At 44.6% G+C, this 72089-nt stretch overlaps 1 protein-coding gene across 2 annotated transcripts; it reads right to left on the bottom strand.

Moving 5' to 3' along the window:
- Nucleotides 1–17132: 17132 nt before the first annotated feature.
- Nucleotides 17133–68434, bottom strand: LOC117357413 (retinol dehydrogenase 7-like). 2 transcript variants are annotated; one of them, XM_033937952.1, is made up of 5 exons: nt 68367–68434; nt 40818–41152; nt 31706–31964; nt 17723–17886; nt 17133–17422 (listed from the first exon to the last, which is right to left on the bottom strand). In XM_033937952.1, the coding sequence occupies exons 2-5, from the start codon at nt 41128–41130 to the stop codon at nt 17229–17231; spliced, it is 930 nt and encodes a 309-aa protein (XP_033793843.1). In that variant the 5' UTR covers nt 41131–41152; nt 68367–68434; the 3' UTR covers nt 17133–17228. The 2 variants fall into 2 exon arrangements, with proteins under 2 accessions (XP_033793843.1, XP_033793844.1); XM_033937953.1 differs by having other exon boundaries at nt 68302–68398.
- Between the last annotated feature and the right edge of the window lie 3655 nt (nt 68435–72089).

Genomic DNA, 72089 nt, shown 5'->3' with positions numbered 1-72089 from the left:
AAAGAAACCTTTTGTACAATGGACATTAAATGTAAGAACTTCTGATTTACTCCAATTTATCTTATACCCTGAAAATTTTCCAAATTTTTCTATGAATTCTAGTAAGCTTGGAATGGTTGTTTCCAGATTTCTCAAATTAAGCAATATATCATCTGCATAAGCAGAAACTTTATATTCCCGATCTGAATAAGGAATACCCTGAATCTCCTTTGCTTGCTGAATAGCTAATAACAAGGGTTCTAATACAATATCAAAAAGCAAAGGAGACAAAGGACAGCCTTGTCTAACCCCCCTCTGCAGACTAAAACGCTTTGAGAAATTATTATTAATATATAATCTAGCAGCAGGGGAGCTATACAATGTTTGGATCATTTGTATAAATCCTGAACCTATACCAAACCATTCCATTGCTTGATACATGAAGGCCCATTCTACCCGATCAAACGCCTTCTCTGCGTCCAAGGATACAGAAAAGGCTGGATCATTCATGGATTTTGTTAAATTTAACATATGAAAAGCCAATCTGGTGTTATTAGAGGAATGTCTCTGAACAACAAATCCTGTTTGGTGCATACCAATAATAAAAGGGAGAGCCTTGGCCAAGTGTAAAGCCAATGTTTTAGCTACAAGTTTGCCATCTATATTAATTAAGGAAATAGGCCTGTAATTTGAAATGCAGGATCTTTATTTGGCTTTGGCAAAACTATAGTAACAGATTCTGCCATAGTACCTATGATGCAACCATTAGTTATTTGGACCTGATAAAAATAAGGAAATAGGGTATTTTGAAATGATTTGTAAAAGTCTACTGTGAAACCATCATCACCTGGAGCGGATCCAACTCTAAGGGATTTCAATGCTGTTTGTAACTCTTTTAGTGATATTGACTTTTCTAAACTTTCTTTTATATGCTCAGGAATTTTTGGTCACTTAATTAATTTTAAAAATTCTAAACCATTCTTTTCTTTATCTAAATAAAGCTCAGAAGAATATAGGTCTTTATAAAAATTTAAAAATTGTTTTAAAATTGGTCCAATTTGAGAATAGGTATTACCTTTCTCATCATTTACTGCTATTATTTTTGTTCTTGGGTTTTTTGCTTTTAGATAATTTGCCAATAATCTTCCTGCCTTATTTGAATTTCCATATGTTATGCCTAAGGCCAGAGGGTAACTGAAATTCAGCATACTACGTGACATGTCTCCTCAAGCCTGCTTATCTGCTATCCTGACCTCTTGACCACAGTGACCTGGGTGTTGCCAAAACAAAGAACAAAAGAACAGGACCGTGTGTGCCTGAGTCATAGTGAAGGAAGCTGGTTACTGCAGGATCGGCTTGTATAACTATGAACTCAGCAGTTTTCACCCTATATAAGAACCGGGACTTTTTCCCCCAAATTAGAATCCATCTTGTTGTAACCATGGGGCAGTCCCGTGCCCTACCCACCTATCAATTGCAGGGATTCCCGATTGTGAAGGATGGTGATGCCTGGGATCACGGTGAAGTTATTCTATTTTTATATTCATCTCTATATATAAGTATAATAAAGGGTTATTGTCTATGCTTTTATATTGTCTGTGTGCTTTTCTGAATGTCACTGATGATCATCCCATCTGACAGAAATAAGTGGCGGAACACCATAATACAAAGTTTGTTGAGAAAATAAGTCTTTCCTTATCAATTTAGAAGAAATCTCATTATATTTACCTTTAGTCTTCAAGAGAGCCTGTAATGTTGGAAAATCCCATTTATCAATCAGTTTTGATTCTAATACCTTATTATCTTGTTCCAAACTGGAAAATTGTTTTTTAACTTGCTTCTTAATATATGCCGAAAATGAAATAATTTGGCCTCTCATGGTTGCCTTAAAAGCATCCCATATAATCTCAATGGAGATTTCTTCTGTATTATTAGCTTGAAAATAATAATTTTTTAACTGAATTTCCTCAATGAAATTTGGTTCCGTAAGCAATGTATTATCAAATCTCCATAAAGATCTACTATTATCTTGATCAATTATTTTAAATTTAATCCACACACTCCCATGATCAGACAAAATAATTGGATCTTTGGAGGCTTGTGTTACTTGTTGAACTAATTAATTTAAAACAAATATATAATCTATTCTTGAAAAAGATTTATGAACATGGGAGCAAAAAGAAAATTCCCGATCATTAAAATGAAATATTCACCATATATCTTTCTAATCACAATTCTGTGACAAATTATCTAATCCTAATGACTTCATAATTCTACTGGGTTTTTTATCCATTAAAGGATCTATAACAGCATTAAAATCCCCTGCCACAACTAAATTTGACTGTAAGCCCTAAACAGTCTATGGCAATATGCTTGTCCCAACGTGCTTATACCAAACTAGTCATATGGACTTGAATTGCAAAACGTCTTATTATTTATAAGGAAGCCTCAGCTATGTTATTTCATGTGTGCGGGAAGAATTACGTGGCACTTCAACATTGGCTGCCCACATATATTGTTCTGTATATCAATAAATTAATAATCTTATGTATGTTTCTTATATGATGTCTTTTCTCAACTGTGCTTAAAATTATATGTGAACTTAGCTCTTATATCAGCTAACACCTGGGAGTCTGACCCTAAGGAAAAGGAAGCTATTAAATGCCATTCACATCAAGCTACCTCACCCAATTCATAGTTATTCATTGCCTCATTTCTTAGAAGTCTATTAACTCACCGAGGTCGCGCGTGTTATCCGACTCTAGATTGTATATACGAGAAAGATGGCGGCGGCATCTAACCCTGAAATTTAAATACCATTTCACTTCATGCCTGGCTATTACCTCCCCCCTGAATCTCATTAGCCCGACCTCTAACCTATGACTGAAATCCATTCAATCTCCCCATTCAACCCACGTGGTTCCACAGTATCCAACATAAAAATATATCTCTGCTCGTTCTCATTGAGCTTCCTCTGATCTTTCCCGCCATCCCTCCCAATAACCTTACTTATGACCCTCCATCTAATTTCTTCGACTGTATGGTTGTGCGTTGTCCAATGGTCTACTAGAGGGGCTTGGGCAATGCTGTTGGATATGCATGATTTATGTTCAGTTAATCTGACTCAAATTGCCCTATTCGTCCGTCCGATATACAATAAACCACAGGGACAGACGATCGCATAAATAACATCTTGTGAGGTGCAATCGGTGTCAGTCCTAGAATTCAAGTAATATCCCTCCCAGGGACCCTCCAGGATTTTCCTTCAATGGTAGATGAGCACCACTGACACCTGCCGCACTTTCTATGTTGGCCCCCACATTCTCTAGTCATTACCCCGTATTTTTGAAAGTTACATTTCTGTCCCAATGTAGTGCCCCTAGAATAGGCTATCCTAGGAAAATTGTGCAAGGCTTGATGAGTCTGAACAATATACCAATGCTGTCTCATCATCGTTACTATCAAATTTGCTGCCCTGGAGAAAGGTAGAACACAAGTTAAAATATCATCCTCTATCGCTTGAGATGTCAATGGCTCCTGCAACAGGAGCTCGCGTTGAGCAAAATTTGCCCTCAGGTATGCCTGTTTTATTGCTCTTTCCGGGTAGCCTCTCTCTCTAAATCTGTCTGCGAGAAGTATTGCTTGGCTCTTAAACTCTTCCATAGTAGAGCATACCAGACGAACACGCAAAAATTGGCCTATGGGCAAATTAAACCGTAACTTAAAGGGGTGAAAGCTGTCAAAATGGAGGATCGTGTTGTATGTGATCGGCTTTCTATATAGAGAAGTGCAGATTTTACCCTCATGTACCGTAATAGCAATGTCAAGAAATTCAATCTGTGTCTGATGGCATGTCATTGTAAATTTTATACTAGTGTCAACGGAATTTAAATAATGTAAAAATTGGTCAAGATATTCCCTGGTGTCTTGCCATATCAAAAAGATATCATCAAGAAACTGGCCCCAGTATAAAATCTGAGAATACCATATGGTCCCATATACATGTCTATTCTCAAACTTAGATTGTAATTAAAGAGTCTGACTCAAGTTAATTAAACCTCCAAAGAGAAGGACTCGTAAGTACTCAAACTTAGCTCAGAGGCATGTAACTCTGAAGAGAGGGAGGTAACCCTCTCTTGGAAAAAGAGTTGTATATCCAATCATAGCATAGTGATTTGTAAAAACGAGTCCAACTACTGAGAGTAGTTGGACTCGTTTTTACAAATCACTATGCTATGATTGGATATACAACTCTTTTTCCAAGAGAGGGTTACCTCCCTCTCTTCAGAGTTACATGCCTCTGAGCTAAGTTTGAGTACTTACGAGTCCTTCTCTTTGGAGGTTTAATTAACTTGAGTCAGACTCTTTAATTACAATCTAGCTATTTTTCTGACTCTTATTGTTACATAGTCCCTGGTTATTGGAAACATATTCTCAAACTTAGCCATATATAATGAGGCAACTGAAGGGGCCTGAGTGGCCTCCATCATGACTCTTTGAATCTGTTGGAAAAACTGTCCCTGATAATAAAAATAGTTATTCTGTAAAACCCATTGGGCCAGCTTACTCAAAAATTCAGTGGAAATTCATTGGGGGGGGGGGATGTCTCTGTTGCAATATTTCTCCTATCATTTGTAGTGCCTCAGCCTGCGGAATCTGGGTATATAAGGATGTGACATCTAATGTCACCATCCATTTATTTCGCATAGCCACGTCCAGTTGTATTATTTGTCTCAAAAACTGAGATGAATCCCTAATGTATGATGTAATCTTAGGGACCGCGTCCCGAAGAAAAAATTTTACAAACTTTGAGAGGGGTTCAAGAATGGAGTGGTGGGGCTGAGGCTTCCTTATAAATAATAAGACGTTTTGCAATTCAAGTCCATACAACTAAATTTGAAGCAGCCAGTGGTAATAACAATTGTTGTAGAGATTTAAAAAATTCAAATTGGTTCGAATTTGGTGCATATACATTGAAAAGCACCAGCGTAGTATTTCCCAGGCTCAGTCAACAAGTAACCATCTCCCTGAAGGATCAGCAGCAATCAACTTAAAAATAGCATTGCATTTTTTATTAACCAAAATAGCTACACCTGCCTTTTTTCCCACAGCTGGGGCAAAAAAAATGTTTTACCCAATCTCCTGCTAGTTTTTTGGACTCTAAGGCCGATAGATGAGTCTCCTGGATATAACATATATCTACATTCTGCTGTTTTAAAAACAAAAGCGTTTTCTTCCTTTTTATTGGATGGTTGAGGCCATTAACATTTAACGAAAATAATTTAAGCTCCATTAAGATATTTATTTACTGAACACATGAAACCCATCAAATATTACATCTTAATATAATTTTTCTGTACATAACTCATTTCCCTTAATTTACCGGTACTATGTGGAAAATCCCTGTCTTCTCTTGATTTCTTAAATATTATGGGGCTTATAATTGAAAGAGAAAAACATCCAAAAACCGGCCTAAGTCAGCACTTGGATGAACATTTTTCAAAAACGTCCAAGTGCCGATAACAAAAACGTCCTAGGCCTTCATAGTGCCGCTGAACGACCAAAGCTAAACGGGGCATTTCAGGAGGCATGTCGAGGGTGGGAGTTGGGCGGGACGTGGGCCGGCATAGACTTAGTCATACAGCATGTAAAAACATGGTCTAAGTCACAAAAACCCACCTAAAATCACCAGGTAAGCACTGCAAACACAAAAAACAGACCCCCACATACTACTCCAGTGATCACCAACCCTCCCACCCTCATAAAAATTTTAATCATAACTTTAAAATTCTGCCTCCAAATCATCATCACCTGGCTGCCTGGCATAGGAAAGATTAGTCGTCCAGCACAGAGGCAGCTGAAGTCATCTTGGGGAAGGTTCAGGGACCTATAGAGAGGAGGACCCATGCCCATAAGCCCCTGTAATCACTGCATTGATACTGAAACATGTGCACTTCCCTATATACCCCCAAACCCTTTTTTACTGGCATATAAGTGGCTCCTCCAGCCATAAGGGCTATTGGGGTGGTAGATAAGTGGGTCTATGGGATTCTGGAGGTGGTTTGGGGGGCTCACCATAACCTATAAGGGAGCTGTAGGGAGGAGAAGACCTGGCACCCTTTTTATGAAGTTCACAGCAGTGCCCTATAAGGTATTTAGGTGGCATGTCTGGGTGTGCAGTCCATCACTTTACAGACCCCTCCCAGGGCTTGTTCTAGGCATTTTGGACTTGGACAGAAAGTTGGATGGCAACACCCAAAGCATCTAAACCTGCAAACTTGAGACCAACCGTCGGAATACAGGAAGTGGCTGGGGATGCTGATTCCTGGCAGCTGGTTACTTCCTCCACTGGAAAACACAGAAAACCTCATTCTGTTTCTCTCTCTCACATACAGGGCAGCTCTACATCGACACCACATATCCCCCTTAAGAACAGATACCAGCTGCTACAGGAGGATCCTGACATCGAGGTACAAGAAGTGGTTGAGCAGACGGTTCCAATTCCAGAGTCAACAGGTCAGCCCACCCCTAGGAAGCGAAGAGTTGTGGTCATCGGGGATTCACTGCTAAGGGGCACCGAGGGACCAATTTGTAGACCAGATCTGCAATCAAGAGAGGTCTGCTGTTTGCCGGGGGCCAGGATCCGGGATGTAACTGTTAGCCTGGGCAGACTCATCAAGCCCCAGGATCACTTCCCTATGATTCTCATCCACGTCGGAACCAACGACACTGCCAGGTGCACCACGGAGAGCATACCCGAAGACTTCAGAGCCCTGGGAGAGAAGCTGAGGAAGATGGATGCGCAGGTGGTATTCTCCTCGATCCTCCCAGTGAGGGGCAAGGGCAGTGCCAGGGAGGATCGAGGCCGGAGAGCGAACGACTGGCTGCAGGGATGGTGCAAGGAGATGAACGTTGGGTTCCTGCACCACTGAGAGGCACTGCAAGGACTGCTGGGACCAGACGGGTTACATCTGACCAGGAGGGGGAAGAACGTCCTTGGACGCCATCTAGCCCGCCTATTACACAGGGCTTTAAACTAGGTAAGCTGGGGGAGGGTACGGGCACAAACAACCCACCTGTCGAGCTAAGCTACCAATACTCTTTCGAGACTGAGCTAAGTAAACACTTTATTTCTGGGACACACTACAATTCTGGGTCTAGGGGGAGTAAACATAGCAATTCTGGGTCTAGAGGGAGTACACACTGTAATTCTGGGTCCAGTGAGAGTGCACACGTTGCAAATTGCACTAAAGGAGCTCAAGCAGCCCAAACGGGAATACCCCCACAGGGTACACACATTACTGAGTCTGGGATAGGAGCACACTGTAGTCATGGGGAGTCAGAAACAGGTACACGCTGTAGTGCTCGGTCTAGGGAGTGTAAGAGACACACGAATAATGCTAATGGTGTCCTAGCTGATAAAGAAGGATTGTCCCCACTGAGATACAACAAACACACAACATGGAGGGCTATGTACATCAACGCCCATAGTCTGGGAAACAAGATCCTAGACTTGGAAACAGAAATGAGGAATGCCGACCTGGATGTGGTGGCGATATCTGAGACCTGGCTCACAGACTCCCATGGGTGGGATATGGTCATACCAGGTTACAACTTGCTTCGCCGGGACAGGGAGGGCAAAATGGGGGGGTGGTGTAGCATTATAAGTAAGTAAGTAGCTGTCTGTTCAGTTTCTCTTTATTGTAAACCGCCTAGAAGTCGCAAGATTGTTGGCGGTATATAAAAATTAAGTTATTATTATTATTATTATTATATACTAAAGATAACATTAAGGTCACCAGAATCACAGATGTACAGTACACTGGGGAATCCCTTTGGGTAAATTTGGCCAAAGGGAAGGACAAATGCCTGTATCTTGGCGTAGTATACAGACCCCCAAAACATCAAGATGACCTAGATATGGAACTAATTGGAGATATAGAGAATATCACCTTGCGGGGGGACACAGTATTGGTAGGTGACTTCAACATGCCTGATGTGGATTGGGTCACACTTTCCTCTGCTTCCGGCAGCAGCAGGAAGCTATTAAACTCTTTGAATGGAGCAAGACTCAGGCAACTGGTATTTGAACTAACAAGGGATCAGGCAATTCTGAACCTGGTACTTACCAATTGAGAAAGTATCACAGAGGTCTTGGTCGGTGAAACTTTGGCCTCCAGTGACCACAATATGATATGGTTCAATCTCAGGAAAGGTTTCACGAAATCTACCACCCTGACCAAGGCCCTCAAATTCAAGGACACAAACTTCCAAGACATGGGAGACTTCGTTCACCGGGCACTACAAAGCCAAGCAGACACCGACAGCGTGGAAGATATGTGGTCAACTTTGAAAGCCATCATAAAGGAAGCAACAAACTGCTATGTTAAATCAGTAAGTAAAGGAAGTAGGAACAAGCCACAGTGGTTCTCTACGGAGATCTCGGACCTCATCAAAGAGAAGAAAAAAGCATTCATCTCTTACAAACAATCAGGGACACAGGACTCTAGAGTAGAATATCTGGCCAAGTCAAGAGCCGTCAAAGCAGCAGTTAGGGAGGCCAAGTTCCGCATGGAGGAGTCTCTAGCAAAGAATATCCAGAAAGGAGATAAATCTTTCTTCAGGTATATCAGTGACAGAAATAAGAACTCGGGTGGGATAGTACTTCTCAAAAAACCAGACGGAGACTATGTGGAGACGGACTCGGAAAAAGCCCAACTGTTAAATAAATACTTCTGCTCAGTCTTCACCCGCGAGGCGCCGGGAATTGGCCCTCAGCCACAGACAAGGGCTAAATCAGTTGACCCGTTTAGTAATTTCAAGTTTACACCCAGCAGCGTCTACTGCGAGCTGTCAAAAATCAAGGTCAACAAGGCAATGGGGCTTGACAACCTACATCCTAGGGTGCTCAGGGAGTTGGGTGATGTCTTGGCGGAACTGCTATCCGCGCTCTTCAATCTCTCCCTTAGTACAGGTAACGTCCCGATGGACTGGAAGACGGCTAACATCATTCCACTCCACAAGAAAGGCTCCAGGATGGAGATGGCAAATTACAGACCAGTGAGTCTCACATCAATAGTGAGCAAACTAATGGAAACCCTAATCAAACGCCAATTGGATAAGATCATGGACGAGGAGAATCTACAGGATCCCCGCCAACATGGATTTACTAAAGGGAGATCCTGCCAATCCAACCTGATCAGCTTCTTTAACTGGGTGACGAGGAAGCTGGATGCTGGTGAGTCCCTGGACATCGTCTACCTGGATTTCAGCAAAGCATTTGATAGCATACCACACCGCAGGTTGCTGAGCAAGATGAGTTCTTTAGGCTTGGGCGACACTTTGACCAAATGGGTTGGGAACTGGCTTAGAGGTAGGCTTCAGAGGGTAGTGGTGAATGGCACCCCCTCCGAAATGTCAGAGGTGATAAGTGGAGTGCCACAGGGCTCCATCCTGGGCCCGATCTTGTTCAACATCTATATAAGAGACTTGACAGAAGGGCTCCGAGGTAGAATAACATTATTCGCCGATGATGCCAAACTAAGCAATGTAGTGAGCAAAAGCACAACAGACAAAAATTCAATGGCAGACGATATGATGCATGACCTACTTCTACTGGAACGCTGGTCTAGGTCCTGGCAACTCAGTTTCAATGCCAAAAAATGCAAAGTCATGCACCTGGGAAGCCAAAATCCATGCAAGGCGAGATCCTGACAAGAACTGAAGCAGAAAGAGACTTAGGGGTGATTGTCAGGGAAGACATGAAGTCTGCAAACCAAGTGGAGCAAGCTTCATCCAAAGCAAGGCAAATCATAGGTTGCATACGCAGGAGTTTCGTCAGCCGTAAACCTGAAGTCATTATGCCACTGTATAGATCCATGGTGAGACCGCACCTGGAGTACTGTGTGCAATTCTGGAGGCCGCATTACCGCAAGGATGTGCTAAGACTGGAATCGGTCCAGAGAATGGCCACCAGGATGGTCTCGGAACTCAAGGAGCTCCCATACAAGGAGCGGTTAGGGAAGTTGCAGCTCTACTCACTTGAGAAACGTAGAGAGAGGGGAGTTATGATCGAGACATTCAAGTATCTCATGGGCCTCATCGAGGTGGAGGAAGATATCTTCTTTTTCAAGGGTCCCGCGGCAACAAGGGGGCATCCGTGGAAAATCAGGGGCGGGAAACTGCACGGTGACACTAGGAAGTTCTTCTTCACTGAAAGGATGGTTGATCGCTGGAATAGTCTTCCACTTCAGGTTATTGAGGCCAGCAGTGTGCCAGATTTTAAGGCCAGATGGGATAGACATGTGGGATCTATCCGCCAAGATAGATAGGGAGGGTCATTAAAGTGGGCAGACTTGATGGGCCATAACCCTTATCTGCCGTCTACTTCTATGTTTCTATGTTTCTAATGTGGTATAAAGATGGACGATTTAGTGACTTGGACTATCAGATCGGCAGGACGTATAATTATTATTATTATTATTTTTTTTTAATTCTTTATTCATTTTCAAATTGAACAGCAAGTGCACAAACTAATATATTGTACAAGTTATTCCACAATAGCACATTCATCTCTACCACATAAAACACTAGTGATACATTAACCCTCCCAATCACCCATCCTTTATCACATTTCCAATAGGAATAAACACACATATTATATAGCATATTATAACATATTATGTAAAATTATTCCCAACAACCTCCCCCCTTAGTGTGCTAAAAGGAAAAGAGAAGAATCGATGACTACCGTATTCATCACAATATTTTGCAGGACGTAAAATTAGATGATTTTCAAAACGAAAAAAAAGTTGGAAGTATCTTTCGAAAATGTGTCTTAAGCTGTTTTTTTTTACATTGGACGACTTATGAGATGGACGTAAATGGACTATTCGTCCCTTTCGATTATGCCCCTCCACACTTCTAAGATCCCAAAACCCCTTCCCTATTCCCTCCCTTCTTATATTATGATAATTTGAAGACATAAATCAGACTGGCATCCCCTCCTCTCCACCAGGCATCTTACTATCCTATTTCTTCTATATTATAAAAATTGAACAATCAATATAATTTAAAATTTTTGGTTTTGTGTTTTTTTTTAAAAATCCCTCAATTTCCCCTTTAATTCAATAATTAATGTACATTTCGAGTTTATGACATAAATATCTGTATGAATTCATTACAAAAAACAAATGTATAATTAAATGTTACATTATGTTCATTAAATCAATTTATTGTCTAAAATACCGAATTCCCTTTATAATTTCCCCTTGACAGTATTAAGTTAACTTTAAGATATAAGTGCATTACAATACTTCAATCCATCAAATCTAATTGAAATAAGAATTCAATTTAATTTATTCATAAAATAGTCAATTTTTGAACTTGCTAAATTAGAAATATCATATAATTAAAAACTTGTTACCCCTTATTCATGAATTAGAATTAATCATCTCAAAATATTATGTATTTCATAAATATTTTAGTTTTATCCATTTATCTAAGAAGAATAAATATATGATGAAGTATAGTATCCACCTAAAATAATTAATTAAATTCTGTAGATAAATTCATTCAGTTAATAAAAACTTTTCACACTACTGGATTAATGTATTATAAGGCATCCATTGCTGCACAACAAGATCAAGACCTTCCTTCTTTTCTTGTAATCTTATTCTACCTCCATCTAGAGTAATACTGTGTCCGAAGATCTTCAGTTAGCTGTCTCATCCATCCAGTTAATGCACTTCAGAAGAATGACAGGGAGGAAGCATGCTGATCTGAGCTCTGATATGATCTAATCTCTCATCAATCCATTTTGCTGCTTCAACACATTTTTATCCGATTCAAAAGTACCTTCTTCAATTCAGCAACTGCAGACAAATGAGGAGCTCCATATTTGTCAGTAAGTTAAATTTTGCTGATATTTGTAAAGCCAGTGTGCCAGATATTCCATCGGATCAACGCTCCGCCACCTCTACAAGGCCTTCGCTTAGACCTGCCCCAAGACAGAACTTCCAGTACAACAAATCTATCCCCAACTGCACCATTATGTTCAAAAGCAGTAAACACCAAGACAGTATGCTGCTTTCCTGTTCCATAGGACTGACTCGAGAGGCGCTTTCTAAGATATCGAAGCCTGCAGTTTCTGTGTCTACAGCAGCAGCTAAGCGTCAATTGAGGGCTCGGCCATGTACACCTCGCTCAAGCCTCGTTTACATTTCCTGACTGCAGCTCTCACTCTCTCCGGCCCAAGGGCAGATGCAGAGTTTAATAAGGACTCCATTTTAATCGGCTGCCATCCAGGGCTGAGTGGGGATCACTTCAACACCTCCTCCATCCAACCTGGAACCGGAAGACTGAAGGCAGTGGGCAAGGGCAATGTAGGCAGAACGGACCAAAGCCGTTCTCACACCTCCTTTTCACACCATCGCCGCCTCCCATGGAGAATCGCCATTGCTTTTCCTCTCAAATCTCATCAAAGCGTCAGCCATCACTGCTCTAAATTATAACGATTCTACTTCTCCTCTCCCTCTCATCTTTGGCTTCCTCTGAGGTCAGGTAACTTTTGAATATATTAACTACATCAGCTGATTTTCCTATTCGGGTGCAGAATCTTTTCTGATTTAAATTATAACAATTCCATTAGTTCCATTTCAGTTAAAAAAAATCAGTTGCAGTAGCCATCTTTAATGTCAAATAAAATTATTAACATAAATAATCAGTTATGTCTGTATTTCTTATACTTCCATCAAATCAAAGACTTAATTCCCACCAATATATTGATCTTTAGTTCATAAGTGTTTCTATAGATGACAGAAACTAAGTTTTTCTGGATCTTCAAATTGATGGAACTTTTCTTTATATGTGATTCTCATTTGTGCTGGATAATATAATCCATATTTAGCTCCCAGTTCCTTCAAAGGTTGTCAGAGTTGTAGAAATTGTTTTCTTAGTTGGACAGTCTCCTTGGCAAAATCTGGGACAAAGAGCAATTTGGAGTCTTTATACGCCAAATTTTTAATTTCTCTTGCAGCTTTTAAAATTTCAAGTACATGCTGGAATCTCAATAATCTTAATATGACAGGTCTTGGTTTTCCTTGATTATGAGATTTTTTCACTCCAATCCTGTGTGCGCTCTCAATTTCCATTGGCATTTTTAATTTAAGAGGCAGAATCTTTGGTATTGCTTCTTCCAAAAAGGATACCATATTTTCCCCCTCAGCTCCTTCCTTTAATCCTAATATTCTTATATTCTGTCTTCTAGATCTATTTTCAAGATCCATCATTTTTTTAAATTCATTTCTTTTAATATGTTATGATCTTCTTTGTTGTCCTGTTATATCTGTTCTATCTTTTCTATTCTGCTTTCCATCTTGTCCATTCTGTTATTTACTATATCCAGCTTGTTGTTCATGAGATTAATTTCCTTTCTCATCTCTATTAATGATAAATTGATGTTCCTCAGTTCCTCCATTACCTCTATTACATCTAATGCATCCATTGGCAGAGGACTCCCTCTGGGAATTTGTGGATCTTCCTTTAATCTTTTAATCTTTCCTGTAGATTTTGCAGGAGTCTCTTGCATCTTCTGCTTGTTTGATGTCATTTTAGAGGATTTTATATTCAAATAGAAGAAAAATTGTTACTTTAAAGCCTAATAAATGATGCTCAGAGGAGGGAGCTCAACTGCTAGCCAGCCATCCACCAAGCCTCCAAGTTCCGGAATCCTTTGATTTGATTTTTAATGACCACATTTAACCTGTTTATGCTGATTTTAGAATAGAGGAGTTTGGTGGGACAATTCCCCATACCTAACGTGACCATTAATTTTTTTCATCAAAAGGGGACATCTATTAATTGTCAGTCCCGCCCCCTATCCCGCCCCCCCAATTTCTTCCATTCATTTTTAATGTACACATAATATCTTATTAATTCATAATGGTAACCATAAAATTTTTAAAAACTACAAAGCACACTTTACGCAGAGAAAATGTTAATTATCATTTATATTTGGGGGGGTTTCAAAGATGTCAAGGCAGATGACTTTAAAATATGCAATGTCACCTCAGTAACTATAGAAAAATAGACAAATATAGTGCATAATATAGACAGCAGATATAAATTCTCAAAACTAACACATTTTGATCACTAAATTGAAAATAAAATAATTTTTCCTACCTTTGCTGTCTGGTGATTTCATGAGTCTCTGGTTGCGTTTCCTTCTGACTGTGTATCCTTTCTTTCATTCTTTCTTTCTGCACTCAGGCCCAACAATTGCCCCTTTCTATTCCCTCCCTCCTTCCTTTCTATGTCCTTAGTGCCCTCAGTGCCTCCTTCATATGTCCTTAGTGTCCCTTCCTATGTCCTTAGTGCCCCCAGTGCCTCCTTCCTGTGTCCTTAATGCCTCCAGTGCCTCCTTCCTATGTCCTTAGTGCTCCCAGTGCCTCCTTCCTATGTCCTTAGTGCCCTCAGTGCCTTCTTCCTATGTCCTCAGTGCCTTCTTCCTATGTCCTTAGTGCCACTAGTGCCTCCTTTCCATGTCCCCCTCACTGCCTTCCAGACTTTGTCCCACCCCCACTCCCGAAGCCAGCCTGCCTGACTGCCTACCTCCTTCTCTCCGTGCCGCGCAAAAAAAAAAAAAAAGTCTCTCTCCAGCGCCAAATTTTTAAAAACCCTGATACTGCAGAAGCATATCACACATCCAGATTTTGGTATACTTATTTTCTTGTGCAGTATTCAAGTTTCCATTACTTTAAAGCTGTGTGAAGATGATTTCAAGGAATATGCCTTTTAAAGGAATTTGGTCCATTTGATTGCAATATGAATGCATAAATCTGCTCCTGGCCAGAGACTGTATCCACCTTTGCTGCTGTTGTTTCTCTAGTGATTGCCAGAAACTTTATCTTTGCACTTTGAAAGTATTTCTGTTCTGCAGAATGGACAATTGCATGGTAGAAAGAAGTGGCACAACTGGAAAAATGCCTATTTTTGCTTGCTTCTCTTTTCCAAGGCTTTACTTTTTTTTAAAAAAGCTTTTTTTCTAATTAAATTAAATAGTTCTATAAAAATTCTGTACAGTATGCCAACTCTGCCTGATATGAGGTTATGGCATTATAGCTAAGTATCAAAGCACTGATAAATGCAATTAATTATTTTTCTGTATACAATTTACTAAATAAAAAGCTTGTCATTTAAAAAAAAAAAACCCAGTCCGCCGCCGCTGCTTTCCTCCCTACTGCTGCTAATCGCGGCCCAGACTTCTTCCCGATGTCAATTCTGACGTCAGAGAGGATGTTCCGGACCAGCCAATTGCTGCCTGGCTGGCCAGGAACATCCTCTCCGACATCAGAATTGACGTCGGAAAGAAGGCTTCTGGGCGGTAATTACCAGTAGCGGCAGCAGGGAGGTATGAAGGAGAGCAGGGGAGGGGGTTTTAAATTAGGCACTGGAGGCTTTTTTTTGCACGGTAGGGAGGGACAGGAAGCAATCTCCTGTCCCATTGTCCCCTGTGACAAACCCGTAGTCAGCTTTGTCCCTGTAATGGATAAAAGCAGAGCACAGTCCTGGTCAGGAGAGCTGACCAGGTTAAAAGTAAGGATATGGAAATGGCTGACTACCCTCAGACAGTGAGGTAGAGCAGGAAAGGTATGAGCCTAGGAATATCCAGCAGAGAATGCCATATCAGAATAAGTTCATCTGAAAGCATGATAGGACTTTTACTGAGAAATGGAGACCTAGTCCTGCAAGGTATGCACATTATCATCCTAGGAGAAACCAGAGTTATTTCCCTAGGGATTTCCTGCCCAACCCCCTTGCTCCTAGGAGAGAGGGGTGGGGCTATGACACACGTAAAAGCAGAGCCCTGAATCATAGAGGGGAGAGCAGGAACGGAGGGGAAGCTGAGAAACCAAGGCAAAGGCATGACCAGCAGCAGTGCAAAGAGGCAGATGAGGAGAGAAGTCTCCCTCCTCCATCCCATAGTAGTGAGGACGTGGAGATGGCAGAGGACTTCCCAAGCTTGAGCCCAGCTGCTGGAAAAGAGGAGGCAATGGACACTGCTGAAGTGTGTCCAGAAGCTGACTATAACTCAGAGGGAATGGAGGTTAGTCTATAAGCTGAAGGGAAGCCAAGTATCTGTTTCACTAAGCTGCGTTTGAGTGCTGGCTCTCTGCAACCAGATCCCAAGTGTCACTGATTAGGGAGAGAAGGAAAACCTCTATTTCACTTTGGGACTACCGGGGAGGGGGGGGGGGTTGTTTGCTAAAGGAACTGTTTCTTTGATAGTGTGAAGCCTCTGTGTTAAAGCCTTTGTAAATCTAACAGCTTATCTAATGCCCTGCTGTGCTTTATCGGCTGGGAAGCTCAGCTGATGCTAATTAGCCTAGGAGTCTGCTCTGAAAACTATGCAAGTTACCCAGCTAGGTTAGCTGAAAAGCCTGAAACTTTATTTCTAAAGTTTGCCACTTCATTTATCTGCTTTGTGATTCAGTTTGCTTTCATTGTTTGGAAGTTTATTTTTATGGCATTTCTGTTTCTTTGAACCCTGGTGAAGAGGACTATCTTTAAAGCAAAAAAAAGTCCAGGGAACTGCAATTGTATGCCATACTTGAACTTTAAGCCATTCTGACAATTTCTGACAGCTGTATGATATTTTTGTTTTATGCTGAATTTTTGCATTCCATGAGGGTGGTTGAAAGTATTCAGACCCCCTGTTCAATAAAGCCTAAGTATATGAATTTGAACAAACCTGAATCGTGTCTCATTTTTGGCAAAGTATCTCAGTGTGGCCTGGCAGACTAGGCAGGTGCCTAGGTCTGTTGTATCTGAAAAGCCTTCCTCTTTCCTGGGGAAGCCACGCTGACATGTCAGGATTCGGCACAGCTAAGCCGCCTGCCGGTCAGAGCAGGCAGTTTTCTTTTGGATTTCAGAACTTTAAATCCAGTTTCGATATTATTTTAACAATTAGCTTTATACATAGGGGTTCATTTATTAACAGTGTATGCTATCTGCTGCGGAGCTCATTTTATATAATGCATACTGTTATTAAATGATTCCCCACAATATTCAATGAAACAAGCAAAATTTCTTCATTTGGGGTGGAGAAAAACCTAATTTATTGAATAGGTCATGATTATTTCTACTTGGGTGAGTTCCTTTCTGTTAACAAGTATAATATTTGGCATTATATACCCAACAGGGTCCCAGTTGTCACTAGAGACATTTTCTTCTTGGCTCACTTTGCTTCTTCATTGCATCAAACTCAGGAAATCTGCAACGGACGTTGGTAAGTAAGAGAATGGAAGGTAGAACAGTTTAGCATCCCAGCCAGCAGAGTAACGTGTATGGGGATGCACTGCTGTCAGAGCGTGCTCCATGCAGTCTGTCACTAGAGTCAGTTTGGAACTACGGGCATTCAACGTACGATGCTGATTCTTGAGATCTGTGTAAGAATGCACAAGCAAAATAACATCACCAGCTGTGAGCAAACTTTTCAATTGGATAACAGTTTCACATCCTTCCCCAATACCTTGAAGGCTCTGCCATTTCCTCTTGGCCCATCAGACCCATAAATGACATTAATACCATCCCCAGATCTGTCAGGCACGTGGGATCTCTTAGAGAGAGGAAGATGTAATGGTTACTGTAGTTGGGCAGACTAGATGGGCCATTTGGCCTTTATCTGCTATCATGTTTCAATGTAACATTTCCTCTTCCTTTAGAAAGAGAGCTGAAGACTCACAGTTGTCATAGGAAGCTTGTCCATAGCTTTCCTTGATTTCCTCTGGCAAGCAGCTCCAGATCTGCTGGATAGTCTCTTCAATGTATTTGAGATCTGTTATGGGAGTTTTGAAAGCACCAGGCTCGATGATACAGACTTTCACTCCAAAGGAACACAGCTCACGTCTGTAATGCAAAAATTACCATATTCTTTTTGCCTATAGTTTTAGGGCTTAGCTTTATCTATCCTGCCTCACCTCCTCTCCCACCATAGCTCCCTTTACTCAGCTGCTCCTATACAAAGTAAAAGAGAGAAGACAATCTGAAAAGTGCTGATACTGGGGAAAATCACCACATGTTTACAAATGTTCAATATTTGGACAGGTTGCAACTTATTTAGAAAATACATTTTAAAAGAAACCTAAAAATGTATATGTATTGATGTTTTATATTTTTATGAATTGCATTAGTTTGTATATTAGAATTGTTCTTTGATATTGAATTTTGATGTTTTCAGTATTGGAAGATTATTTTTCTATCTTCGATAATCTTCTTTCTGATAGTCCCTCTAGGATTCTATACACTAGGGGGCTCATAATAATAATAAAAAAATGTCTACAAAGTGGCCTAAATGGGTACTTCAACAATCAAAAAGCCTGATCGTCCAAGTACCCATAACCACAGCTGGTTTTAGATGTATCTAAAGCCAGCTTAGGCCTTTCCCCTGCCTCTAAATGCATAGAGCGAAAAGAGGCGTTTTTAGAGTAGGGGAAAGGGCAGGAGATGGGCCGACCTAGACCTAGGCGTACAGCAGGTATAAACAAAACTTTAGGCAGGTTGCCTAGTCGGCACTTATACGTTTTGACTTAGACCAAGTCAACACAGGTATAAGTGCTGAAAAAGGGCCTGCTGAGCTGATCATGGCTGGCGCGATCGGTTCAGCGGCCCGGCAACCTACCCACTCCCCAACGCAACCATCGCGGCAGGAGAGATGGCTCATCTCCTCTGCCATGACGCGATCACCCCTCTAACCGAACTGCTGCAACCCGCGGCTAGAGAGATGCCCAATCTCTCCTGCTGCGGTTTGTGGCAGTTCGGGTAGAGGGGTGATCGGATCACGGCAGGGGAGATATCCAATCTTTCCTGCCATGATGCATCACCCCCCACACACAATGATCTGGGCAGGAGGGAGCCTGGGATCCCTCCTACCCCCCACCGCCACTAAGATCCGGGCAGGAAGGATCCCAGGCCCTCCTGCTCTCGGCGCACTCCTCTCCCATGATCGCCCCATTGAATCCTCGATCGGCCCCCCACCCACTGACCCCGCAACCCCCTGCCGATCCCTCGACCCCCCCCCCCATTACCAACCCCCCTCCCTGTACCTGTAAATAAGTTGGATGGACGGACGGGTCCCAAACCCGTCCATCCGGCAGGCCTGCCATCTATTGAATGGCGGGCCTTAGGGCCTGATTGGCCCAGGTGCCTCAAACCCTGCCCACAGGTGGGGCCTGAGGCGCCTGGGCCAACCAGAATCGACCCAGTAGTCTTAGGCCCCTCCTGTGGGTGGGGCCTTAGACACATGAGCTGAGTTGGGCAAATGACCCGACCGACTAGAGGCCATGGACAGAACATGTACAGGAGCTCATGAGCCATCCAAGGCTGAACCAAAGCATTTAGGCCTAGGCTTCTGGCTGTGTTCATCAACTGAAAAAGCACCTGGCCTTCGAGTTCTCAGCCGAAGCTATCAAGTTCATCTGGGGTTAAACACAGCGCTGTATGATCAGACAAAATGCCTTTCGCGGAAGGAATCATTATCCCAGGTTCAGGACTTGTCGGCTGAGAAAGTCTGCCTGAATATTGCTGACTTTGACCTCATGGACCATCCCACGGAACAGCATGCAAGTCACCTGGCCAAAGGAGGTGCTTCTTATGTCCCCTAGAAGATTTTCATACACCACCACTGTGGCGGTGAAAGAGAATACTCGCACCGCTTTCCCTTCCAGAGGCTGGAGAGTGAGTAGCACCAGCCGAATCGCCCACAGTCCCAGAAGATTGATCAAGTGTTTCTGATGAGGAGTCTACCAGCGTTTCTGAGGAGGAGTTCACTGCCCCTGAATGGAGTGGTCCCTGCAGTGAGCACTCCAACCCAACAGGCTGACATCCTTCATAAGAGTCATCTACTCAGAAATCTAAAGAAGCCAACCCTGGCAGAGTGTCCCCACTGAAGCCACCAACTCAAGCTGCTACGAGCTGGCACACTCCAGGGAAGTGGCATTTGAAGGGGATGATGCTGCAGAGAACACAGAGAGAGAAGGGACTACTGTAAAGGGTGCATGTGCACTCTAGTCCAGGGGATCGCCTCCAAGGCTGCCATTGACCCCGGAACCTGTATATTAACCCCAGAAGCAGGAGATCTCTGATCTGTTGTTGAGGTTTCTGTCTAGGTACCTCAGAAAGAAACACACGATCCTGTCTGGTGTCGAAGAGAAGGCCCAAATATTCTAAAGACTGGGAGGGCATCAAGCGGCACTTCCTGAACTCTCCAATGCCTGCAGCAGAAACACCACCATCTCCACCATACTTCTGCACTCCTGGCGAGATGGATCCGGATTAAGCAGTGGTCCAAGAAAGGATGGACCTGGCTCCCCACCAGAGGAGAAAGGCAACCACAACTACCATCACCTTGGATAAAGTATGGGGCACCAATGTGAGGCCAAAGGGCAGAACTGGAAATGCTGTTGCAGAACATGGAAAAAAAAAGCAGAAACCTGTGAAGCTCCGGATAGATTGAATATAGATGCAAGCCTCTGTGAGATCCAAGGACACCAGAAACTATCCTGGAGAGACTGCAGCTATCACTGTGCGCTCTGTAACCATGCAGAAAAGAGAAATCTGCAAGAAGCAATTGACTGACTGTAGATCAGTCTCCAATCCTCCGAGACTTTCTGCGGCCCAATGCCAATCTGTGTTCTGGAACAGGTTCCATCGCTCCGATGTCTACGAGACATTGCAGAGTATCACTCACCCTGGACTCATTTTCGGCCGACCTGCTGGAGTCCAGAAACAAAGCAGGAGGCAGACAAAAGAGGTCTAACTGGTGCCCCTCCCGAATGATGGCCAGCACTCATGGCTCTGATGAAAATCAAGATCACTACTGAGAAAACTGAGAAGTCGGCCTCCGATATGCAGAAGCCCCACCATATCCCTGGCGGCATTGGGGTGTTTTAGGCGCAGGCGCTGCACATAAACCTGATGAATTGGAGCTGTTGAAATAGGGGCATAGCCCTGGGAATATCTCTGGGAAGAAGAACCTGCAGACCCCTGATGACACCTGCAGGAGGAACGAATGCACTATAATCCCCTCTACCAATTTTCTGGTCCCACAGTGGTTCCCCAGCCTTGGAGGACATAAATTGGGTTAAGTCTGAGGCTCCTGCCCTCTCCCTCGCATGTGCTGTAGCACGTGGTACATAGATGTTCCTCTGCCAACCATCTGATGCAAACTTCACATGAAATGGTGTTAACACGCTAAAGAGTCCATCCTTGTTGATTTTTGTAAGATCAAGGGGTTTTGAGGCAAATACAGGCTTCAGAAAAAAGATTGGTTAAAATCCAAGATGGGCGCCACCAGAAAAATTGCACCAAAAATGGCCCATGGAGACTTTTTTGAAGAATAAAAAATGCTGAAATAGGGGTTTTAGAGGTGAGTGACCCCAGAAGCTTTCAAAAATGAGTCATCTGCCCCCCCCCCCCCCGATTTTCCCACAGGAAAAAAATGTGACTGTACTTACAGTTCTGTGAAAGGGCCTGTTTGTCAGCTTTCCTTGCAGCTGGAAGAGATGGAAAGGACTTTCTGCCTCAGAAACGTCCAATTACGACTCCAAACCAGGAAATCATCAGGCTGACAGTCATACTGACCCTGTCCAAGACCTCCACTCCTATGGAACCTTGAAGCGCAATGGGGGGGTGGGGGGTGGGGGAGACGGACAAAATATGCATTTGACTCCCTAATAAACCGAGGGTCCTTACTCAGGGCACTCACAGCCTGTGATCAAGCCACAGAAAAATTATGAAGACGAGTTGGCTCCCAGGGGAATGAACCCTGAGCCCTGAAATATTACCCAACAGGTTGGCTCCATAGGTCCAGCAAAATATTTGCCCTGCAACCTGCAGTCTGGTTCTGCAGAGCTTGCATCATTTTCGAGGCAGAGAATCCCCAAATATGGGGTTTCAGAGCACCAAAGCCTCAGAAAAAAAAATGAACTTATAACCAAAAATAAGAAAAATTAAGCAGAGCACATCAGAAACACCTCTGCACAGTTTGCTTGCAGGAGGAAAAACTAAAGGGGGCACCTACACTCCACTGGCAATGTGGGAGGTGCTGAAATTTGTGAGTGACACTTCTGCAAAACCTGGTTTGTGGAAATGGATTAAGTACCTAACGCACAGACTCCTGAATAGGTGTAACAGAATCACCTATGTGTGCACCAGCACTGAATACGAGTATTGCTGGTGCCAGCATAACTCCAGACTCTGCTCCTGAACTGTCCCGGCATCATCTGAACAGTGCCACAGTTTATACCAAGCAGCACTAGCTTCCAACCTGCTCAGAATGGTTCAACTGGGCAGCAGCCTCTCCTGCCCATCTAAACCACACTGAATAATCATCCTCTTTATCTCCCTTCCGAGGCCATAGAAATACAGTGGTACTTTGGTATGCGAGCATAATTCATTCCAGAAGCATGCTCGTAATCCAAAGTGCTCGTATATCAAAGTGAATTTCCCCATAGGTAATAATGGAAACTCGGACGATTCGTTCCACATCCCAAAATCTTTAATAGAAAATACTGTATTGTACGTACTTGTATTGCAAGATTTCACTCGTTTCGAACAGTCACTACGATGCGGGTGAATTAGGCGTGATGCTTTTATTATGTTCAGCCGCGCTCAGTGTGAGATGTGTGTATGTTGTGTGTGCTTGAATTGCGGGTGCATGTATTATGTTCAGAGGCAATCAGTGATGCGATGCACATATATGTGCTCGTACTGCCAGACAACGCTCGTTTATCGAGTTAAATTTAAGAAAATGTTTTGCTTGGCTAGCAAAACACTTGTAAACCACGTTACTCGCTATCCAAGGTTTGACTGTACTGGCCAAATGCCTAACACATATCTACTTTCACTATATGAAGACACAAGTACTTTGCAGGCTACAAAGGGGGATGGGACTTGTATACAATTTTTTTTGCAGTTACACATTCAAAGTGGTTTACATATATTCAGATGCTTATTTTGTTCCTTGGAGCAATGGTAGATTAAGTGACTTCTCCAGGGTCACAAGCAGCAGCGCTGGTATTCAATTCCACAACCTCAGGGTGCAGACGCAGCAGCTCTACCACTAGGCCATTCCTCACCTCACAAAATTTCCAAACATAATCTTCCAGGTTCACATCAAGTTCTTGGGTCAATGAGTGCTGTATGAACTGTATAGAAATCTCTCCCAAGCATATTCATTATAGATATTTGAAATCCAGATAAGCTAAGGGGTAACTCCAGCTTGAGAAACATTGACATACATGACAAAAAACCAAAAATTGATCAATACTTACCAGCCTGAGTGTGGCAGAGTAAATAAGAGCTTATACTCAGCAGCTCTTTGTGGTTATATACTGCTGAATTTTTAGCTCCCAACCTGTTTAGCATCGTCTAAGCAGGCAGCACTACTGATTGGGTCAGAGGGAAGGAGAAAGCAGCAAGTTTCAAAAGCAAATATTTGTATGGGCAGCTCCTGAAGTCATCTGAACAAATCTTTTGAATACCAGTCTTTATAAATGATGTGGGGTGTCATTAACACACAAATTAAAAACTCTTGCTGTATATACTCAAATATAAACCTAAATTTTGGAGCCCCAAATTGGGGGTCTCCGTTTATATTTGAGTCTTGCTACTTAACATTTCTATCATGATGCCAGATGTATGCAGTGCTGTATATTAAACATGTAAAAGACAATCCCTGCGCAGTAGTTTGGAAAGAAAGAGGTGCTGATGGGTGACTTCAATATGCCAGATGCAGACTGGAAAGTTTCATCTGCGGAATCGGAAAGAAGTACGGAGATTGTGAACGCCTTTCAAGAGGCTCTGCTCAGACAAATGGTGATGGAACCCATGAGGGAAAAAGCGATACTAGATCTGGTCCTCACAAATGGGGAGAGTATCTCTAATGTTCAAATGGGTGCCCACCTGGGAAATAGCGATCACCAAATGGTTTGGTTTGATATAACAGCTAAATTGGAGGGCGGCCACACAAAACTCAAAGTCCTAGATTTCAAATGTACGGACTTTAGTAAAATGGGAGTGTACCTGAAGAAAGAGCTATTAGGATGGGAGGACATAAGGGAAGTGGAAAAACAGTGAGGAAAATAAATAAAAACAAGAGAAAAAGGAAACCAAATTGGTTCTCTAAACTTGTGGCAGCGAAAATAAAGGCATAAGAGCTGGCATTTGTGAAATATAAAAATACCCAAGAAGAAGAGTACAGGAAGGACTACCAGGTGAAACGGAAAGAAGCTAAGAGAGAGATACATCTGGTGAAAGCGGAAGAGCAACTGGCTAGAAATGTAAAAAGGAAGACAAAATTTTTGCCGACATATTATTGAAAGGAAGAAGATGAAAAATGGAATTGCGAGACTAAAAGATGATATGTATCGATATGTGAAGAGTGATGAGGAAAAGGCAAACATGTTACACAAATACTTCTATTCTGGGTTCACGGAAGAAGATCCTGGAGAAGAACCAAGATTGTCTGGCAAAGTTACACACAAGAATACCGTGCCATTTACGGAAGAAAGTGTTTATGAACAACTTGAAAAAATGAAGGTGGACAAAGCAATGGGACTGGATGGGATCCATCCCAGGATATTGAGGAAGCTCAGAGAGGTTCTGGTGGGTCTTATTAAAGATTTGTTCAACAAATTTTTAGAGACGAGAGTGGGTTCTGGGGATTGAAGAAGCACGGATATGGTCCCTATTCACAAAAGTGTTCATACAGATGAAGCAGGAAACTACAGGCCCGTAAGCCTCACTTCAGTTATTGGAAAAATAATGGAAGCATTGCTGAAAGAAAGGATACTGAAATTCCTAAAACCAAATGGGTTACAGGATCCGAGGCAACATGGTTTTACTAAAGGTAAAACATGTCAAACAAATCTGATTGAATTTTCTGATTTGGTGACCAGAGAATTGGATCAAGGGCATATGCTAGATATAATTTAACAGTGGCGTACCAAGGGGGGGGGGGGAAGTCCGCCCCGGGTGCAGCCTTAGGCGGGGTGCACAGCCGGCCAAGTCCTGAAAAAAAAAAGCAACGGCTTGTTCAGTTTTCTTGATAGTAGAGGGGATATATGTGAAGGGGAGGGGAGACAGGGGTTTTGTTGGTCCTTGTTCTGTATATTTATATTTATAAAATGACAATTCTACAGAATATTATTTCTTTTTAAACTTTAATAAAATATGTTCAATATAAAATCATAACTGAGACTTGCGCAGATGGGATCAGAAGGTTTGCGGGGACTGAGCTTGCGGAGATGGGGCGGAAATGTGTTTTTTAAATTTCAGTCTTAGTAGTTTGTCGGTCCACAAAATAATTCTTGTATTTCTGCCGGTCCACGAGTATAAAAAGGTTGAAAAACACTGCTCTAGAGCAGAGTCGGCAGCTGCGCTGAGGTACAGGAAGGTCCCCCGATGACTCGTCTGCCGGCTTTGCTCCGGAAGAAGTTATGTCGGAGGGGGGTGGACCCGGGAGACACAGTCATCGCGGGTCCTTGTCGCAACTCCCAGCGTGCTCGACTTTAAGAATAAATGGGACATCCACGTGGGATCCCTACGAGGGTCGAGCTAAGGAACTAAGTCATCAGCACTCAGACTTAATGGGGTGGGTTAGTAGAGTGGGCAGACTTGATGGGCTGTAGCCCTTTTCTGCCGTCATCTTTCTATGTTTCTATGTTTCTATCTGCTGGGTCAACCCCCTCCGACGTAACTTGCTTCTTCCAGAGCAAAGCCTAGAGTCATCACGAGACTTTCCAGCACGCAGCTGCTGACTCTGCTCCAGAGCTAGTATGTCGGAGAGGGGTGGACCGGCAGCCGGCAGCTACAGTCATTGCGAGAAAGGAGCAGGACTGCTGGAATGAAAGAGTGGTGCAGGGAAAGAAAGGGGGCAGGGTGATATGGAAGGGTGGTGCTAATGGAATTGATGTACAGGGAAAGGGGAGAGAGACATAAGGGGAAGGATACTGGATGGAATTGGATTGGAGGGAAAGAAAGGGTGCAGATGCTGATTGAAGAGGGGTGGATGGAGAGAGAAAGGGCAGAAATTGGATGGTAGTCTGGCGGGTAGAGGGGGGAGCCTATGCTGGATGGAAGTGCAGATTGGAGAGATAAGGGAGCAATTGCAAGAAGGTAATGGGAGGAGAGAAAGAGGGGAGCAGACGATGGAAGTGGACAGAGAGAGGAGAAGGTACTAGATGGAAGGGGTAGAGAAAGAGGGCACATGATGGAAGGAAGGGATAAATAAAAGGAGGGCACGTGATGAGGGAAAAGGATTGAGTTAGGGAAATACTGGAGGGGGTGAGGGAAAGAGGTGGCGAGCTGTAGGTAGACAGTAAAAAAGGAAATTGATGAGAGGGTAGTAAGAACATAATCTAGATGGATGCAGAAAATAAATTGAAAAGGAAAATGAGGGAAGAAAGGGATTGCAGAAGAGAGGTGTGGGAGAGGGAAGGAGAGGAGAGAGATGCCAGACCAATGGGGGTGAAAGGAGAGATGGAAGGGGAGGCATACAGTTTCTGGAAGGGGCATAGAAGGAGAGAAGATACCATATAGGGGCAGAGAGATGGCAGACAGTGGATGGAAGGAAGAGAGTAACAAGAAGATGAGGAAAGCAGAAACCAGAGAAGACAAAGGTAGAACAAAAATTTTCTATTTATTTATTGCTTTAGGAGACATGTGTCACTGTTTCTGTGGTGTTGCATTGTATGCAGAGTCCAGCTTTTTGCTGTTCAATTTAACCTTTGTCTATGTATTTCTATTTTTTCCCCCTTTTACAAAACTGTGGAGCGTTTTTTAGCGCCAGCCTTGGTGGTAAAAGCTCTGATGCTCAGAATTCTATGAGCATCAGAGCTGTTACCACCGTGGCTAAAATCCACACTACAGTTTTGTAAAAGGGGGAGGGGTTAGTTTTTGATGACATATTCCATACTAGGCGAAGGTGTTTTCTGTGTTCTGTGTGTTCGAAAGACATAGTTTTCTGTTAGGATTGACGGTGTAGAATTGATCTGTACTAGTCTGGCTTGTTTAGTTTTACAATGGGTGTATTGATGTTGTACTGCCCACTGCAGTATGTAAGATGCAGCCTTTTCTTAGGTACTCATGTGCGACGTGTGGCTTGTTACTAAAAATCATGTTTTTCGTACAGATGGGGGGAGGGGCAAAAAATGATGGGCCCCGGATGTCACATATGCTAGATATGCCATTGTAATTTACTTAGATTTTAGCAAAGCCTTTGACATGGTTCCTCATAGAAGGCTCTTGAACAAACTTGACGGGCTGAAGTTAGGACCCAGAGTGGTGAACTGGATTAGAAAATGGTTGATGGGCAGACGCCAGAGGGTGGTGGAATTCACTAGGAGTGAAAGGTGAGTAGTGGAGTCTCTCAGGGATCAGTGCTGGGGCCGATCCAATTCAATATGTTTGTGAGCGACATTGTCGAAAGGTTAGAAGGAAAAGTTTGCCTTTTTGAGGATGATACCAAGATTTGTAACAGAGTAGAAACAGAATGGAATGGAAAACATGATAAAGGATCTGCAAAAGATAGAGGATCAGTCTAATATCTGGCAACTAAAATTCAATGCAAAGAAGTGCAGAGTAATGCATTTGGGGATTATAAATCAGAAGGAGCCATATGTGCTGGGAGGTGAGAAGCTGATATGCACGGATGGGGGTGATAGTGTCTGAAGATCTAAAGGCGAATAAACAGTGCGACAAGGCAGTGGCTGCTGCTAGAAGGATTCTAGGCTGTATAGAGAGAGGCATGACCATTAGAAGAAACATAGAAACATAGAACATGATGGCAGAAAAGGGCCACGGCCCATCTAGTCTGCCCACACTAATGGCCCACCCCCTAACTACCTCCATGAAGAGATCCCACATACCAATCCCATCTTTTCTTAAAATCTGGCACGCTGCTGGCCTCAATTACCTGTTGTGGAAGATTATTCCAGCGATCAACCACCCTTTCGGTGAAGAAATATTTTCTGGTGTCGCCATGAAATTTCCCACCTCTGATTTTCAACGGATGCCCTCTTGTTGCCATGGGTCCTTTAAGGAAAAAGAGATCCTCTTCCACCTCGATATGGCCTGTGACATATTTGAACGTCTCGATCATGTCTCCCCTCTCTCTGCGTTCCTCGAGTGAGTACAGCTGCAACTTACCAAGTCGTTCCTCATACGGGAGATCCTTGAGACCTGAGACCATCCTGTGGCCATTCGCTGAACTGACTCAACTCTCCGCACATCTTTTTGATAATGCAGCCTCCAGAATTGTACACAGTATTCCAGATGGGGTCTCACCATGGATCTGTACAACAGCATTATGACCTCGGGCTTACAGCTAACGATACTTCTACGGATACAGCCCATGATTTGTCTAGCCCTGGATGAAGCTTTCTCCACTTGATTGGCAGTCTTCAAGTCTTCACTAATGATCACCCCCAAGTCACGTTCTGCTACAGTTCTTGCTAGGATCTCAACATTTAGGGTGTAAGTCCTGCATGGATTTTTGCCGCCAAGGTGCATGACCTTGCATTTTTTGGCATTGAAACTTAGTTGTCAAGTCTTTGACCAATGCTCCAGCAGGAGTAGGTCCTACGTCATACTGTCGGGCATTGAGCTTTTGTCGGGCACTGTGCTTTCATCTGTTGTGCGGTTGCCTACTATGTTGCATAGTTTGGCGTCATCGGCGAATAATGTAATTTTACCTCGAAGCCCCTCAGCCAAGTCTCTTATGAAGATGTTAAATAGGATCGGGCCCAAGACCGAGCCCTGCGGCACTCCGCTGATCACCTCCGTTGTATCGGAGAGGGTACCGTTTACCACTACCCTCTGAAGTTTACCTTTAAGCCAGTCCCTAACCCATGAGGTTAATGTTTCACCCAGTCCCATCGAACCCATCTTGCTCAATAACCTGCGGTGTGGGATGCTTTGCTGAAGTCCAAGTACACGACGTCCAGGGACTCCCCTATATCCAGCTTTCTTGTTACCCAGTCAAAGAAGCTGATCAGATTTGATTGGCAGCACCTTCCTTTCGTAAAACCATGTTGATGGGGATCTCGTAGATTCTCCTTGTTCAGGATCATATCCAATTGGCGTTTGATTAGTGTTTCCATAAGTTTACTCACTATCAATGTGAGACTCACCGGTCTATAATTCTCAGCCTCCGTCCTGCATCCCGTTTTTTGTGGAGTGGAATGACATTAGCCATTTTCCAATCCAACGGGACTCTTCCGTGTTGATGTCCCATTGGACTGGAAAACAGCTAACGTCATTCCGCTGCACAAAAAGGGATGCAAGACAGAGGCTGAAAATTACAGACCGGTAAGTCTCACATTGATAGTGTGTAAACTTATGGAAACATTGATTAAACACAAATTAGATACGATCCTAAACTATGAGAGACTAAGGGATCCCCACCAACATGGATTTACAAAGGGAAGGTCCTGCCAATCCAATCTGATCAGTTTCTTTGACTAGGTAACGAAAAAGCTAGATATGGGAGAGTCCCTGGATATCGTGTACTTGGACTTTAGTAAGGCTTTTGACAGTGTTCCACACCGTAGGTTATTGAACAAGATGAGTTCGTTGGGATTAGGGGAAACATTGATGGCATGGGTTAAAGACTGGCTCAGCGGCAGACTTCAGAGGGGGGTGGTAAATAGTACTTCCTCCGAAACACTGGAAGTGATTAGTGGAGTGCCGCAAGGCTCGATCTTGGGTCCCATCCTATTTAATATCTTTGTACAGGACCTGCCTCACGGACTTCGAGGCAAAATTGACGACGCTAAACTGTGCAACATAGTGGGCAAAAGCACAATGCCCGACAGTATGACGCAGGACCTACTCTTACTGGAACAATGGTCTGCAACTTGGCAACTGAGTTTTAATGTCAAAAAATGTAAATGTGGGACCAAATTAATTCTCTATTAGATAATCCAGTGGCATTATCTTATGATACTGTGCTGTTTGGTATGGCAATGAGAGCAAAAAGTCAGATTACTACAAATAATAACAAATTATTACTTATAATGACTGGGGTTGCCGTTCAACAAATTACATATAATTGGAAAAATTGGATTAAATTACAATTTCTGGTGGAATTCATTATGTCAGGTATATAAAATGGAGAGATTTATTGCAGTACAGCGTGGTTCTTTCAGGAAATTTCAGGATGGATGGGAACCATTTACAAAGTATTGTACTGATTAGATGGCATATTATTTTAATATTTTTTTCCCTTAAATTTACAAGTTGGATTGGGAGAGAGGGAGGGAAGGGTAAATTTATTTTATATATGGTATAAGGTATTGTTTCTAAGATAAGAAAGGGTGGGAGGGGTGGGAGATAAGAGCATATCATTTGTACCATTGAAGATTATTAAGTGACATAATTATTGTTAATTTGTTTGAATATATTGTTGCACTTATTGTAATTTGAAAATGAATAAAGAATTGGAAAAAAAAAATGTAAAGTTAAGCACCTTGGCAGCAGAAATCCATGCAGTACTTACACTCTGAATGGTGAGACCTTAACAAGAACTGCTGCAGAACGTGACCAAGGAGTAAGCATTAGTGAAGATATGAAGACTGCCAATCAAGTAGAGAAAGCTTCATCCAAGGCTAGGCAAATGCTGGGTTGCATCCGAAGAAGTTTTGTCAGCCGGAAGCCCGGAGTTGTAATGCCGTTGTATAGGTCCATGGTGAGACCTCATCTGGAATATTGTGTTCAAATTTTGGAGGCCACATTATCAAAAGGATGTGCTGAGAGTGGAGTCAGTTCAGCGAATGGCCATCAGGATGGTCTCAGGACTCAAGGATCTCCCATATGAGGAACGTCTAGGTAAGTTGCAGCTATACTCTCTCAAGGAACGCAGAGAGAGGGGAGATATGATAGAGACGTTCAAATATGTAACTGGCCATATTGAGGTAGAAGAAGATATCTTTTTCCTTACAGGACCTAAGGCAACAAGAGGGCATCCGTTGAAACTCAGGGGTGGGAGATTTCATAGCAACACTAGGAAGTATTTCTTCACTGAAAGGGTGGTTGATCTTTGGAATGATCTTCCACTTCAGGTAATTAAGGCAAGCAACGTGCTCGATTTAAAAAAAAAAAAAATGGGATAAGCATGTGGGTTCACTTCGTGGAAGTGCTTAGGGGGGATGGTCCTCAGAGTGGGCAGACTTGTTGGGCCAGTGGCCCTTTTCTGCCATCATATTCTATGTTTCTATGGTTGAGGTAGTTTGGTTGAGACGTTTGTTCAGGTAGATTAGGCCGTCTCCGTTTAAGGATTTAAATAGCATGCAGTAGAATTTAAATAGGATTCTTTCATGAATTGGTAGCCAGTGTGAGTTGATGTAATGGCTCTATTTGTTTGTTTGGCTGATATAAGTCTAGATTTACCAAAAGACACTACTTTATTAGCATATGCTAACATCATTAAAGTATGTTATTAATTTATAAGTCCCACTGTACATTAATATTTGTTATTCATTTATATGTTAGCGTCTTTTAGTAAATCTAGTCCTTAGGAAGCTCCTTTGCCCAACTTCTCTTTTTATTGATTTACATCCATCAAATAGAATCACTAGCGGTGTTGCTGAAACAAGAAATTATCACCTTAAAATTCAATCTGCTCCTCTAAATATCTATGAAAAATAAAAGATGCTTCTATTCTATTCACCTGAGACTGTCTGAGAAAGCCTCCACCCCGTATTTAGAAATGTTGTATCCACCTCCAACAAAACTTATCCTCCCAAACACACTGGAAACATTGACAATCCTGCCCTTGGCTTTTCTGATCAGGGGAAGCAGACTGAGGGTCACATCGATCATCCCCACCAGGTTCACGTTTAGTATCTTGCAGAAGTCATTCTTCGTCAGCCATCCATTGGGGGCCATAGGGGAAGCGATCCCAGCATTATTCACTAGACCCCAGAGCCCTGAAAAACAGAAAATAATGCACAGAAGCCAAAATTATAGGGGGTTAGGGGGAATGGGGTACAATAAACAACACTCTGAAGACTTTTTTGTTTGCTAAGCATTTTGGAAACTAACCATTTTTAATTTAGAGTTCCATTTTTCTGTATTATGTTTTTCTTGCTGTTAACAGAGTCGAGCTCCATTTGGTTGATGACCCGGTCTATAAAATTAAGGCCTCCTTTTATGAAACTGTGATAGTAGTTTCTAGTGCAGGGAGCCGCGCTGAATGGCCCGCGCTGCCCCCGACGCTCTAGGGGAGGGGTAGGCAATTCCAGTCCTCGAGAGCCGGAGCCAGGTCAGGTTTTCAGGATATCCACAATAAATATGCATGAGATAGATTTGCATCTCAAGGAGGCAGTGCATGCAAATCCATCTCATACATATTCAATATGGATATCCTGGAAACCTGACCTGGCTCCGGCTCTCGAGGACTGGAATTGCCAGCTCTAGGGGGTAAGTTTTAGATTAGATTAGTTTTAGACTAACCAGTTCAGGATTTAGGTATAGGTAAACGAAGCAAGAGCCTAGAACATAAGGGTTAGATATTCAAAGCATTTTAAATGACCAAGAGAGGCTCCTGGCCTTTTAAAAAGAGATTATATTTTTACCTTGATAACATCTTTTCCAGTAAATAGGTGTGACATTCTGGACAAGCGGTTAATTTCCCCATTGCCCCAAGCTCTGCAGAAGAACCCACTCTGGATTTTTCTGTAAACTTCTTACTTCATTAGTTTATTGAAAGATTCTATACCGCTACTAATGACTGGGAAGTCAATTCAGAGTGGTTTACATGAGCTTCTGTAATAGTGTTACAATATATGAGCTTCTGTTAAGGTGTTACAAAAGAGAGTTCAATTATTATAGCTTAATCATCCTACATATATATACACATATAATACTATTAGTATCATGTATTGTGTTCGTACTACATCCTACTTATTTGCTCACCTGTATCATATTCTATGTTCATCTTGGATTTACAAACTTTCTGATAATTCTAGTTATCTGTGCTTTGTTTATCATATCCTCTGCTCTTCTGGGTATCCCTGCTGTATTCTTATTGTGTTCCTAGTGGGGACTAGCCAGCTATCTCCTCTATGTTGCATTATTAGTGAAAGTAGTCAGTGAAGAGGATGGTCTTTATTCCTTTCTTGAACTTTCTGGTGTCCTTTTCTAGTTTTAATTCTTTCAGAAGGGTGTTCCAACACCTGGGAACTCTCACTGAGAATATTCTTGTCCTGACGCTTTTGTATTTGATGTCTCTGAAGGAATGTATTTCCAGCAGGTGTTCTTAGCTCGAGCGCAATGCACATGCTGGAGCATGGTGATGTAGCCTGGCCGCTAGATATTGTGGTTCTGAGAGCTGAATGATTTTGTGCATCAGCAACAAGATCTTAAATTTCACCTTGCTTTCAACTGGGAGTCAGTGTAGTTCTTTTAGTAGTGGGATGACTCTTGTCTGTCTCAATTTACCCAGCAGAAATCTTGCTGCTGCATTTTGTACCATTTGAATCTGCTTGATCATGTATTTCAGAATGCCCAGCAGGATTCCATTGCAGTAGTCAAAGATTGAGAGTACAAGGGTTATTATTACGTTGGACATTGCTTGGTGGGTAAGATATGGTTAAAGTCATCTAACTCAGAAGAGTTTGCCATATGTGTTTTTCACAATGAATTTGATCTGCAGCGTCATGTCTAGGTTTGGGTTCAGCCATACTCCTAGGTTCCTCACTCCTTCCTTGGAAGATTTTATGGTATTACCGTTCAGAGTTAGTTGGTATTTCAGGCTATTTCCTCCCCATTTGTTAATCAGTAGTGCTGTTTTATCCTTGTTAGCTACTAGTCCATTTGATTGGAACCATCTGAAGATTTTCTCTAGGCCTGTCTTGATCCACTGTTTAGTCTTCGTGTCTTGTTTCTTCAATGGGATGATTAGTTGGATTTCATCCACGTAGATGTAGCATTCCCATCCCAGTTTTCTGATGTATTTCCCCAGTGGCTGGAGGAAAACATTGAACATCATGGGTGGCATAGCAGATTTCTGTGGTACCTCTATGTCTGTTACTTTTCAGTTGCTTGTGTTCTCCTGCCATTCTACCCTCTTTAGTCTTTTGGATAGAAAGGACTCTATCTATGTCATGACCTTTCCCTTTGAGGCCCATTTCCATGCATCTTAGCAGTGTGTGCTGGACTAGGTGAAAGGCTGTGGAAAGATCCAGGAACCCCAGCAGTAAGCAGCAGTACGCCTTCTCCTTGGTGTTTGAGGACAGAGTCCTGCACCACTACTAGCATAGTTTCTATGCTTAGTTGTCTTCTGGACCCTATTTGGCCTGGCCTAGCTTTAATGAGTTTTCTAGGAAGTCTGATATTTGTTGGTAGGCTAGTTTGTCTATTAGTTTAGATATCCACGGTTGGTTTGTACCAGTCTGTAGTTGGAGAGATCTTCTAGGTCTTTTTCTTTACTCTTCAGGATGGGCTTGATGACTGAGAACTTCCATTTATGTGGAACCTGTCCAGACTGTAATAAGTCACTGATAAGGTCCATAAGGTAGGAGAGTCCCGGGCCTTCAAGCTCTCTCATCAGGTATATCGGGCATGTGTTGAGGGATGGTGGGTCTGGTTTCACTCTTCTCAGAAGTTTCTTCACCCGGATCCCTGTGACAGGTTCAAACTCTTCCATTGTGTCTCCCATTTCCATGTGTTTGTCTATTAATATGTTATTTAGGCCATTGTCTTTCTGTAGCTTCAGTATTTGCTCCATGAAGAAGTTACTGAATTCTTTACTGGTTAGAGAACTGTTTAGGACTTTCTTAGAGATCAGACTCCACAGGTGATCCTTGAGAGGAGGAATGCTGGCCTAGTGCCTAACCCTCAGTAAGCCTGGTTCTAAGAGAGAGGTAGTAGAGGCTCAGCATTAAAAATAGTTTTCACAGCAGAGTCACGTGATGTCATGCACAGGGGAGGACGCTGATTAGCTGAGCTCCACACTTTCCACCCCAATAATCGGTTAATTAATGCTTAGTTTTTTTAGAATTATGCTTCACTGGAAGAGTACTTTATTTAGGTACAAGTGCCCGGTTTTGGACTTCAAATTGCTCTTTTATGGTCACAAAGTCTCAGAGGAAGGACCGTGAGAGAACGAAGAGACCAGAGAGCAAGATGGCAGATCACCTAGTCGCGTCATCTTCCTCAGTATGTGCCACCTGGACTGCAGAAATAACGGTAGAGGTGAATGTGACTGTGGAAGTGACTTTGGATAAAAAGCTACAAAATATATGACCATGCAGAAACTGCCCACGAACGTTTGAATAGTGTCGGACTGGAGATTGATGACATTCAATGCAGAGTGAGTACGCTGGAAGATTGTTCTTCGGCTTCAGAGGGGCCTAATGCTGCTTTACAAAAATGGATTACAGATTTCAAAAACAAAGTTGACAATTTAGAGATTTGCTCAAGAAGAAACAACCTTGTCTTCTGGAAACCTGGCTTGCTGAATGGGTGCAGTTTGATTCACAATTGGAGCCTCTCTGGATCGAACGGGCTCATCATGTGATCCCTGCACACCAAACTGGGACTAAACCACGTGCAGTTATTCTACGTCTTCTCTATTTTGCCCACAAACAAGCCCTTTTGTGGACTATTCGTTCGGGCACAGAGTTAACTTATGAGAGACATAAGATCCTCTGTTTTCAAGACAACTCAGCCAAACTGGTTCTGTAGAGAGGCTAAAGTGTGCATGGAGAGTGACTGTTGATATGGAGGATTTGGCTGTGGTAGACGAGTTGGTTCAGGGACTGAAACAGAGGAATCTCTATAGGGGGAGGGGATAGGCTTGGATGCCCCACCCCTTCTTGATGGGATATTGACAAGTTCTATTTTCTTTGAAGATTGTGATGTCACTTAAGATAATATCTTTGGAATGTGTGTGTGTGGGGGGGGGTATACATTCCCCAATAAAATGTAGTAAGATTCTACAGACCCTGCATAGACATAAAGCTAGTATAGCCCTTCTTCAAGAAACTCATTTGAATACTATAGAACATGGTAAACTAAGTAAATGGTGGGTGGGGTGGACTATTGAGAATCCTTCTCAACATATGAAAACCAGGGTGATCATTCTGTTTAAGGATGGGTTTGGCAGTGGAAAAATATTCTGAGTACAAAGATCCACAGGGTAAATATATTGTTGCCCATATCTCAGTGAATAAACAGGAGATGGTGCTGGTAAATGTGTATGCTCCGAATAAATATGATAAAGGTTTTTTCAGGGATCTAGTACAGTGTACACATTTGCCTGCAACTGCACCCATTATCATGAGACAGGATTTTAACACTATCTTTGATCCATTGTTGGATAAATCCTCTACCACTGGAGTTATGCCTATTGATTTCTCAAAGGGTGTTTCTCTACTTTGTGATTCCTTAGACCTACTGGATTCCTGGAGGTTTCTTTACCCTGATGAGAGAAATTACACATGTTTCATTGGCTTATGGATCCCAATCCCGCTTAGAATATTTTTTGATATATTCCTCACTTTCCTCTCAATTACAGGCTGCAGGTATTGGTCTCTCTTGTATTTCTAACCATGCTTTTGTATGGCTGGAACTCCAGGCTGTTGGCAGTGTCTATATTTCTAAGTATTGGAAGTTCCCCAGAGCTCTTTATTATGACACCAAGTTTCATGACTTTATTCTGGGAAAATGGAAAGATTATATGGGCAATAATGGCTCTCATATTTTGCAGCCTCTCCGTTTTTGGGAGGCTGTGAAAGCAGTTCTCAGAGGAGAGATCATCTCTTATACCTCTCATAAGAGGCAGGCTTGTGAGGTGGAGATAAAGAGATGGGAAAAGCAAGTACGCCTGGATAGGCAATGATATGGTGCAGTGCCCCCGGGTGTTCATAAAGTGGCTTAGTGGGCTTCTCAGGCCACTCTCAATCAACTCCTGCATGATAGGGCCAAGAAGTCTGGCATTTATTATAGGTTTCAACTATACAAACATGCTAACAAATCAGGCTTGTTCTTCATCAGACTCATTGCAAAGGAACAGGAATCTCAAAGGGTACTACACCTCAGGAATCACAGTGGGGACCTGCTTAGAACAGACTTGGATATCACTCAAGCCTTTAAAACTTTTTTTTTTTAACTCTATTTATCCTTATTTACCATCAAAGAAAAACACCTTTGATAAGGAAAAATAACAATATTCCATAAGGAAATAATGCATATAATATTATCATAAATATACTATGAAGATAGTCCACAACTTAAGGAGATAGAATCAAGCACTGTCAAGGGTAGTTGAATTTCAAGGGAAAAAGAAGAAAGCATACTAATATACTCGTAAATGCAGAGCAAAATCAGTTGTATATCATACTAAATAATCTGGACAGTGATATCAGTAGGCATCAATGGGGCGACTGAAGCTGGTTTGCCCTCCAAGAAAAATTGTAATTGATCAGGTTCATAAAAGACACTTTTATTAGCTTCATAGGTAATACAAAATTTGCAAGGATAGCACAGCTGAATGGTAGCTCCTAAACTCAATACAGATTGACATAATATTAGAATTTTTTTCTGCCAGGATTGTGTCCACTTAGAAACGTCAGGAAAAAACAGCTATTTTACTACCAAAAAATTCAACATTCTCGCATCTGAAGAATAGGCAAAGAATTGCTTCTTTGTCTTGTAAGAAGACAAAGGTCACAAGAAATGTAGCCCTTACAGAAATTTCAGACTGTGAAGATTCTAGGATATCTGTGATATTTAATTATGCTGATTGATTTTCCAAATCCTGTTTTATTTCTTTAGGACTATTTAGATAGTACAATTTCTGTAATGGGGGTATAGTTGTCTCCGGATACTTTAAGACAGAAATAGTTCCTTAGGTGACTCTATTCAAGTTTCAAGTTTTTTATTTATTCTTGATTAATCGCTTTCTCTAATTCAAAGCGATGTACAAATCCAAATTTAGTTAAAAGAGAGCAAACAAACAGACAAACCAAACATTGGGATTTACAATGCTTACAAAGGTTAAAACTTATTAAACTACATTGGGTAAAAATAGGGTTATGAAATACATTCGTTATATAAAAGATTAAACATAGGAAAACACATTAGGAAAAATAATAAATAAAAAATCAGGAATTAAAAGCATCATTAAAAAGAAATGGAAACCGGAAAGTTAATCAATCTAAGGTTACTTTAAATTCCTTTTTGCATTCTCCAGGTTCTCAATCTTCCTAGCCAACAATACTTTATCCTTGAAATGCAGATTAGAGGAATTTTGTAACTCAAAGAGCTGCTTCTCAACTTTGTCCATTCTTTTATCCTGATGTTGAATTTTTTCCTCTAAATTCTTTATCTGAACTGAGGCAGTTTGTGAAGCTGAAATAAAGTGGGAACATAGCTTATGAAGGCTTTCAATAGCCTCCCAGATTGCTTCCATGTCTATCACTGGTGGTTTTTTCAATGGGCTCAGGAGGGAAGAAGGAAACATTTCTGAAGAAACTCTGACCATTGGATCTATGTTAGTACTTCCAACTCCTGAGACACGCTGAATATCAGGTCCCCCAGTCACTGACGCTTGAAGCTGAAACTCCAGCGAGACTGGAACTGCCTCCAGGGTCATGGGTGAGCTGAACAACACTGGCGGAGTAATCATCCCTGCCGCTTCCTGCAGCGCCGTCAGCATCCCAGACAGCATCCCGGGGCATGGGGGAACTCCTGGACCAGCTGGGCTCAGTGATACTTTGCTGTCCAACATCGAGGTCAGCCCCCCTCGATCTGCAGAAGCACCCTGCATAACTGACACAGCATAAGTTGTAATTGCTGTCTGGCACATTAGCGATGTGGCAGAGGAGACAGGTAAACTACCCCTCTGTTTTCCTCTACGCTTCGGCATAATATGAAACAACGCAGAAAAAGACAAGAATTTAATTGTTATTCTGCCAGCGTAGCAGGAGCCTCTTGCTATGCGGCTTGCTCCATCACCATCGTGAATCCTTTAAAACATTTTTTTTGCTTATCTCTATGCTACTCCAAATCCCCAGGCCTGGATAGTACTTTATACCTTTCCAATGTCAATCTTCTTGTTCTTTTGGAGGCACAGTGACGGGGTCTTAACTCCCTGATAACAGAAGATGAGGTATACTTCAATATTGGGATGATTGCCTTGGGATCGCCTGGGATTGACGGCCTCTCAGTCAAAATTTTATAAGATTCTATAGTCGGCAATATCAGGTTGTCTTACCACAGTGTTTAATTATTTTCTTGCTGAGGGAAAAATACCGGATTCTCTGTGTGAAGTTCTTGTTGTGGTGCTTTTGAAGCAGAAGATGAGTTGCTTTCCAGGTGAAAATAGTTGGATTTATTTCAGAGTAGGAAAGATGTAGAATGGGGTAAGCTTACAAGCTTTAGGCTGTTTGGGCTAGATTCACTCACTAACCCCCGATCCGTGCCTGATTGCATGCAGGCTGATGAATTCACAAAAGGCCTGCATGCAAATGGGGACAATCGTTGACACGCCCCCAACCAACTGCACGGATCGCTAGAGCCCTGACAGTAGTGACAGGAGAAGCAGCCTCTTTTCACTGCTGTCAGGGCTTCTGCCGGCTTTTAAATTTTTTTTTTAAAATCGGGCAGATACACTCAAAATATCAGCCCGATTTTAAACTCCCCCCTCCCTCTCCCGACATGTGCCACTTCCCCCTCCCTACCCAAACCAAAATAAATAATGTGTGTCCCACTTTTAAAATTATGGCAGGAGGGTTTCCACTCCCTCCTGCCATCTCTACTATTTTTCCCACCCCCAACACAAATGGTAGGAGGGATACTGGTGCCCTCCTGCCACCCAAGGGACGCCCCCACCTGGTTCCCGGCTGGACCCAGCCCCCTCCCCTTACCTCTAAAAATGTTGGGAGCAGGAGGGGTGCCCAGTCCCTCCTGCTCCTTAGGCCTCCCATGATCTTCGGGAGCAGAAGGAAGCACAAAGTCCTCCTGCTCCTGCTGCTCTGCTGGCCGTGACGCAATACCGGCCTTAGGCCACGCCCCAGTGCATCATGTGTCTGCCCGATGAAAAAAAAATTTTAAAAGCCGGTAGAAGCTCTGACAGCAGAGACAGGGGGCTGCTTCTCCTGTCACTACCGTCAGGGCTCTAGCAATCTGTGCAGTCGGTTGGGGGCATGCCTCCGATCGCCTCCATCTGCATGAAGATGGTTGGTGAATTGGTCGGCCTGCCTCCAATGGCTCACGGATCGGACACAGATCGGCCCAAACTATTGAGTTTTTGTACAACTTTGATTGTTTATTGCAATTTATTTTCAATAAAAAGATTTAACATAAAAATAGTTTTCACAGCAACCTGTGAATTGCATATATAATTTGTATATATTTGCTTGATAGAGCTGTTGACTAAAAGGCTGCTTTGGATCTGTTTAGGACCTTTTTGAGATTTTGGGGAGTAGTAAGTGGGAGAGAGGCCTGGAAAACTCTTAAGTCAGGCCAAGCGTGCTATTCTTCATAGGGATGTGCATCCTCTCACCCTAACTGAAAAACGCTCCTTGAGGCCTTAAGGCCGTTATTATAGCGCCGGTAGGAACCTAAAATTTTTTTAAAGCTGTTTTCAGTGGGTTTTAAATGGCATTTTCAACTTAAGCTAGGTGCCTAACTTAAGGCGCTGTTTATAGAATCTGGGCCAAAATGCCCAGTGGCCAGTGGTCAGTGTGCAGGCTGAATATCACACAGATTATCTTTAGGATCCTTTGCATAGCTTTCACAGCATGGGCAATAAACACCAATAAAGTTTAACATACCTCTGTCTCCCACTTGCTGTTTCACCCAACTGGCTGCAGCAGCAACATTCTCACTGTCAGTGACATCCAGAATTATTGTTTGCAGTCTCTGGGATGTGGCTTCCTTCAGCTGCTCAATCCCTCGCTGTGTCAGACAAGCCGCCAGCACCCGCAGACCCTGTTCATCCAGCTGACGAGCCAACAGGTTTCCAAAGCCCGAGTCACAGCCCGTGATGAACACATATTTATCTGTGAGGTTCTGGAGTATCTGTCTGTACCAGTACCAGCGGAACAGGAAGTAGAAACCCAAGAAGGCCAGCAACCAGAACCACATTGTGGTGTTTTGCCTCTCCCTGCTAGAGAAAGCATAAAACCCACTCATACATAATTCAACTGCTTTAGGCTGGACATATGCTGAATTTTTAGATAATGTTTATTGTCCATGTCTGTAAGGTTTATTTTAGCTTTACTGTTAAATTCTCATATATCATTGGTTGGTGTTCTGTTTATAGTGTATCTTTTTGGTTTTTATACCCCCCTCCTTTTTTTTTCTTTTCATGACTTTGTTTTCAAGACATTTACCGGTAACTCTGGTTGCCTTGTCTCCAAAAGGAGAAAGCTAGAAAAGATTCTGAGAATGGTGAAAAATAATAACAGAGGCTTAAATAGGTTAAAGCTGTTCAGGTTGAGAAAAAAATGGGATATGACTAACGTGACCATTTATTTTTTTCATCAAAATGGGACATCTATTAATTGTCAGTCCCGCCCCCAATCTCGCTCTAGCCCCTCCCCGTTCTCACCCTAGCCCCGCCCCCAATCCCGCCCCCAATTTCTTTCATTCATTTTTCATGTACACATAATATCTTATTAATGCTTAATGGTAAGCATTAAATTTTAAAAAACTACAAAGCACAGTATACGCAGAGAAAATGTTAATTATCATTTATATCTGGGGTGTTTCAAAGATGTCAAGGCAGATGACTTTAAAATATGCAATGTCACCTCAGTAACTATAGAAAAATAGACAAATATAGTGCAAAATATAAATTCTCAAAACTGATACATTTTGATCATTAAATTGAAAATAAAATCATTTTTCCTACCATTGCTGTCTGGTGATTTCATGAGTCTCTAGTTGTGTTTCCTTCTGACTGTGCATCCTTTCTTTCATTTCTTTCTTTCTTTCTGTACTCAGGCACAATAATTGTCCCTTTCTATTCCCTCCCTCCTTCCTTCCTATGTCCTTAGTGCCCCCGGTGTCTACTTCCTATGTCCTTAGTGCCCCTTCCTATGTCCTTAGTGCCCCCAGTACCTCCTTCCCATGTCCTTAGTTCCCCCAGGGCCTCCTTCCTAGTCCTTAGTGCCCCCAGTGCCTCCTTCCCATGTCCTTAGTGCCCCCAGTGCTCCTTCCTATGTCCCCCTCACTGCCTTCCAGCCTTTGTTCCACCCCCTCCCCCAAAGCTAGCCATCCTACCTCCCTCACTCCCTGTCGCACTAAAGCCAGCCAGCCTGCCTGCCTCCCTCCCTCCAGCGCCGATGCCTTCCCCCCCGACCGGCCCCCGCTGCTGCTACCTACTGCTGCTTCAAACAACCCCACCGGTCCGCTGCCGCTGCTGACCGCCAACTGCCACAAGTAAAGCAAAGTAAAGTCCAGGCACACCGGCACCTGGACTTTACTTTGTTTTAGTTGTTGTGATGGGCAGTGGCGATGGACCGGGGGCGGTGGTAGGCAGCAGCAGCGGGGGCCGGTCCGGGGGGGGCAGGCTTCAGGCTGGAGCGCTGGAGAGAGAGGAAGTGATCGCCTGTCCCGTTGTCCCCACGGACAGCTTTGGGACGCTGTCCCTAAAAACGGGACATTTTGGCATCCCGAAGCTGTGTGTGGGGACAACGGGACAGGGGATCTAAAAAGGGGACAGTCCCGTTCAAAATGGGACGTATGGTCACCTTAGATATGACAATGATGGAGCTGCATGGCATACTTCCTAGGGTACTGAAGGAACTTAGAAAAGTTCTGGCAGCTCCTATTGGTTTATCTTTTCAATGCTTCTCTCAGCCAAGAGTGGTCCCAGAGAACTGGAGAAGGGCAACTGTACTCCCTCTCCACAAAAGCAGAAGTAATGAGGAGGTTGGGAACTACAGGCTGCTATGTTTGACTTCTATGATACTGTAAGTAAATGAATGGAAATGCTTTTAAAACAGAGAATAGTAAGGTTTCTGGAATTCAACAGATTGCAGGACCCCCAAGCAGTATGGTTTCAGGACTTTTCAGAAAAACCTAATTAATTTATTTAACTGTATGACCACAGAGTTGAATCAAGGGAGATTGCTAGTTATGACATGGTTCCACATAGATGACTAATAGATAAACTGAGTGTCCTTGATATGCTGATATAATAATAATAATAATAATAATAACTTTATTTTTCTATACCGCCATAGTCGTGAGACTTCTAGGTGGTTCACACCGAAGAGAGCTGGACAATCAGCGAGTTACAATGTGTTGAAGTCCGGGATACAGTATATAGAAACTTACAAAAAGCATATAGAATCTTACAAAAGGTCCGGGATACAGCGTATAGAATCTTACAAAGAGCATATAGAGTCTCATCCCTACTTTCTAACAATCATAGAAAGTAGGGATGAGATAATGGATCTCCAAGAAGATAAAACTGACTCGGTTTCATCTTCTTGGAGGTCCATTTAATCATCCACACCACAACCTATTGCAGATTTTAATTGTCATCTGCAAAGAGACAAACTGTACCAGAAAGCCCTTCTGCAATATCTCTGTCACGCCCCTGGCCCTGCCTACCCAAAGGTGTAGGCCGAGTGTCCTTCCACCACCCACCGAGGCTGAGGGCCGAGTGTCCATTCACCGCCTATTGAGGATGTAGGCAAAGTATCCTAGTTAACTGGAGCTCAGAGAAGGTTTAGTGCTTACCGAGGGTTAGGCACTAGGCCCGCATTCTTCCTCTCGAGAGTTGCCCTGGAGCTCTTGTTTTCAAGAATTCAAAACTATGCTCCTTTCTGCTGGGAGTCCATTAATCAACCCTGTCTTTCAGTTCAAGGTGAGGTCCCTCTTGACCCCCCTAAAAGTGTCCCTAAGGATTGAAGGGGTACGAGCTAAAGCTCCCCTCTATCACGAGTCCTATGGGAGGCTTTAGGAGTCTCTTTTCTTTATAAATCACCCCTTTTCTCGACTCAGGACCATCTCCTGCTTCTGCCATTTTCGGGCTTGAGAGAGGGAGGGAGGAGGGCTTTGTGGCTGAGGACTGCTGCCATGCTGGTGCTTCGGGCAGGAGGGAGGGGTTTTTATAGCTGCTTCGAGGCTTGAGGGAGAGAGGATTTGAAGCTCATGATGCTGGTGCTTCGGGAGACATTTTTTTTACACCAGCGATATTTTTTGCCAGTTTTGTGAGAGTCCCAGTTAACTGAGACCTGGTTAATCAAGACTACTATATTCATCTCAAATTTGCAGTATCTTATTCTTTACTAGGTGATGATCTGTATTTTCTGTGTATAACTGAAGTGAGGAATTCCTTTAAGATGTAGTTTTGTATAGGAATCTGTAGCAATCTAGCTTGTTCTCTTTCCCTAATTAGAGTTCAGCATTTTTTCACAGTTCACATTTATAAAATATAGTGCAAAAAGATATTATATAAGTGGTTTACAAATATGTAGAAAATACAGTAGAATCCCAGTTTGCCAGTATTCAACTAACTGGCACTCCTAACCAACCAGCAAAAAAAATTGTCTTGTGCTTCTTGGACAACCTCCAAAGTCGTGCATTCCTTACCCAACAACCCCCCCTCCCTCCAGCTCCCAAAGCATCAGCGGCAGCCCCAAATCTCCCTCCCACCCTCCCTCCAACTCCTGAAGCAGCAGCGGCAGCCATAAATCTCCCTCCCGCCAGCTCCCAAAGCATCAGTGGCAGTCATGAATCAATCTCTCTCCCTTCAGCAGCTGGTCCTGTTAACCCCCCTCCCTCCTTCCCTCTGGACCCTGAAACAGCAGAGCCGGTCCTGACAAACTCCCTCCCCTGAAGCGGCAGAGTCAGTCCTGACAACCACTTCTTCCTCCACTAAAGCAGCGGAGCCAGTCCTGACACCCCCTCCCCATCCTGAAGCAGTAGCAGCAGCCAGTGAGCAGAGGAAGCACTGTAAACTAGTGCTGGCCGATTCAGGGGAAAAAATTTCGATTCGATTCGATTTTCCTGTCCAATTGGGTGTTTTTTTCAAACATCCTGGTGGGTTTATTTTATAGCCTCTTCACCCCCTTTGCCTTCTCCTAACCACATTGGCGCTGTGATGTAAACAAAATAAACAAACAAAAAAGACTTTTCCTCTCTCTGTTAAATCCTAGCTCACGTTTGTGGTCTAACAAAAGCTCTTTCCATTGCAAATGCAAGCAGTGTCTCACTTCCGGCTCACCACACAATTGTTTCCCACATACTCACCTTTATAGGACCCCCCAGGGACTCCTGAAGAAGACTTTTTGTCAAAATGCGGACCGTGTTGGGTCCTGTATCCCTAGCGGACTAGGCCCTTTAAGGCTCTTATGTGGATGGAATTATTTTATGTGGATGATTTTAGTGTACCTTTGGAACTTTGACACTTTCAAATAAAGTCCATTTAGGAACATCGTCACTCCACAGAGTTTTTTTGGTTTTCTCTGGATTTTCTTCTTTGTGGATATTTCGGGGTCAATTCCTTTTGTTTATTGTTTCTAACAAAAGCTCTGGCAGGATACACGTTTCAAATCTCACATATTGTAATCACAAAACAGAAAATACAATTTTTTTTTCTACCTTTTGTTGTCTGGTCATTATTCAAATCTTGTTGGTCCCAGGCTCTGGTTGTCTTCTGATATCTTGCTTGCCAGGGTCTCCTTCTTTCTTCTTTCTCCATGCTAACCATCCATCTGCCATCTCTGTCCTCCCTTTCCGTTTCCCTTCCCTCCCCTGGAGGTCTGGCATCTTTCCTTTTTTTCATCTCCATCTACAGATCCACCTTTTCTCAACTACCCTTTCATCCAGCATCTCTCCCTTTCTGTAACTTTCATCCCTAAATCCCATTGTCCACCATCTCTCTCCCTCTCCTCTGTTTTAGACCCCTTATTTCTTCCCCCCAAAGTCCGGCATATGCACGTCTCTTTGAACCCCCCCTTCCCTCCCTCCGTGTACTTCTCTCTGCCGTGGTCCCGCCCCTCCTCTGACATCAGAGAAGGGGCGGGACCGTTGCAGAGAGAAGACAACTCGGACGACATATGGCAGCTTGCAAAGATCGCTAGAGCCAGCGATCTTCTGCAGGGCAGGCTGCTGAAATTAGGTAAGTTGATGCAGGGAAGCCGGACACCAGCGGGGAAGCCACTTCTCGATTGACCCTCCCCACTCGCCCTCTAAAGCAGGAGCGGCAGGCCAGCAAGAGGCAGCGCTGCTGCTCCTGCTTTAGGGGTGAGGGGGAAGGGTCAGTCAATAAATTGGGAGGCTGATTTTTTTGTCGTGGTAAATCGATTCGAATTGTGAATCGGGCAGCCCGATTCTCAGCTTCCCCAGCCCGATTCTAATTTTCCCCAGCCCCCCTGCCCGATTCTCAGCTTCCCCAGCCCCCCTGCCCGATTCTCAGCTTCCATCCCCAGCCCCCAAGACTCACCAGCCCCCCTGCCGATTCCCAGCTTCCATCCCCAGCCCCATGACTCACCAGCCCCCCTGCCGATTTCCAGCTTCCATCCCCAGCCCCCAAAACTCACCAGCCCCCTGCCGATTCCCAGCTTCCATCCCCAGCCCCCAAGACTCACCAGCCCCCCTGCCGATTCTCAGCCCTCAGCCCCCCTGCCGATTCTCAGCCCCCCTTGCTGATTCTCAGCCCTTCTGCCAATTCTCAGCCCTCAGCCATCCCGCCGATTCTCAGCCCCCCCCTGCCGATTCTCAGCTCCCCCCGCCACCGATTCTCAGCTCTCCTGCCGGTTACCCTATGCTTCCGAGGTCTGCTCGCTCCCCCCTCGACGCTCCCACGTTCTTTTGTTTCATCTGATGTAACTTCCGGTTTCGCAAAACCAGAAGTTACATTAGATGGGAACGAGTCCGGCGGCCGGTGGTGAAAAAAAAGAATTAACTTGAATCGGGGCTGAATCGGTGAGTCCGTTTTTTTACCAAAACGAACTGATTCAAATCAATTCACCTGATTCAAATCGGCAGCACTACTGTAAACAGACTGCTTCCGACCAGCCCTGGCAGGGCCTTTCCTCTGCCGTGTCACTTCCAACGTAGCAGAGGAAAGACCCTGCTGGGGCTGCCCAGAAATTGCCTGTTTATAGTGCTGCCTCTGCTCAATGGCTGCCACTACTGCTTCAAGTAAGTGAGGGAGAGAGGGGGGTTCTCAGGACAGGCTCTGCTGCTTCAGGGGCTAGAGCAGGGGTGTCAAACTCAATCACATTAAAGGGCCAAAATCCAAAACACAGGCTAAGACGTGTGCCAGAACCCACCCAATCTCTGCCCCAGACCCCCCCCCCATAATAATACTAATTATAACACCATTTTTTCCATTCATTGTTCATATATACACACACAATATAATCTTATTAACACATAATTGTAATGGCTAACCACAAAATTAAACTACACAAAACACACTGTATGCTTCTCAACATTCATTCCTATCAGAACACAGATAACCCCTATGCAAATATGGGACCATAAACTAAAAGTACTAAATATATTTTAAAAACAGCCTAAAATTCAAGATTCTGCATGCAGTACAACCCACAGAGAAAAAGAAACAAATCTATTTCTTCCTGAGCAGTGCAAAAGATAGACAGCAGATTAAAATGCTCAAAATTGACACAATTCAAACACTAATCATTCTCCCTACCTTTTTTGTCTCCCTCCCTCCATGCTGTGCCTCCCTCTAACCTTCTAGCCAGCAACAACCTGGCCGTTTTATGCAGCCTGCGGTCCGATGCCCCCCCTGGTGTTATCTTGTGGCCGGCTCCCTCCTCCTCACAGCCGTAGTGTGCACAGAGCCGCGTGCAGCGGCTCCTAGTGCGTCCTGCATCTGAACCAGAAGCCTTCTCTCTGATGTCGCAAAGTCAGAGGGAATGCTTCTGGATGAGATGTGGGACACGCGAGGAGCCACTGCACGCGGCTCCGTGCACACTACGGCTGTGAGGAGGAGGAGGGAGCCGACAAAAGCTAACACTGGGGGCATCGGACTGTGGGCCTGCTTAAAACGACCAGGCGGGCCGGATTTGCCCCGCAAGCCTTGAGTTTGACACCTGTGAACTAGAGAGAGAGGGTAGGTGTTGTCAGGACTGGCTGCCGCTACAAGGCAGACCTGGGGGGTGGGGGAGATGGTGGACCAGAAGTGTGTGTGGGCTTATGGGGGAAGGGTGCAGCAAGGGAGGGGAGATTGAGGTTCCAATGCTCAAAAGCTTACTGTGCAGGTAAGATTGGTTACCCAGTGCATGGGTAAATCTATTCCTTGAACTATAGAAACATCAGGACAGGATGTACAGAGCTATGATAACTGGGTAGAAAATAGCAGGTTGGGAGCAATTTTCTTTGCTGGGCAATGCTCAGCACAAATAGCCATGCAAATTTAAATTATATACATGCTGTTTGTGCTGAGTAACTTGGTGAAAGAGGGAGGAACTCTGCCTGGTGCCTGCACATAAGAGCTGAGTGTTGGGCACAGCTCTTGTGCGCAGGCCCAGTACAGTGTAAGGCTATGGTAAGCAGTAGCAAGGGCAAAAAACAAACAAAGAAAAACCTTCCAGATGCAGCTGAAGCCTCTTTTACTGTGGCAAGTTTGAATGTCCTTTTTTTAAATTTCACAGTGCAACTTGGACGCCGCCTGTGGTGCTTGCTTTGTCTCTGTGTTCTGCGCTTAAGGTCAGGATGCAGCTTTTGGGTATGGGACACACACACACACAGCCAAAACATGCATAAAAACAGCTTCTAAATTTAAGCAAAATGAACCTACCGACAACTCTGGACTTGCCAAAAAGATTCGCACAATAAAAGGTGGGTGTTCCCTGCTGTGTATTACACAACGTGCTCATTTCAGTACAAGTGAGCTCCTTGTAATGCTATAATGATTGGTAAAAGCCCCCTCACCCCCCCCCAACACACACACACACACATACACTCCCCCAAAAACCATTTTGTGTATGGGAGGCTGAATACTTTTCAGGTAAGACTGGCTATAACAATAATACGAGGGGCTACTGAAAAGTTCTCAGCCTAACCAACAAAGTTGGGGCAGTCTCCATCGAGAGCTATACACTTAGGCCTAGATTCACTAAGCAAACCGATTGTGTACCGATCGGTTTGCAACCCCATTACGATCCCGACCCGATTCACTAACCTTCTTGGCGATCCTGTCCGTATCTGATCCAATCCACGCATGCAAATTAGGGAAATGGCATGCAAATCTAGCAAGGCAGTGATTCACCAACATTTTTCAGGCACACCGACCGGGCTGGCAGATCCAAAACCAAGCGACTAGGGAGGACCAATCGCTCACTCCTTTCCTGCTCTCTCCCGCGCTGAAATACCAGCCCTGCAGCCCTGAAAAGTGTAGTTACTTTCCTGTAACGTAGGTTCTCCGTGGACAGCAGGATAGTCAGCCACATATGGGTGTTGTCCCAACAGCTCCCAATTTGCGGATAAGCTTTCCAATAGCTCAGAGAGATTTTTTATTTTTCTCTCTGAGCACGTGCAGTGCCCGGGCCCCACTGGACATGCCCGAGCCTTACCCATTTCCCCCTGCTTCCCCCTAATCCCCAGGATGTTCCTAGCTGTGGCCAGGTTGGCCGTATGGGGAGGCGGGTGGGTTGTGTGGCTGACTATCCTGCTGTCCACGGAGAACCTATGTTACAGGTAAGTAACTACACTTTCTCCTAGGACAAGCAGGATGAGTCAGCCACATATGGGTGACTCCCTAGCCGAGGGATGTACCGACTGGACCTGCGCCTTAGCGCTCTGTGCATCCCTCGCCTGGCTGTGGAGGCCGAGCCAGGCAGAGTAATCAGGCGAAGCAGGTGAAGTTGAGGAAACAAGGTTTTAGATAAAGTGCTGTGTTAACTGAGCAATAATACTCACAGAACAGTGAACTGGTCAATGACAGTCAATGAACAGTGAGAAACCAACTGGTCAACAGTGACAATTCGTACTTGCATGTGAGAATTCATACTTGCCTATTCCACATTCAGACTAGACAGGAGTGCTGGAAGACCTACTTAACTCACAAAACAGTGAAACTGGTCAATGACAATCAATGAACAGTGAGAAACCAACTGGTCAACAGTGATAATTCGTACTTGCATGTGAGAATTCATACTTGCCTATTCCACATTCAGTCTAGACAGAAGTGCTGGAAGACCTACTTAATCAATATTTATAACACCCTACTTGATCAGTGTTCGGCAAGGCTGTGCTAGTGGTTGCTGTCCCTCCCAGGAGGGAAGAGCCACTTCCAAGATTACTCGGCCGAATGCATTTGGAGCGTGGAATGCTATGTCGAGGCAGTAGTGCTTGGTGAAGGTGTGCATGGAGGACCAAGTGGCTACATCGCAGATGTCCCCTATTGGTGTGTGGTGCAGATGAGCCGTTGTGGTGGCTATGGCTCTGCGCTGGTGGGCGTGGGCTCCCACCTGCGGTTGACGCTGCGCTTTTCTATAGGTGAAGGGGATGCACTTGTATACCCAGCACGAGCGCCTGCGTTTGGTGGCCGGAAGTCCTGGTCTGTTTTGGTCGTAGGAGACGAACAATTGAGGGTTGTCTAATCTGCTGCATAGTCAGGGCCCGCACACAGTCCAGGAGGTGTTGCTGAGGTGGCTGTGTGCCTCCCTGTGGGGAGATGTAGAGTGCTGGGAAGAATCGGGGGTGGGTTCTGGGTACCACCCTGTTCTCATGGAGGAGTGTGTAGGCCGACACGATGGTCAGGGTTTTCCCGGCCAGGAATACGGGATCTGCCTCCCCCAAAGGTTTGCAGGGGTCGAGGTGAGCTTATGCAGCACCAAGTTGAGGTCCTATCCATGCAGTGGTGGTCTGACCGGTGGGTGCAGATTGGACAGTCCCTTCATGAAATTTTGTGATTACTGAATGCCTCGACACTGGTTTGTTGTCTAGGCCAGTGTGGTATGCCGCGATTGCACTTAGGTGGACCTTGATGGAAGTGGGTTTTAGGTCCCACTGAGATAAGCTCAGTATGTACTGCAGGATGTCCGGTATGGGGCAGTTGTAAGGGTCTCGCTGTGTGTCTGTGCACCGGTAGCGGAACCTTCTCCATTTCAATCCCATAGCGTTTTCTGGTTGAAGGTCTTCTGGCTGCCATAAGTGTGTGCTCCACGTCTTGTGGTAGGTTCTTTCTCTCATCATCCATGCGGTCAGGGCTAAGGAACGCAGGTTGTGGTGGAGGGTAAGGTTCCCGCGTTGTGTTATGAGAACTGCACTGATTGGGAGGGGGGAGAGGTGGGTGAACCGCTATCCCTTGCCGGAACGGGAACCATAGTTGCAGGGGCCCGGACAGGGCAATCATGATCACCGTTGCTCTGTCCTGAAGGATCTTCTGCAGGACTTAGGGTATGGCGGGTAGGCGTATAAGAGTCCATGGTTCCAACTCACAGACAGACCGTTGGGGCTGAGACGGCGATGGGTTGATCTCTTTGCGCAGAAGGTCAAGTATTTTGAGTTCGGTTCGGTTGCAAACAGGTCAATGCTCGGTGTGCCCCAGGTGCTGAAGATCTTCTTCGTCGCCGATGGGTTGAGACACCACTCATCGGGATCCAGCTGGTGGCTGAGGCTTTCTGCCAGGTCGTTCTGCTCCCCTGGGAGGTAAGTTGCCTGGATGGGACATTGAATGGAGTTGGTGAACTCCCACATGCGGCAAACTTCCTTGCATAATGAGGCTGACCCTGTCCCTCCCTGCTTGTTGATATAGTGCATGGCCACCTGGTTTTCTGTTTGGGTGAGGACTGCCCTGCCTGTCAACCATTGTTTGAAGGTTTCGAGGGCATTCCCTATGGCCCTGAGCTCCAGTAGGTAGATATGGAGTGAGGACGCCTGTGCGAAGATTGAGAAGGTGTGTCCTCCCTCCATGTTTGGAGGCATCCATGGTGGCCACCAGCTGGTGAAGTGGTGGTCTGGTTTCCCTTTTGCTAAGTTATCTCGGGCCGTTCACCAGTGAAGCATCTTGTGTATGGGCTGGCGAATGGGTATCTGGGTGGTCAGAGGTTTGGTACACTGGTCCCAGTGACGTCTGAGGTGCCCTTTCAGGGATCTCATGTGTAGTCTGGTGTGCTGGACAACAAAGACCGCAGCCGAGACACAGGAGGGAGCATGCTGACGATGAGCTGCTGGCAGGGATGCACTGGGCCAGGGATGTCATGGCGTCGATCTGGTAGTCCCTTAGGACGGCCTTGGTCTGTGTGGTGTCGATGACTGCCCAGATGAACGATATCCCCTGGGGGGGTATCAGGTGGGATTTCATGTAGTTGATGAGGAACCCCAGTTCTTGGAGGAGGGTTATGGTGGTTGTCGGGGCTGCCAGCTGTCGAGATAAGATAGGATGCACACCCCTTGAAGGCGAGGATGTGCCACTGCCACGCACTTTGTGAACGCTCTTGGAGCCATTGAGAGTCCAAGGGGTAGGATCTTGTAGTGGAGGCGTCTGTCTTGGCTTTAGAAGCGACGATGCCTCCTGTGGGCTGGGTGCATGGGCACGTGAGTGTATGCATCATGTAAGTCCAGGAATACTAGCCAATACTCGGGCTGTAACAGGGCCAAGACTGTACCCAGAGAGTGCCTCTGGACCTTGTGTATGCACCTGTTGAGCTTCCAGAGATCCAGGATCGAGCATTGTCCTTGTCCATGGGGACGCGGGGGTTCCTGGAGTAGAAACCCCTTGGTGATCTCCTCTGTTCATCACCGCCTCTATTGATTCTGCTGAAGCAGGTCCTCTCCTTGCTGCAGCAAAATTGGGTCGTCAGATGGAGGGTGCCCTGCCCACTCGGGGGGGGGGGGGGGGGAGTGGAGACAAATTCAGAATCCCTGCTTGATGATGCTGAGGGCCCACTGGTCGATGGTGATCCTGGGCCAAGCCTTCGCAGACAATCTGATCCTGCTGGGCCGGAGGGTGGTCAAGGTTCTGTTTTTTGTCTTGGGATGAAGGCTGCCCTTGGATGCCCCTGCCCCTCGGGCGGTGCTTGTTTGAGTAGCAGTTATGTTACTGTTGCGAGCGCTGGGGCACAGACTGCTGCCAGTGCGGACTGGCTCAGTAGTGAGCTGGAGTCCCTATTTTATTTTATTTCTTTATTTTCTCTCACTGGCCTCCTGATAAAGCCGCATCTGGAACTGGAGCGCAGCAATTCGTGCGCTCAGCATTGCGCCCTCGAAGGTCTTTTTCCCCGTGGAATCCAGGGTTTTTCAGGTCCTTCCCTGACGGGGCGTTGGAGGGGGGGTGTCGTGCTGCCCTGTTTCTCTTAAGCGCCAAGGCTACCGCAATGTCCATGTATGGCTGCTGCGGGTTGTCGAATCTCTGGGCTGGAAAGATCTGGTAATTCAATCCCAGTCTCCTTGATGTTGGTTGCCCTGAAGAGGGAGTCAGCCAAAATCTTGTCTCTGCAGTCCAGGAGATTCTTGTGGACTGGAATCGCTACTGCCTGCGTGAAGTACTGGTACTGGTAGTTCAGGCCTTGTAATACTCTGTCTTGGGTACTTGTCCACCCACGTGGATCTTGAGAAAGGCTGTGAGTTTCTGGAGGGACTTGGGGTGAGTCCTCGTTTGTGGGTTTTCTTTTTTTTTTTGGTTAATTATTTAATTATTTATTTATTTATTTTTGTGGGTGGTGACTCGGGGCGTGGCTGGAGGCTGGTGTGTTGCTTGTTCCTCCGTTGCTTGGGTGCATGGCATGCCGCTGGAATGCACCATGTTGTTGTGCGTGGCTCCCTCTAAAGGGGGGCATTGGGGGGAGTGTTGCCCGCTGAGAGAGGAGTGGGTCAGCAGGAGGATTAACTGTTGCTGCTGGTCCCACCCCTGGTGGTTCGCAGGTTCATGTGCTGCTCCACTTGACTGGTTGTGTGGCTCCATGTACCCCACCGACATTCTCTGTCCTTCTTGAGAGGGGGGGGGAGAGCCTGCAGAGACGGGGCAGGATGCACCCTTTCATCTGTGCCAGTGCTCCTAGCTGCGTTTCCCACTGTGCCTGGAGGCAGAGAAAGAGGAGTGATAATGCCTCTTGAGTGGGCTTCTCCTGCTGTACTTCCTATTGTATATTAAACTGTACAGCGCTGCATATGCCTTTCAGTGCTATAGAAATCATAAATAGTAGCAGAGTCTCTCATGCTGGCTGGAAAAGCACTGTCTGCCTAAGTATCTGAAGTGCAAACAGCTTTTTAGGCTGAGGAGTTTCAAACCCCCACCTTTGGAGAGGCGTGGTCTGACATGCCGCATCACTGATGATATCAGCACCCTGCTGTGAAAGGCAGACTCCTCGTTCCTGACATGAGAAGGGGAGGGGTGGGAGAGGTGTGAACTCTCCAGGACCCTGCAGGACTCTGCAGAACTCTGCAGGACCCCAAGAGGGAAAGAAGCATCGAGTTGTTGTTTGTTTTTTTTGTGTTTTTTTTTCAGCATGTCCTTTACAAGCTGAACTCTGGGGCAGCATGTCTCCTGCTGGTAGGAGAAGTCTGCAGGTCCCCTCCAAGGGAAAGAAGCATGGGAGTTTCTTTCTCCTTAAATTCAGATTGGGAGGAGGGTGGGGCAGAGCCCTCGAGGCTGCAAAAGATTATCAGAGGTTTTCCCAAAGGACTTACCTTTGGGGCTGGAGGGGGAACCCTGATCGGCTCCCTGCAGAGGCTGGCTGTACGCGGCAGCATGCAATCTGGAGGGCGAAAACCCCAATCTGCTGATTGCAGAGGCTGGCTTTACGCGGCAGCATGCAAAAACTCCGGGGGAGATCTCTCAGTCTGGAGGGCGAAAACCCCGATCTGCTGACCGCAGAGGCTGGCTTTACGCGGCAGCATGCAGTGACTCCTGGAGAGATCTCTCGGTCTGGTGAGACTCCTATCGGCTGCCCTGCAGAGGCTGGCTGTAAGCGGCAACATGCAGGGACTCCGGGAGATATTTCTCTACCGGGCCGAGTGCAGGCGGGGGGATTAGCTGAGCCAGGGCATCCTGGAGGCTCCTTGCCGCTGTAGCTTGTGGATCCCCTGCTGCTGCATTCCGATGAGGATGGCTGCTGGAGGAAGATTCTCGGGCCTCACTTCTTTTCATGAAGTCTCTCAGTGCCCTCTTCCTTAGCTTGCGTGCACGTGGTGACATGTGCGCACAATGCAAGCAACACGGAAACCTCGAGCGCCGGATCCAATCAGTGGGCGCACAATTCATGAGGATCCAGTGTATTCATCCTTCTCCTGCATCCCAGTTGTTTCTTTAGATGATTCAGGCATCTTCAAGGTGATGAGTAGAAAAGTTGTAATGGAGAGCTGTAGAAAATCCGACCGATGGGAACGGACGGAAACTAAAGACTGGGGATTAGGGGGAAGCAGGGGGAAATGGGTAGGGCTCGGGCATGCCCAGTGGGGCCCGGGCACTGCACGTGCTCAGAGAGAGAGAGAAAAAAAAATCTCTCTAAGCTATTGGAGAGCTTATCCGCAAATTGGGAACTGTTGGGACAACACCCATATGTGGCTGACTCATCCTGCTTGTCCTAGGAGAACTCCCTGCTTGCAGCTTGACCATAGGATATGAGAAACCCCACTTGCATTTTTTAAGCAAGAGCAGCAGCAGAAACAACAGTCCTTGGGGGGGGGGGGGGGAGTTAATAAGACACGTTTAAAAAAACTCTACTCTCTGCCTTGCCGTTGTTACAAGCTCAGTCTCGTACTTGTGAGTGGAACTTTCATTCTCAGCGCGCGTCGGCATAAGCAGCCTGAGACTGGTATTCTGGGAAAGAGAAAGGATAAGTTGTTCTTCCTGGAAACAAAAATGTACTTCACCGATTAAAATGCATGGATTCAACTGCCTTTGCCATGCGTGCCTGCCGTCCTGCCTGCCTCCTGTATTCAAGCAGCAAGCCTGCTGAGTCTGTGGGGAAAAATGCCGCCCTGACTCTCCTGCTCTCTGTCGCCCTTCCCCGCAGTGCAGCCCCGCTTTAAAACCACGGGCATGCATTGCGGGGAAGGGCAGCAGAGAGCAGGAGAGTCGGGGCAGGTTTTATGTTCAGTTCCGTAGTCTGGCAATTCCCCCCTCTGCTTCTAGAGGCTGCAGCCAGTCTGCCTTTGCCTTGCGTGCTTGCCATTACTTCTCCAGCCCTTCACCCTTCTCCCGCCGGTGCAGGAGAGCGGCGCATGCGGGATCGCACGTACAGCCATCAATGATGGTCTCCAGCAATCCTTGAGATTGCTTGTGGGCATGTTTACGATTAGTTGATTTGCATGGCGATCCTTTAGTGAATGGGTTGCCCAGCAAGACTCGGAAATGGAGTAGAACAGGATTGGACAGGTAAGAGGGCTTTAGTGAATCTAGCACTTAGTCCAGCTATTTTCCGCTTTTTTCCGATGGAACGAAAAAAAGTTGAAAATCACTCAACTAAGTGTATAGCCCTCACTGAAGACTGCCCCAACTTTGTTGGATTATTTATTTATTTTAAAATGTATAAACCACTTAAATCTAAGCGGTTTCCATTTAAAAAAAAATACGTGGAGAGGCATAATTTTAAAAAAACATCTAAGTCCCCTTTTGGCCTAAGACCCTAAATGTTGAAAGTAGAAGCAGGGAAAATGTCCATTATAAAAAAAAACGTCCAAAAGGAGGTTTTTTCTGATAATGGCCTGCCTCTACGTTCAGCTGTTTAAATGGCCAGACCACCACTACATCTACACTTACCATATATAATGAACCAAAAAAAAGCCTAAGTCCCAAACACCCAAAGCCAGCTGGATTCTGTAACTGATGTCTATTAAAAACAACACCGGTTACAGAATCCACACCCTCCCCCCCAGCAACTGTGATCGCCCACCCCCTTGCCGGCAATCCTTACCTTGAAGTGCCGCGGTTCTGGGGGTTGGGCGATTGTTATCGTAGCAGGAGAAATGAGCCATGGATGGGTCCCATGTGCCCACAGGAGGGGCCTAAGGCTACTGGGCCGATTCCGGTGGGCCCAGACGCCTCAGGCCCCACCTATGGGTAGGGTTTGAGGTGGCTGGGCCAATCAGGCCCTAAGGCCCGCCATTCGATGGATGGAGGGCCTGCCGGACGGATGGGCTTAGAACCCGTTCATCCGGCCAATGTTTTTACAGGTACAGGGGGATGTTGGGGGTGGGGGTGGGGGCTGGTATTGCGGGGGTCGGTGGGGGGGGTCTTGCGGGTCGGCGGGTGGAGGAGGGGCAATCGGGGGTTTGGGGAGGCGAATGTGGAAGGGGGGTGTGCCAAGGGCAGGAAGGCCTGGAATCCCTCCTGCCCCTATCATAATGGGGGGGTCACCTGGGCAGCAGGGCTTGGGCTCCCCCCTGCCTGGATCGAGTATATGGGGGGGTCATCTGGGCAGGAGGGGTTGGGTTCCCTCCTGCTCGGATCGAGTGTTTGTGAGGGGGGGTCGCCTGGGTAGGAGGGATTGGGCTCCCTCATGCCCGGATCGTTTTAAGCGGGGTGGGGTGTTCGCATGGGCAGGAAGGCTTGGGCTCCCTCCTGGCCGGATCATTTCGGTTGGATGGGGTGGTTACCGGGGCAGGAGGGCTTGGGCTCTCTCCTGGCCGGATCGTTTCGGTGGGATGGGGTGGTAACCAGGGCAGGAGGACTTGGGCTCCCTTCTATCCAGATCATTGTCGGTAGGGGAGGAGCGGTGGATCGCTGCAGGAGAGATGGCTCATCTCTCCTGCCACAATAGCGATAGCTAAGTGCTGCGTTTGGCGGCACTTGGTGGTATCGCTATTGCGGCAGGGAGATGAACCATCTCTCCTGCCACGATGGTTGAGGTGGGGGGTAGGCAGGTTGCAGGGGCCGCTGAGCTCATCACGGCAACCGCCATCAGCTCAGTGGCCCCTTTTTCGGCACTTATACCTGTTTTGACTTGGTCTAAGTCAAAACATATAAGTGCTGACTAGACAACCTGCCTAAAGTTTTGGTTATACCTGCTCTATGCCTATGTCTAGGTCCACCCACCTCCCGCGCACCTCCCACCCTATCCCCTCCTCTAAAAACGCCTCTTTTCGCTCTATGCATTTAGAGGCAGGGGAAAGGCCTAAGCTGGTTTTAGATACATCTAAAACCAGCTTTGGTTATGGGTACTTGGATGATCAGGCTTTTTGATCGTCCAAGTACTCATTTAGGCCACTTTTTAGATGTGGGTTTTTTTTATTATGAGCCCCATAATATTCAAGCAAACAACACATAACTCAAATTATAACAAACTTATTTAATTTTACAGTGTAATCAACATAAAATTCTTTCATGTCTGGGTAAGGCCATAAAATAAAAAAACACACAATTTCTCTTCAATATTTACTAAAAGTGGATCGTTATTCTTCCATAGTGTGTCATAAAAAGGCATCCAAAAATAATTGTGTTTTCAGCATTTTTTAAAATTGCAAATGATTCATACAAAGCCTCAGGGTTCCAGGGTGGGGTATGTCTTTAAAGTTATACATTCAGCACTGAAGATAAACAAAAATGCTAATATGTGCTCTCAGCTTCCCTTCATTCTAGTGAGTCAGTCTCTCTGCTCCTTACTTCCCTTCTAGCTATGGCTAGGAAGCTCTTTTTTACCATTTATTACTAAGGCCTCATGTTGTAGTTGGTAGGTCGCTTGCCTACTGGGTCCACAACCTGAGTTTGAATCTCACACTAGGATTTCTGGCAGGCAGCTGGCCTCTTGCCAACTCAGCCAGCCATCTACTTTCAGTTAGTAAAGGAGTACCCAGCCTTAGCTGAGGGGGAGGGAGGGTTATAGATTACTGAAGAAGGTAATTGCAAATTACCTCATTAATAGTCTGCTCCCATAAATCATTTGTGATTTGGTAGGGAATCTCCTATACTTTTATTTCTGCTGTCAAAGTCTGACAGAATAGATCTCATCCATATTCAAGGCTTAATTTCTGGGATAGTAACCTGGAACACAGTTGTCACTTCTCTTTAGAATTCAACTTAGGCTGGTCACATGATGTGCACGTTCTAGATGGACGCCCTGAGGTGAAGCTATGGGAGCCACTCCGATTATTTTGCACATGTGTCAAACACAAGGCCCGCGGGCCAAATCCGAGTCACCTGGCTGTTTTATGTGGCCCACAGCAGTGCTCCAGCCTTAGAATCATGGTCTGGGAACTTCTCCTCTCACGGCCTGCCCCCAAAGCTCTGGATGGTCCCCATGGCCCAGCATGTCTTCCTTCTTCTCTCCACGCTGGTCTGATGTCATCCTCACCTTCTGTCACGCTGAAAATTCTGCTGACCTCGGCAGTAATTCAGCAACAGTGCCCGCAGCTCCCCTTCCTGTTTTCCATCTGTTGTGGTCCACCCAGGCTGAAACAGGAAGTTGAGTCATTGGATGCAGACCACAGCAGATGGAAAGCAGGAAGGGGTGCCACGGGCAACGTTGCTGAATCACTGCTGAGGTTGCCAGATTTTGCAGCGTGTCAAAGATGAGGGCGACATTAGAGCGGCGTGGAGAGAAGGGGGAGGACATGCTGGACCAAGGAAGCCTCCTGGACTAACTGTTTTTTTGTTTTTTTTAAGTACGAAGGGGGGATATTTAAAACAGCACCAGATTGGGCGTGGGGAGGAGAGCTTATGGGGCCAGAAACAGAGGACAGAGAGAGAGAGAGGGAGATGGTCTGAAGGGAAAGAAGTTAGATCTGGGGTTGGTGTAGAGGAAGAGGGAAAGAGATACTTGAAGGGAGAACTGTTGGGAAGAGAAAAGGAGAAATTGTGGACCTTGGGGGAGGGAGGCAGGCACTTAATGGTAGAGATGGGATGGGGGCAGTTAGGAAGAGAAAGAGAGAGAAGTTGGATCTGCGGATGGAAGGGAGGGAGAAATGTTAGGCCTGGGAGTGGAAGGGAGAGAGATGCAGCATCTCTTTGTTTTCCTTCCTTCTCATTGTTCAGCATCAAGGGGGAGGAAGGAAAGAAGAACAACAACAGAAAAGAGCTGGAGCAAAATGTTGGACCATGGAGAGAGAGGAGAGATGAGGTAATGGGGAGGAAATAGGAGGATGGGAAAGGACTGAGATGGGAAATGGGAGAGCTAGGAACTGAGAGAAGATGGAGAATTGAGAGGTAGCTGAAAATTTAATAAGAAGAAGGGCAAGATTTGAGTGGACAGAGGCAAAAAAGAAAAGAAGTTAAGAAAGCTGAATGGTAAAAATCAATACGTTGGAGACAGGCATAAGAAGTAAATGGAACAAGAGAGGAGAAAAAATGCACAGCAGACTCTGAAAACAGAATTAGCAGAAGATAGACAAAAAAAAAGCAGAAAGAAAAACGGGACCAAGATGATGGAAAAACAAAATGACCAGACAACAAAAGGTAGAAAAAAATAATTTTATTTTCTATTTTGTGATTACAATATGTTGGATTTGAAATTTGTATCCTGTCAGAACTGGTGTTAGACAGCAAGCATGAACTAGGACCTAAAAGAGAGAGAGGAAAAATCTTTTTTTTAATTTTTTTTGTTTACACCACAGAGCCAGCATGGGGTTGGAGAGGTTGTAACCCTATACTTCTACTAAGACATACCCCCCTTTTATTAAACTGTGCTAGCAGTTTTTAGCGTGGGGAGCCGCGCTGAATGGCCCATGCTGTTCCTGACTGAAGGATCCCTAGCTAGCTGACATACCTGGGTCACGGTGTATATGAAAAACTCCATCTTAGATCAGTGGGTAGTAAAACTAAAAACAGCAACCTGTGACTCCATTTTATTGCTCTGAGAAATCACGTATACATACAGGCCTGTTCTATGTATCTGTCTTAGTGCCTGGCACGGCTAGGAGGCAACAGGATGCTGCTGTATAGATTATAGGATGGATTTATGGTTTTGTTTTTCTCTCTGCTGTTACCTTTTGGTCAGAGCTGATTAGAACTGGTTTGAACTGGTTAGGACACTATATAACTTTTGTGTCCGAGATCCTCAGGGTCTTCTGTTTATGCAGCCAGTTCTGCCCAGAAGTCCAGCATATATGCTTGTTTAATAAAAGCCTTTTTACATCTCTTCAGTCTCTGGCTCAAGTCTCTGCACTACTAACGGAGGGCCTTATCCTAAAAGGTACCTTCATTTGGCGCAGCCGAACAGGGACTTGATCTACAGACTTGAGCCTGTTTGGCACGATCGTCTCCCTCGGAGGATTTCAAACCTTGCCTCCTACGAGACCCGTAATAGCCGGCATTAACCTGGTGGTTGACCAGGAACGGTTTCTCGTCGAAGACAACGGATTGCACCTCGAGAAGGAACGAATCGGTGGAGATTTCTGGCTCCTGGTTTTGTTGTGCCGGTACCGGACCTGTCTTGGTAAGTGAGAAGTTGATTCCTTCTCTATCCTGTCTCTATCTCTTCTGTCTAGTAACTTCTTAATCAGTTGTGAAGCACAGAGAGGTATATAGGATTCTGGTTTCTGGAAATTGGAACTTTTGTTGGGTGCATATATAGATTGTATAATATGGGTCAGAACACCATCGAGCCCCTTCAGATCATGCTTAAATATTTTACAACTGCCTTTTCTGGCGATTATGGCGACCCTAAGATTTTTTATTGTTTTCTTCATCCTTATTTTTATTGTTGTCAAAGGCTTAGTATTTGGAATATAATCAACTTTTTGTCATACTTGTCAAATTAAAAAAACAAAAGCTCTGGGGACACCTGACAAGACACAGAGAACAAGAAATTGGTGATGTTGAGAAATTACCCGGGGAGATGGAAATAGCATTTAGGTTGGAAACCTGGGAAAAGTTGGTAAAGCAAGCCAGCATGATTGTTTTGCCGAAAGTTGCAGACAGGATAGTGTAAGTTGCTTAACAGGGTAAAATGCATGTGGATCAAGACAGAATTAAGAATGTGAGTTCGCACTGATGAACGAGAATAAGGACTGTGATTTTAGATATATGTTGCGTGCAGTGGATTTGTTACAGACAGTGAGTAATTTAAAGAAAGTTGAGCCAGATAGTTTACGTGTTCTCGCAGTTGTCAAAGTGTGTCTGCTGGTAATAAAAAAAGAAAAAAAAAGCGACCGTTTGTCAGACATGTGGGGTTTGTGTTGGGCACATCCCTGCCTTTGTATTCCAGTGTTGGGGGATTTAAAGTACAAGACTAACAATGATAGAGGTTAAGTATCCATATTTTTCTGAAAATTGAAATATTTGCTAAACATGGGCTTGATAATTCAAGTTCAAGTTTCAAGTTTTATTATTATTTGATGAATCGCCTATACAAACATTCTAAGCGCTGAACAAAAAAAAAAAAAAAAAAAAAACATTTTAGAGGACAAACAATTTTAAGACACAAGTACAAAGTTAAATAACAAAGTTTTTAAGAGTTTTATAAAAGAGATAAGATCTTTTTCTTTTCTGATGTACAGTAGCAGTGCATTCCACGTTTGTGGCGCTGTAACAGAAAACATGTCATTTCTTCTTGTACCCACAATTTTTAAGGAAGGGACAGTTAATAAATCTTGTGATGATGATCGTAGAGAACGAGGGGCATAATAAGGAATGATCATTCTAGACATGAATTGAGGCTCATTGAAAGCTAGAACTTTAAAAACCAAGAATAATATCTTAAAAGTAATTCGGTGGCTAATAGGTAGCCAATGGGACTTAATCAATAGCGGTGTAATGTGGTCAACTTTTTTTTTTTTTTTTTTTTTCCTTTATGAATGAGTTTTATTGATAACGGATGGATTGAGATTACTTCTTTTGTGCTAACAGTCTCCCTTGCTTTCCCGTATTGTGTCTTTATCCTGGTGTTCTTTATGAATTCTTTCTTCCCATGCATGTTTGTATAAAGTGTTATTATCAATCAGATTCTAAATACAATTGGAAACAGAAATACCTTTCAAATAAACTTGGTAGCTCAAACTCCAGAGGAAGGGGGTAGTTATTATGTAAGAACAGTGCAGACTAAAGTAGCTACATCTAGTCTGCAGCAGTGCCCACTCCTCAGAGTGTAGCGGGACCCAGGTGGCAGACAAGGGTTCCAGGTCTGCCTGCAGGGAACATGGCTAAGTGACCTCAGGGGTGGTGTCACGTTAAAATGTCTCTTCTTTTCCTTCGCAGTCATACATACAGAGCTGTTCTGGACCTGTTACAATGAGCCTTTTTCTACCCAGAGAAGGAGGACAATGTTCTGCTTTCAGTAACCTTGAAATGACCTTGCACTTAACATTTAACATGTTTCTTTTTTTCCCCTTTGAATTGACATTGCCATACTTCAGAATACCTCTATATTTAACATTGTACACTGTACCTAGTAAGTTTTGCTTATTTTTCAAGATTGAAGCTCACCCTAGCAGTTGCGTCCCTGTCTGCCTTATGAATGTAATTGGCAGGGCACCAAGCCAGAGTGATCACATTCTTACGTTTTCTCTTTCGGATGTTCCAGTAACCATTAATAGATGCCTTTTATGATTATGTGATTATTATGCCATGTGTTATATCGCACTTTACTTTGCCACTGTGTGCACACAATTATGATTCGTGCTATGATGGACGTTTGTTTTTGTATAACTGTGCATTTCTCTGCAGATCTAAGTTCAGCTCTGAATCCTTGCCAGCTGGAAGAAAAGTTCCACGCCTTTTCTGTTTTCTATGTTTGTTTATGCCCTGTAATCTTTGTGTTGTCTATCTGTTTGGTTTGTGGGGTGCCCCAAGGAAACCAACTATACCATTGGCCATTTTTGGAGATTTTTCTCTCCCTTTTTGCATTTTTGTTTTTTTTTCCTATCTAAATTGCCTTTCTAGCTGTTCACGCCCACGCTGCCCTCTGGCGCCAGCGCTCCTTCCTCACCTCCTCTGGATCCCCTATCCAACACCACCAGCTCATCCTGGACCTTTTGGATGCTATCTTGTTACCCTCCAAAGTTTCTATCATGCACTGCTGGGCCCACCGTCGCCTCCGTGATTTCATCAGCCGCGGTAATGCCTTGGCTGACCGCTCGGCTCGCCAGGCGGCCCTCCAAGGTCCGCCCACACCCCCTCTTCTGTTATCCCTTTCCTCCCTTCAACCTTTCCTTCATTCCCTTTCCCCCCAGTACACTGACCCCGAGCGCAAGTGGGCCACGCAGCAATCTGGCCATTGCACCCTCCCATCCGGATGGATTACTATACCTTCCTCCCACACATCCACCCCCCTCCTGTACGTCCCTCAACTCCTGGCCCTCACTGTTGTCCAACGTGCACACGATTTTTCTCATGCCGGTAACCCAGCCCTCCGCACCCTTCTCCGACAGAATTTCTATATCCCGAATCTCTCTCAACTCATCTCCCATGTTCTGCTCCGCTGTGTCATTTGCCTCCGACACAACCCCTCTTCTGTCAGACCCCCCGTTCCTGGCCACCAGCCTATCGGTTCACATCCCATGCAAGTCCTCTCTACAGATTTTACCCACTTGCCCCCCTCCCACACTGGGTGGCCAGAGGCCTACCCAGTGTGCACAGAGAAAAGTAGGGAAATAGTAAAGGTTTTACTCCATGACATCATCCCTCGCTATGGCCTGCCCCTAGTGATTGGCAGCGATAATGGCCCCGCCTGTCTCTCGGGCTCTGCAAATCACCTGGAAATTACATGCGGCCTATCACCCCCAGAGCTCTGGCCAAGTTGAACGCATCAATAGAACTATTAAAACCCTCCTCGGCAAAGCGGCAGAAGAAAGCCGCCTGCCATGGCCCAAACTGATTCCTTCTGTTCTATTTCGCATCCGCTGTACCCCAGGTAAACGCAATCGGTTGTCCCCATTTGAGCTCATGTATGGCCGACCCCCGCCGATAGTCAGCCCAGACCCTGAGTCTCTTGAACAGATAGGGAACGCTATCACAGACGCAGAGATAAAGCAGCTAGGAAAGACCATTATGAAATTACAGAACTGGGTCATTTCTAGAGCCCCGCTACCAATTACAACCCCTGTTCACCTCTACAAACCTGGGGATCAAGTGTGGCTGAAAGTATGGAAGAAAGAACCACTGAAACCCCTTTGGACAGGGCCTTTCACTGTCTTACTTGCTTCCCCCACAGCTGTCAAATTGTCCCGCTACGAGTCTTGGATTCACTACAGCCGTGTGAAGCCCGCTGCTGAGTATATTTGTGAAAAAGGGCCTACTGACCTTCAACTGAAAATCACGCGGCTGCTCCACACTCTGGAAGAGTAATCACGCACGTCTGATCCGGAGATCTGACAAGATATTTAATATGAACTCTGTTGTATATTTACTGCTTGTGATTTACGTCTTGCCAACATTGTCCATGTCCCCTACCCCTCCCACGCCTGGGTGTGCCCCTTGTGTGGCACTAGTGGACAATGGGGGCAAAACGGAAAATGTTATTAGATTTCAAACTAATTATGAGTGTAAGGGTCAACTAGTGACCCCTGTATGTATATATAACAAGGTTGAATATTCTATATGTAATAATGGAGATTCACAGATCTGTTTTGACCCCAAAGCAACTAATAGGGATACTTGGATAGAGGTCAGGTCAGTCTGGGATCAGGGCCCCCTGATTCAACAAACCCTGGTCACTAATCCCCATGTCCCGGCCTCAGTCCTCTTTGATGCTTGCCATGCCATGGACCAGAACCCCACCTTCCTTGGACGTTGTGGTGCCCTAGCATGGAGGAGGGAATATATGCACAACGATAAATACATGTGCCTGGCGGGACAGAAGCCGTCCCACTGTGAAGGGTCTTCCGAACACTACTACTGTAACTACTGGAAATGTGTATCCTGGGCTACTTGGGGTATGACCCGACTGCCTACCACCCGAGCCATATTATCCAAAGGGGTGACTACCTCTGACTGTGGCCTCCAGAACTGTAATCCACTTAACTTCACTATCCTACAGCCGTTTAAATGGAACCTCGATGATAGCCTCCGGAAAGCTCGCTATCTTGTGGGCCTACAGATATACGGTAAGGGCACAGACCCTGGTACTGTCTTGCACATCAAACTCATTGAGAGACATCGGATCCCTGAACAACACAGCATTGTGTTTCCTGACTTTTATGAACATATGAAACTTGACCAACAAGACTTTGTGCCCTCTGCCACCACTCGCAACCTTTTCATACAGTTCGCTGAAACCATAGGAGCCACCTTAAATCTGACAAACTGTTATGTCTGCGGGGGCACCCAGCTGGCCTCTGAAAAACTCCATTCTGGCAAAACACTGCATACAGCGCCTCGGACCATCCTTTACCACTCGTGTTGGACACCTGCAGTGCCAATCCTTATGGACTAAAAATAGCACCTCTCAGCCCGGATGGACTTATTGGACCGGAGATCCTAAGTTAAAAATACCCAGACGATGGAATACTACTGGCAATGCTACCACATTAAATGTCTACCTCAACCTGCCTGCTTCTGCCCCTTGGGCTGCACCGGAAGGATACTACTGGATCTGTGGGAAAATGGCATACCCCACTCTACCCTCAAATTGGACTGGCACTTGTTTTCTGGGCACTATCAAATCAGCCTTCTTCCTCCTCCCGTTATCCGAAGGAGAACATCTGGCTGTCCCAGTATTCGATCAACGGGCCCGTTCTGAAAGAAGCCTGGAGATTGGTAAATGGGGAGACACTTGGCCCCCGGAGCGCATCATTGCTGTCTACGGTCCTGCTACTTGGGCTGATGATGATATGTTTGGACTCAACTCACTGACTGATTGGGCCTCCAAACCAGGACTCTTTAAAGCCCTCACCATAATTTTCCTGGTATTCTCTGTCATATTTTGTGTTCTTCCTTGCCTGTTACCATGTTTATTAAAAACCCTTAACCATACTATTAGGACTACGATTGACAAAAGTACCACCGCCCTAGTCCTGGCCCTTTCCTCCTATCACCCAGTCCCCACCTCTGATACAGATGGCCCTGACCTCCCATAACCCAGCTAGTCAGCTAGCCTACAGAAGAAAAGTTGGGAATGAAGGATCCCTAGCTAGCTGACATACCTGGGTCACGGTGTATATGAAAAACTCCATCTTAGATCAGTGGGTAGTAAAACTAAAAACAGCAACCTGTGACTCCATTTTATTGCTCTGAGAAATCACGTATACATACAGGCCTGTTCTATGTATCTGTCTTAGTGCCTGGCACGGCTAGGAGGCAACAGGATGCTGCTGTATAGATTATAGGATGGATTTATGGTTTTGTTTTTCTCTCTGCTGTTACCTTTTGGTCAGAGCTGATTAGAACTGGTTTGAACTGGTTAGGACACTATATAACTTTTGTGTCCGAGATCCTCAGGGTCTTCTGTTTATGCAGCCAGTTCTGCCCAGAAGTCCAGCATATATGCTTGTTTAATAAAAGCCTTTTTACATCTCTTCAGTCTCTGGCTCAAGTCTCTGCACTACTAACGGAGGGCCTTATCCTAAAAGGTACCTTCACTGACGTTCACAGGAATTCAATGAACGTCGGGAGCAGCACGGGCCATTTAGCGTGGCTCCCCGTGCTAAAAACTGCTAGCACAGTTTAATAAAAGGGGGTATAAGTAGCTTAATAAAAAATTTGGCCCGCTACTTAGCCTGTGTTTTAGATTTTGTTCCTTATGTGATTGAGTTTGACACCCCGGCTGTAGAGAAAGAAACAACAGGTTTTGGTGGTTTGTTGGATATGTGAAGAGAAGTAGAGAGATGAATGAAAGATTAACCTGAGGTTACCAGCTAATGAGACAGGAATGATGAGGACATTGTCCACAGAAATAGAGAACAGGAGAGGCAGGTTTAGGAGGAAAGATAAGGAGCTGGTCATGTTTAAGAGGGGGGATGGGGAGGGGGTTTGACCCAAGAGCAGACAGATCAGAAAACAGATATTTCTTTCCCCTAATCTAAACCCCCTCCTTCTGTCCTTCCTACCCTGCTCCAGAAGCAGGCAATATAGCCAGGGATGGCCCATGGGGATTCAGAGGGATATGGGGCCTCATTTGCTTAAACTAATAGCAGCTGAAAAGCGAAACTGTGCAGAAGACACAGTCCCTAATTGAGAGGATGTACCCCAACTACAGCACAAAGAACTAACCTAAAATGTTAGTAAATTAGCACAAATTTCTCTTATACATGGCACTTCAACTACTTTTGTGCTTTTATCCACAAGACAAAATTTCATGCAAAAAACCCAGAATGACATTTCACTAATTTTTCCCCAACCCCCAAGGAAACAGCAGAGTCTGAAACTATGTCTACTTCACCACAGAAGCGGTGCAAAGCCAATTCAGTTCCTATTCTCACATGGAAACAGAGCTGAGCCCAAGGTGCACACAGATCATTTCTGGCCCCTTTGCTCCCAGAGAAAGCCAAGGAGAGTGGGAAGCTCCTTACCCTTAGGAGGCAGCAGCAGCCAGGGTTACCAAATGCCCAGTTTTGAACAGCACAGCACAGATTACCTGGTCAGAAGTGATGACTGCTCACAATAACAATTCAGCGGCAACTAAATCTTTCCCTCACTACCTTCACAAGATAGAATAAGGCAGAAACAGCAACTACCGTAATCAAGGTGAGATCTGCACTACAGCCCCTCCCTCTTGCCAAGTACCTCCCATCAATAGCTCATCCTGTACATTTCAGCAGCTGCAAGAACAGCAGGCACTAATTTTGAAACTTTACTCTCAAGCATCCTGGATTTGGGGCTAGATGCACTAGATGCCTTAGGCCCCTCCCCGTGCATCACATTTAGACTGGTGGGCAAGAAGCAGGCTTCCTGCTTCCAATGTTTTAATAAAGTCTGGGGGGGGGGGAGGTTCAGGGGGAGGCATCCCTCCTGCCATTATTGGGGGGTGGGGGTGGGGTGGTATCTGGTGACTGGAAGGAGTGGGCATCCCTTCTGCCATATTTTGGGGTTCAAGGGGTGGGGGGGGGCTTACGGTGGCAGTATCCCTACTGGCATTTTTTTGGGTTGGGGGACAGTGGCTGTGGGATTCCTGGAGCTGGGAGGGTTCTTTTTTTTTTTTTAATGCAGTAGATTAAAAAATCTGTGCCATTAAAAAACAACAACCCAGAAGCCCTAACAGCAATGAGAGGAGGCTGCTTCCACTGTTAATGCTGTTAGGGCTCTGTGCATGTGTCAGTCGCTCACTGAGCAATTGATTGGTCCGTGCAAATCATTTGCATGCAAACTTGATAGCGCTTCGATCGCTGTTGGAGAATCAGCCAGAGAATCAGCCAACAACGATCTAGTTACTATCTTTAGTGCATCTAGCCCCTAGTGCTGGGGTGCCCACACTTTTTTGGCTTGCGAGCTACTTTTAAAATGACCAAGTCAAAAAGATCTACCAACAATAAAGTTTAAAAAAACACAAAGCGGGGGGCAGAGCTTGGATCGTTGGCTCTCTCCCTCCCAGCACTTTAAAAATATTTATCAGCATTTTTTAAAATAAGTTTTCCCTTTCAACTAACTAACTAACTAAAGGAGCATATTTAAAGCTTAAAGATGACAACTACCAGACAAACAAGACTGGATTCAGCATTTGCAGCTGTAAGAGGGGCAAAACGATCTAAGCCTGATCCTCCTACTCCTTCAAAAGTACCACTCCCGAAAAATTCAACAGAAATACTGGACCAGATAATGACAGAACTGCGGACAATTAAAATCTTAATCCAAGATAACACTGATAAACTCTCTAAGGTACAGTCAGATGTTTCAAACCTATCTCAGCAAATGGCAGTTTCTAATGTAAGAATGGAGCAGTTGGAGTATAGAATGTCAAGGACAGAAGATACTTTATTTCAATGCCAGTCTGATCACAAAACTGTAATTAGACTCACTAAAGAGCTAAAAGATGCAAATAACAGGAGTAGGAGGAACAATATCCGCCTTCTGGGTCTTCTGGGAATTTCTGGAGGAATTTCTACCTAAACTGCTTTCCCTTAAATTCAAGCAGCCGTTAGAGATAGAACGTTGCTATCCTATACCATCTCACATACCAATTAACTAAAAAGGTCCCAGCCCTTTACTTTTTAAGCTTCTCAGATTCAATCAAACTATGGAAATCCTTACATCAGCCAAACAAATTAAAAACTTAAAGTGCCGGATTTTGCTAAATACACTGCAGCCCTGAGAAAACAGTTTCTCTCACTCAGACCACAACTTCAACAGCTGGGAGCAAAATATGGTCTGTTATACCCGAACACGATGCGGGTTAATTTAACAATAAACTACTCACTACGATTCCCCAGAGGCTCTGCTTGATTTTATCAACAACAAAATGTGATGACCTGAAACCCTTTTTATAGATTTGGTAAATAATTTGATTTTTAAAATCCTTTGATAAATAAACTGGCTGGTTTTAAAATTTATTATCTCAATCAATTAATAATTATAAGAGGAAAATTATATTGATATGATATGACTGCTTTTATATTGGTTACACTCATGAATTGTATAAGGAGGAAGAAGTTGAATGGAATGGAACATAAGAGTTGCCGCTGCTGGGTCAGACCAGTGGTCCATCACACCCAGCAGTCCGCTCAAGTGGCAGCCCTCTGGTCAAAGACCAGTGCCCTAACTGAGATTAGCCCTACCAGCGAATGCCCTTATTTAGCAGGAACTTGTCTAATTTTGTCTTGAATCCCTGGAGGGTGTTTTCCTCTATGACAGACTCTGGAAGAGCATTCCAGTTTTCTACAACTCTCTGGGTGAAAATAACTTTCTTACATTTGTATGGAATCTATCCCCTTTTTATTTTAGATAGTGCCCTCTTGTTCTCTTAAACTTGGAGAGGGTGAACAACCTGTCCTTATCTACTAAGTCTATCCCCTTTAGTACCTTGAATGTTTCGATCACGTCCCCTCTCAATCTCCTCTGTTTGAGGGAGAAGAGGCCCAATTTCTCTAATCTTTTGCTGTACAGCAGCTTCTCCAACCCCTTAACCATCTTTGTCGCTCTTCTCTGGATCCTTTCGAGTAGTATCGTGTACTTCTTCATGTATGGCGACCAGTGCTTTTTATAGCTTCTGAAGCTTTGGGAATAGTTTCCAAGATAGAGTCAGCAAATGGGATGATAATCGTAAAGTCATCTGCATAACTGAATAATTTTATCCTTAGCTGGGTTAATTGCATGCCCAGTGAGGACATGTAGACATTGAAAAGCAGTGGGGATAATGGTGACCCCTGCGGCTGGATGGATTGCTCCAGGTTTTGGAGAGATCATAATTGAAACATACTTGATAGGTACGGGATATAAGGAAGCCACGAAACCAGTTCAACACCTCATCCCTGATATCAGTAGCGTCCAGGCATTGTAGCATTTTCTCATGGTCTACCAGATCAAAGGCGGAGCTCATATCAAATTGCATGACCAAGTCATTGAGGCCTTTGCTAAACAATAGACGCAGATTATCTAAAATAGCTGCAATTGCTGTCTCCGTACTGAAAAAGGGTCTAAAACCGGATTGAGTTTCATGTAGGAGATAAAACTGATCAAGATATTCCATCAATTGGGTGTGTACCAATCCCTCCATGATTTTTACAATAATTGGAATGGATGATACTGGTCTGTAGTTGGTTACTAGGGCTGAAGATTCTTTACTATTTTTTTAGGATTGGGGTTATTATTATGTGACCATTGTTAGTGAGGAACTTCCCATTTTTTAGGTTATGGCTAAGTATTGCAGCAACGATAGTTTAAATTCTAAAGGCGCCACTTTCATAATTTCGGGGGGGCCTGAGTCCAGAACGCAATAAGATTTAGAGTATTTGTTATATAGTTTGATATAATTATTCCATTCTAAGTCTTGAAAGGAACTCCAGATCATGTCTGCTGGTATTTCATTTCCTTATATGATCACTAGGGTCATTTGTTGAGCAGTTGTTTCTTAGGTTCTTAATTTTTGAATCGAAGTGCAGTGCTAAATCATTTGCAAAGGGTAACTTAGTGTTGTGTGTGGGAATGGTGTAACGAGTGGTGTCAAATAAATTCGTGATCAGGTTGAACAGCTCTTTTGTATTGATTCCTTGTGAACCATTGCAAGATAAGTTGATTTTAGTAGAGTAGAATGCTTTACATTTGTCTTTTATCAGTTGTTTGTAGATTTTTATGTTAGCTCTCCATTTGTTACGGTCTGCTAATTCTCCTGTTTTTTTCCAAATTCTTTCCATCTGTCTAGCTAGTT

Source organism: Geotrypetes seraphini, chromosome 3, assembly GCF_902459505.1.
Source record: "Geotrypetes seraphini chromosome 3, aGeoSer1.1, whole genome shotgun sequence".
In the NCBI taxonomy this organism is placed as follows: Eukaryota; Metazoa; Chordata; class Amphibia; order Gymnophiona; family Dermophiidae; genus Geotrypetes; species Geotrypetes seraphini.
This window is presented reverse-complemented; position numbering and strand designations above follow the sequence as displayed.

Bases quoted from the DNA above. Each gene is read 5' to 3' on its own strand.
- LOC117357413 (XM_033937952.1), bottom strand. From the start codon at position 41,130: ATGTGGTTCTGGTTGCTGGCCTTCTTGGGTTTCTACTTCCTGTTCCGC. The intron at 31,965-40,817 runs GTATGTTAAACT...TCTGTTTTTCAG, and splicing joins ACAGCAAGTGGGAGACAGAG to GGCTCTGGGGTCTAGTGAAT. The intron at 17,887-31,705 runs GTGAATAGAATA...TTTGCATTACAG, and splicing joins GCTTTCTCAGACAGTCTCAG to ACGTGAGCTGTGTTCCTTTG.